This window comes from Nuphar pumila, chromosome 1, assembly GCF_984573655.1.
Source record: "Nuphar pumila chromosome 1, dmNupPumi1.hap1.1, whole genome shotgun sequence".
In the NCBI taxonomy this organism is placed as follows: Eukaryota; Viridiplantae; Streptophyta; class Magnoliopsida; order Nymphaeales; family Nymphaeaceae; genus Nuphar; species Nuphar pumila.
In genome coordinates, this window is record NC_143249.1 from 42,400,680 (window position 1) to 42,472,768 (window position 72,089).

Here is a 72,089-nt window from a genome sequence, read left to right on the forward strand (position 1 = left end):
TCTACGGCGGTCGTCTCTGAACAGCCTTTTCAGCCGCAGGAGCATATTAGGCCATGCTCTAAAAGGGATATGCAAGTCCAACATCAGGTCCTTGTGCTGCAGCAGGCTCAGTCCAAAGCTCAGAAAATGGATCTCATTGCAGCTTTTGGTAAAATGAAAGTATCTGATAAACCCGCTGGGGTATCTCCTGAGGTGGCTAAAAGAATGCCATGGCTCCCCAAGCACTTTATTAAGCCCACTCCGGAGAAAGGTGAGACATCGGCACCAAAGTCGATTACTGCATTATCCCATGTCTCAATCTTGGATTTAGCCCAAGCTTCCGCCAAGCACCAGCAAGTGTTGAATGATCTGTTGCGGAAAATCAAAGTGAAACCGAGCATAACTCCTGAAGACATGGCCCAGATAGTCAATCAGGCCATGACAAATGCTCCAATCACTTTCTCAGATGAAGATCTTTCTAAGCTGCATGTGTTTCACAACAACGCTTTGTATGTTGTGATTCGAGCCAGAGGAATGACTGTTCCTCATGTGCTGATAGATGGAGGCAGCAACCTCAATATATGCCCAGAAATGACAGCCAAAGCTTTGGGCATTAGAGAAGAGGAATATATCCCGGACCCGATCACCATCTACGGGTTTGATAATCATGGCCAGACAGCTAAAGGGAAAATTTTCTTGGAAATTTTCATTGACTACTCGGTCCACTCTGTCCTCTTTCATGTGGTCAATGTACCCCTAACGTATAATCTGTTGTTGGGACGACCGTGGATTCACAACACGAACGCGGTGCTGTCTACTTTGCATCAGTGTGTCAAGTGGTCAAAAGGTGGAATGATCACAACAGTCTTGGGCGAGGATCCGGAGAAGAGGCATGCACAACCTATGGTTCCTAGGCCCACTTTCACTACTGATATCCCTAGCTCTAGGGGCATTGATGAGGTCAGCTTTGAAGAAAATTCGGGAATACTGCAGACGGCTGAACAGCCAGCACATACAGTGGCCATGACTCGATGGAGAGGCCCACAGTTTTTCAAGATTGGAGGACGAATTGACTATAGTACATTCAAAGATCATCCACTGTTCTCCCAATTTATGAAGGCCAAAAAGAGATTTGATCTGTTAGTAAAGCATGGTTATCAGCCTTTTCAAGGCCTCGGAAAAAATGGGAATGGTCGTCTCGAGCCAGTAATTCCTCAGCACTATCCTCAGAGGGCCGGATTGGGCTTTAGTGGCAGAAGATCTCAGAAGGGCACTATCTTTATCAAAGGGACGCACTAAGGGCATCCACTTGTCTTTCATTTCTATTCTTTTGTTTTCACATTTAGGATGATATCCCGTTTCATTTCAATCATTGTCCTCAATTCAATCTTTCAATAAAGTTGCAAATTTCCTTTGTCTATCTGGATGCCATTTGTCTCTTTACTTCTCGTTATCAAATCTTTGAAAATTTGCCATTATTCTTCTCTTTTATCTTTCAAATTATTTTCTTAACAAAAGTAATTTGTTTTATGATAGGAGATTTTCCTGAATCGATTTATTCTCCAATTTTCAGAATGTCTTCCCAATCTATCAAGAAGCTCGTTCTTAATCCAGAGGCCTTTTCAAAGCCAACAGTGATTCATCAGGTTAAAATAAGAGCAGAATGTAGTCAGATTACAAAGCAGTCAGAAGAACCTGCAGAATTTGATTCAGCTCTTCAAGAATTACCAGAATTTGCAGCAATTCAGAAACAAGATGAGCCATCATCCTTAGTTCCGGATCCGACTGAGGATATCAATATTGGATCAAAAGACGATCCTAAAATTCTCAAGATTGGCAGCAGTTTGAGCCCGGAAGAGAAAGAAAGGCTCACCCGTTTTCTCAAGCAACATGAAGAAGTGTTCGCGTGGACATATGAGGACATGCCAGGTCTAGATACCAAATTGGTTGAACATCATCTCATCCTAAAACCAAATGTCAAGCCGGTTAAGCAGAAACTGAGAAAGATGGATCCTCGAGTGGAACAACAAGTTAAGGAAGGTCTAGAAGACCTACTCAAAGCAGGGTTCATTCGAACCATTGACTATCCAGATTGGCTAGCAAATATTGTTGTTGTTCCCAAGAAAAATGGTAAAGTTCGAATTTGCATCGACTTCATAGATCTCAATAAAGCGACTCCTAAGGATGATTATCCACTTCCTAATATTGATCTTTTGATTGATAGCACAGCAGGTCACGCTATGTTCTCTTTTATGGATGGATATTCCGGATATAATCAGATCAAGTTGGTCGCTCGTGATCAGTCCAAGACATCTTTCACTACTCCTTGGGGCACTTTTTGTTATACAGTCATGCCATTTGGGCTTAAGAATGCTGGAGCCACTTATCAGCGTGCTATGGCCGTCATTTTCCATGATCAGATGCACAAAATCATGGATGCCTATGTCGATGATATTTTGGTAAAATCTAAAGAAGAGGAAGATCACATCGAAACTCTCAATCAAGTTTTCAAGCGGCTCATTCTTTACAAGCTAAGACTCAATCCACAAAAATGTGTTTTTGGAGTCGAATCTGGCAAATTGTTAGGCTTTCTAGTCAGCAAAAAGGGGATAGAAGTTGATCCCGCTAAGGCCAAAGCTATCATTGACATGTCTCCCCCGACTAATTTGAAAGAATTACGTAGCCTTCAGGGACGTATGCAATCAATTCGGCGATTCATATCCAATTTGGCCATGAGATGTGAGCCTTTCAATCATTTGCTCAGAAAAGGAGTGAAATTCGAATGGGGACCAGAGTGTCAGCAATCGTTCGAACGCATCAAGAAATATTTGCTCAATTCTCCTGTGTTAAAGCCGCCAGAATTAGGGAAACCCCTACTGCTATACATTTCAGTTAATCAAGTGGCTTGTGGCGGATTCTTGGCGCAATACGAAAAAGGCAGTCTGGTAGAGCATGCCATTTACTATGTGAGTAAAACCTTCATTGATTATGAGAAGAAATACTCTCAGATAGAGAAGACATGTCTAGCTCTGGTTTGGATGTGTCAGAAATTGAGACACTATCTGTTGACATCTGAAGTCAAGATCCTATCCAAATTAAATCCTCTCAAGTATATTCTAGAGCAACCCTTCCTCAGTGGACGGATTGCCAAATGGCAGGTTTTATTGATGCAATACGATTTGGAATATGTCTCTCAGCAATCTATCAAGGGCCAAGCAATTGCAGATCAATTAGCAGATTTTCCTCTAGCAGAAGATGTTGAAGTCGAGGATGATTTCCCCGATGAGCGGATCTGCAATATTCAACAATCCCCAATTTGGAATTTATTCTTTGACGGTTCCAAGAATATGGCAGTCATAGGAATCGGGATTCTGTTGATCACACCTGAGAAGGAGATGATCCCCTTTTCTCTCAAATTAGATTTTCAGTGCACTCATAATATGGCCGAGTATGAAGCTTTGATACAAGGTCTGAAAATTCTACAAGACTTCAATGTCAAAAGAGTGCATGCTTATGGCGACTCTTTGCTCGTCGTCAATCAAGTCTTAGCTGAATGGCAAGTGAAGGATCAGAAGTTACTTCCTTATCAGAAGATCGTCTCAGCTCTTGTTAGCAATTTCGAAGAATTCCAGCTTTTCCATGTCAAGAGAGACTTCAATCAAATTGCAGACAGCTTAGCCAATCTGGGATCCATCATGTCTTTCAAGGGTGGAGAATCTTGTTGCTCATTTGAAATTGGCAGACTTGATCAACCCGCTTTCGTCCCAGTAGAGCAGATAAACCAGGCTGAGCAAAAGAAGAAGCCTTGGTATCATGATATCAAGAATTTCATTAAAACTGGCGAATTTCCTCCTGAATTATCAAAGAGAGAGCAGCGAGCAATTCAGCTCATGTCTGCTCGATATTTTATTCTTGCTGACATCCTTTAACGTCGTGGATTCAGCTCTGAATATTCCAGATGTTTGGACGAAGAAGAAGCCAAAGAAGTTGTGCAAGAAGCACATGAAGGTATCTGCGGTGGTCATGTTGGCTACCAAACTCTTGTCAAACAAATTATCCGAGCAGGTTATTACTGGAGAACTATGCAACAAGATTGTTATCGTTTTGTGAAAAAGTGTGTTCAATGCCAGATGCATGCACCTTCCATTCATGCGCCAGCGACATATTTGCAATCTGTCATCTCGCCATGGCCATTTTCTATGTGGGCTTTTGATGTTGTTGGTCCCATTACTCCTTCTGCTTCAAATGGCCATAAATATTTTCTTGCTGCAACAGAATATTTTACTAAATGGGTAGAAGCAGTCACTCTATGCACAGTAGAAGGTCGGCATGTGGTCTCATTCATCCATAAGAATATCCTATGTCGTTTCGGCATACCACATGATATTGTGTCAGATAATGACAGTCATTTCAAGAATGAGAGAATGAGGACTTTCTGTTTGAAGTTCAAAATTCATCATCATTTCTCCGCTCCTTATTATCCTCAAGGAAATGGCCAAGCAGAGGCCACCAATAAGATTTTGATTCGAATCCTCGAGCGAACTTTGGAAACAGGCCGTGACTGGCATGAGAAGATTCATGATGCATTGTGGGCGTATCGAACTACCATTCGAACTCCAACTAATGCTACTCCGTCAGAACTTGTCTACGGAACCGAAGTAGTATTGCCTCTACATGTTCAGAAACCTGCTCTGAAATTTGCATCACTTCTCGAATTACCTCTTGATCAGTATCAGCAACAGCGGCTAGTACAGCTTGATTTGCTAGATGAAAGAAGACTCAGAGCAGCAGAGCACGCTCAATCATATCGTCAGAGGATAGCCAGACAATATGCAAAATCAGTCATTGAAAGAAAATTTCGAGTCAATGATCTAGTGCTCAGATCAACGGCTTATCTCAAGCACCGCCCAGGTGGCAAGTGGTCACCAAATTGGGAAGGTCCCTATGTTGTCAAAGAGGCATTACCTCGTAATTCATATCGGCTCATAAATGCCGACGGAGTGGAATTACCAGATCCCATCAATGCTCGGCATTTGAAAAAATTCTATACTTAAACCACGTCTTATTCTTTGTAATTCCTCCAAATTTTGTTCAATAGTGATTAAATTCTCCTTTCCCAGTTATACTGGGGCATTTTTAAAATTTTGTTTTTATCTACAAATATCCTGTATGCAGGCAGGATAAACAAATCTCTCATTTTGCACGCATGTGCATTCATTTATATCATTTTCATATTTGCATACATCTGCATTCATTGGCATGCATTTGCATCAAGTTCGCTACCCATTCAGGATAAGGGATAATCCTGAGACCCTGACAATCATTCTCGTTACAATTCCCAAATACTTTAAGAGCATAGGTCTCTTTTAAAAATTCAAATTTCAAATTAAAAACAAGGTATATTTTCAAAACTCAGTGCTTGAACTGGTACAATTTTGAAATCCAGTGCTCAAACTGGTACACTTCCAAAATCCAATGCTCGAACTAATATATTTTCAAAATCCAATGTCTATGTTGACATATTTTCAAAACCCGGTATTCATACTGGTGTTTTTTCAAGATTGAGCACTTGTGTTAGTGTCTCACTGGTTGGTCGTATCAGTCAACCTCTCGGGTTCAGTCTTCGTGCTGATCATTCATCAAACTTAAAATTCCAATTACCAATTTCGGCCCTTGGGCCATCCAATTACCAACTTCGGCCCTGAGGCCATCCAATTTCCAAATTTCTAATTTCGACCTTTGAGTCAACCAGTTTCAACCTTTGGGTCAATCAATTTTCAATTTCCAAATTCCAAATTCCAAAATTCCAAATTTCTAATTTCAAATATCAAGCTTCAAATTTCAAAATTTCAAAATTTCAATTTCGACCTTTTGGTCACCCAATACCAATTTCAGTCATTTCCTCTTGCGAGAGACCCTTTTTACAGGGAGAGTTCAAGGGAGCTCCTTCTTTTTGCATGCTATCCTTTGTTCACCTAGCCCCTTTTCAGGGAGAGTTTGAAGGGACTCGTGTCTATGTGAACCGTTTGCAAAACAAATTTCCAATTTCATACAAGGAACCCTTAATTCAGGGAGAGCTTCGACGGAAGCTCGCTTTCCTTATGACCGCAATTTCAAACTAGGCCATTTCATCATGAAGGACCCTCTTCTCAGGGAGAGTGTGATGGACTCGTTCCTTCATGACCAATTCACCGACCTCATCATTATCGGCCCCCTTTCCATAAGAGAAGCCTAATGTTAGGAAGTTTTGACGAAAGCTTAATTTCTCTTCGAAAGTTCGTTTTGCAAACACCTCCTCTTCAGGGAAGAGAGGAGTAATTCCTATTTCCAATTTCTGAATCTTCTCCTTTGGGGAAAGGAGAAGAAAATTTTTGTCATGGGTGCGTTGCGTTGTGCTTCAGATGCTTGCTCTCACCAAGGATTTCAAGAACATTTGGCCAATTTGTCATTAAATATTTGTTGATTTCAAAATTTTTATTGTACAAAAACATTACTTCAGAATACCTTCAGTATTACTTTCGAAAGGACAAAGCTTTCGCGAAGAAGGATTCAAAATTCAAAATTTTTCTATTGGCCAACCAAAAGGATGAAGAATAAATCCCCGATATGGCCAGCAAAGGAAATTCAATATTGTTGCAAAGCCATAAGTGATCGGTATTGATCGCAGTCAATGGCACATTTTTAAAGATCATTCTTGGAAAATAAAGCAGTCGAAATATCCTGGGTGATACAGAAAAATCCATTCAATCCCTATATCTCCTCAATCACCTAAAGCTGCAATTAAATATCTGCAAAAGGGATCTCTCAACTGTCGGCAAGATGAAGGCGAATTAGGCGAGTAGACCTCTGAGGCCAAAGAAGATTCGAATCATCTCCAAGATGACGGAGTTTGTGACGGATCCTTCCAGGGAAAGTTCAGAGCATCGTCAAGATGAAGGCGACTGCGATGGGCCTCCCGACAAACCCTAAAGGATATTTAATTTCCGCTATCATCAAGAGATTTCCAACCAATGAGCCAATAACCGTCGATATAATCCCTAAGGGAAAAAGAAGGATCGAAACATCTCCAAGATGAAGGAGTTTGTGACGTACCCTTCAAAAAAAAAAGAGAGAGAGAAAAGTCAGGACATCTCCAAAATGAAGGATGATGTAATAAAATCCCCAAAAGCCTAAGAGAGCTCTAATTCTGCCAAAAAAAAAAAGTGGGCAGAAAGATCATCATAAGAAAAGAATCCCAGGATATCAGATTGCCGAATCTGTCAAGAATCTTCTTTAAGATTTGTGAAATTCTATTATCAATATTTCTTCACCAATTGCTTTCACAATATCAAGAATACTCTCTTTTCTGCTCATATCAGGGAAATTGATAGCTTCCTTAAAAGAAAGCCAATTGCAAGCAATTTGAATTCGAATCTTGATTTTACGAAGTTAAGCCCAATCGGAGATAATACTTCAGGTAGAAAAGAGGGAATATTTTCAAAGCAATGTGCATCACTTTCAATTATTTCGAATCAACAATAATTTTCAACATTTTGACAATATTTTCTAGCTATCCTGGCGTGAAGCGAGAGCTTGAGGTTCATCTTTGGCGCATCCTGACATCAGTTGTTATCCCTTTTAAGGACTTGATAATGGGAGTTTTCAAGATTCCTTCCCTTCTGTTGGTATAATCTGAGCGCATGGGCTCTCGGATTCGCACACTTCCCTGTGTCCCCACTGTCCCACCATAGACAGTCCAATTTCGGCTTGAGGTTAAGCCACCAATCATTTTCTCGCAAAAGGTCACCAATTTCAAAAGTTATTTAGTCTCAGCAATGAGGCGCCCAAAATCAAACCCCTTTTCAAGCTTTAGGGACCCCAATTTCATCCTTTTGCAAAACCCCTATCGGATTCATTGTGCGGAAATCCGAAGGTTCCATCATGGTTTCTTCCTTCGAGGATTCTATTTCATTTTCCGCCCAATCAGGATAAGGGTATAAACCTGAGCCTCCTTTGATAAGGTATTTCATTTTCTGCCCAATCAGGATAAGGGTACAAACCTGAGCCTCCTTTGATGAGGTATTTCATTTTCTTCCCAATCAGGATAAGGGTACAAACCTGAGCCTCCTTTGATGAGGTATTCCATTTTTCGCCCAATCAGGTTAAGGGTATAAACCTGAGCCTCCTTTGATGAGGTATTCCATTTTCTGCCCAATCAGGTTAAGGGTATAAACCTGGGCCTCCTTTGATGAGGTATTTCATTTTCCGCCCAATCAGGATAAGGGTACAAACCTGAGCCTCCTTTGATGAGGTATTTCATTTTCTGCCCAATCAGGATAAGGGTACAAACCTGAGCCTCCTTTAGATGAGGTATTTCATTTTTCTTCCCAATCAGGATAAGGGTACAAACCTGAGCCTCCTTTTATGAGGTATTTCATTTTCTGCCCAATCAGGATAAGGGTACAAACCTGAGCCTCCTTTGATGAGGTATTTCATTTTCTGCCCAATCAGGATAAGGGTACAAACCTGAGCCTCCTTTGATGAGGTATTTCATTTTTTCTACCCAATCAGGATAAGGGTACAAACCTAAGCCTCCTTTGATGAGGTATTTCATTTTCTGCCCAATCAGGATAAGGGTACAAAACTGAGCCTCCTTTGATGAGGTATTTCATTTTTCTTCCCAATCAGGATAAGGGTACAAACCTGAGCCTCCTTTGATGAGGTATTTCATTCCCCGATCAGGTTGAGGGTTAAACCTGAGCTTCGTTTCTACACGAGGTATTTCCTGTCCCATCCAGGTTAAGGGCAAAACCTGAATCTCACTTCTTTTGAAGTAAAATTTTCTTCTTTATTCTTCATTTCATATCTACCATTTTCATCAGGGCTAATATTTTCATATCCAGTCAGATCCTTCTAACTGGGGCATTTTTATAGCCCAAATTTGGTGTGTTTTTCTTTGCCACTAAGCTCGTCTTCAAGCCGGCTTAGTAGCAAAGAGGGGCATCTGTAAACACCCCAAATTTTCATCATCCATTGTCAAACAACCCTCCTCGTGCAGTGCCAACCCTGTTAGGACAATGTAGGAGTCAAACCCCGAGTCAGTTTTAGAAAATCACCATTTTACCCATTTTCATTAGGAAAATTACCATTTTACCCTTAGGTCATCCCGAACCCTAGTCAGTCGGAGTCAACCAAGCTCACTGGTCAGTTCAGAACATTTAGAATATCAATCATTCCAAGCTCATCTGAGCTCACAGTGAGAAGACCATTTTCATTTCTAACCATTCTTGCCAAAATGGGATCATTTCTTCGGGAATGAGCTTATTTCTCACTCAAATCCAAGCAAATTGCCTCTGAGTCAGTCATTCATAGTCAGTCATATTCCTCAGAGTCTAACTTGAGCTCACCAGGAGTTCAAGTGCTCCAATTTCAGTTCAAAACCATTTCTAAGTGTTCAGAAGCCCATTTTAGTCCATTTCAGCTCTTTCAGCTGAAATTGAGCCGAGTTCAGTCAGTTGAGTTAGTGTTTGAGACTTGATTTTAGTTTATCTCAGTATTACTGACCTTTGTTTTAGCTCAAACCCAGTTCAGGTTCGTAATTCACTTCATTCCAATGACCATTCCATACCATTTCTCTAAAAATGGCAGCTTTTCTTGAAAATTCAGTTGGAAAGGTCAGTTGAGTCAGTGTCTGTTGAGTTCATTTGAGTTCTGAAACTCTAAAACCCAGCTCAATCCAGTTCATTTCAGTTGAATCCAGCTCAAACCCTAATTTTCAGTGTTACTCTAGCTTGGCAGAGCTCGAAAATCATTTCTTCAACCATTTTTGCAAATTTTGTCAATTTTAACACTTTTTGAACTGGTACAAGTGTCAATCGGGGTCTAACATCCAAAATTCTTCATTCAGGGTTAGCATTTCGCATAGCATTTCATGTCATTTCTCATCATTTTATATCATTTCTCAGCATTTCATAACATTTCATCACATTTCATTCCATTTTCGAAGTCCAGAACTCCAGTTTTATAAATTTCAATCCAGATTGAGTTTTAAAAGTTTTCAGAAATCAATTTCAAACCCTGGGTTTTCAAAATTAACATTTTTACCCCCAAGATTCTAAATTTGGAAATATTTTCTCGAGAAAAACAATATGGATTTCTTTCAAAGTTAAATTTTCAAATTCTATACTGGATTTGCTTCGCAACGAGCTATTAAACTTCAAAATCTGAGCTCGTTTAAAAAACTGCCAAAAATAGCTCGTTTCATTTGGAAATATTTTCTCAATAAAAACAATCTGGATTTCTTTTAAAATCAAATTTTCAAATTCTACATTGGATTTGCTTCGCAACGAGGTATTGAACTTCAAAATCCGAGCTCGTTTCAAAAACTGCCAAAAATAGCTCGTTTCGTTTGGAAACTTTTTGAAAAGACTATTTTACCCCTCTGATCGTCAAAATGAATTTCAAAATCAAAATTTGGACCCGCTCTGAGATGGCCCATCCATTTGCATTCTCTTGTTTTAATTTATATAAAAAAAATTATCTTTTTCTTTATTTTTTTGGTTTGTTTTATTTTATTTATTTTAATTTTTTTTTAATTATTTTATTCTTCCTAAGGTGGGACCCGCAAGGGGGTCACCCAAACCTCCAGCCCATTTCCTTTCTTTCTTCCTCTATTTTCTTTTTTTTTTATATATATATATATTTTTTTTATTTTATTTTCTTCTTTATTTCTTTTCTTTCTTTTTCTTTTTTTTTCTTTTTCTTTCTTTCTTTCTTTCCTCTCCCTCCATTCACGTATAGTCTTTCCAGCCCCTCCTTCTTCTCCTTTCCTTTCCTTTTCCTTCTTCCCCTCTTCTTTCCTTTTCTTTCCCTTCCTTCTTTCCCCTTTCTTCCCTACTTCCTTTCCATCTTTTTCAAAGCAAAAGCTGCAGCCATAGCCATTCACGTATGGCTCATTAGATAACAATGGAAACTTAGGTTTTGATGAAAATCAAAACCTAAGTTCAATACAAAGGGAAAAAAAAAGAAAGAGAACGAGGCCCATCTTCTAACCTCACGCCTCTTTCTCTCTCTCACTCTCTCTCTCCCTTGGTTCCTATCATACACAGCCACCATTATACACTTGCAGCAGCCTCCAGCTCCTCCAGCCACCCCTTTTGGAAGCAGCTACAGCCGGTGCCACCTCTTCCAAAGGCTTCCACTACCTCCAGCCGGTTCACAAGCTAGTGTAGCAGCTCCAGCAGCAACCCTTCCTCCCATCTTTAGATATCTACAACAAGGCACAGCCTTGCTTCAGCAAAAATAAAAGCCTACCTTCATTGCAGCCCTTGCAGCACAACCATCCCCAACCTCTAGTCGGTTCCAACTCCACCACAGCAACTCTCCTCTTGGCTGCAACTTCCAGCCATTGATGTCACCACCAAGCTCCACCTCCAGCAAGCTTCAACATCTACTAACGTCAAGACAGCCTCCTTCAGCCCATTGATCCCGCAGCTCCATCATCAAACGCCACCTTGGCCCAGCCACCTTAAGACCCATCTTCCTTCCATTCTCCAAGAGGATTCACGCTCAGCCATTAGCCCTCTCTCATTAAGCTGATTTGATGATTAAAAACTTAGGACTTGATTTTTATCAAGCCCTAAGTCATTTACACAAGAGCATTCATGTAGCCACCGCTACTTTAGCCAAGACAGCCACGGCAAGGTCCAGCCCAACAATCTCCAAGGTGACGGCTGGCAGCAGCTCATTAGCACCCACTTTGATGCCTTCCTTCAGACGGCCTTCCATTGCAACTATCATTGCTCCCGGTGTATACAGACCTTCCCAGGCTCTTTCCCCTTCGGTCAATCCCAGCAAACACCAAGGAAACTCCCTCTAGCCTTTGCTTCAACCGATCCAAGGTAACAACCTATTTTTTTTGCTTACACTCTACATAATTTTTATCAATGCATGATGAGTAGGTTTGATCATTGCCTATTGAGATGAGGGATTTAGCATAAAGTTCATTCAAAACTCAGATTTGAGATCATACTTTTCTAAGTTTAAATCATAGAAAATAGCAGATGTTTTTGTTTCATATGTGTAGGCTATATGAACGAGGTGATTAATCCAATTCGATGGGTTAAGTCTCCCCTTTCAAATAGCCAAAATCAATGAAGTGCTTCATGCCTCCCTAATATTTATTTTTTTATTTTTATTTTTATGTTTTACCATCATCATATAGAGTTGATGTTTTTTTTTTTTTTTACATTTAATGTTGCATTTAGTTTTATTTCTTAGTTTAATAGTTGTTTAGTTTAATTCTATTAATAGTTGATACTTAGTTCATAGGTTTTATACTCATACGCATAGTTCAGTCAATATTTCATGCATGAATTTTATTTCAAAAATCCTAGAAATTTTATGATGGTTTCACATGTTTGTTATTGTTTTGCTGCCGAAAATTTGGTTTAATTTGGGTTTCGGAACCCTCTCAAACAAATCAAGTCCCAAACTGGGATTTCCCATTTCCAGAACTTCTAATTTCTGCTTTAGCAGACAAGAACCTCCGGCACCACCATTGTGGGAGATTCGGATCATCCTCAAAAAATTACAGTGGATTCATAATCGAATCTATATGATCTGGAAATTTTGAAGTTTTTCCAGTTAGTTTTGTCCTCTGTCAAAAATCAGATTTCCCAGCCGCCTGGGAAAATCTTGATTTTCCTTTGTCAGGGTATTGACAGACCATAATGCACCGACTCCTCCAAATCTATAGTTCGTCTGCAAAAACTTTCAACATGAAAGTTGTTCCTAACATGACTTCCTGTCATTTTCCAAAATTTGGGAATTTTTGGATCTTTTTCATTATTTTTCTCGTATTTTCTCTTTCTGTCTAACAGATTCCAATGTCCAGAAATTCCAGAGATTTAGGTCTCTGATAACAGTATGGTATTTTCCAAACCGTAACCCGAATCCCAATAGTGTCAAAAGATAAAATCTTCCTATGTTTGTCAGGGGCATTTTCCCACAATTTCAGCCATTTTCCCATCTGTCTGCCATTTTTACCACATTTTCTACCGAAACCTGTCTGTTTCCTTCATTTACTAGAGTCGCCGGATTCCGATCCGACTTGCCGGAGTGGCACAGCTCCGACCATAGGTCAAAACCAAAAAGTGTAAAAGGAAAAAATCCTTTCCTTACTGTCCTCTATCACCCCATAAAATTTGGGAAATTTTTATGGAAGTTTGATATCCTAAATCTCCTTTAGAATCAACATTTTAGGCAAAAATCACAAAATTTAGGGTTTTTATTTGAATTTCCATATTTAAAAACACAAAAAATAGATTTTAGAGCTCCATTATGTTTCTAGGGTTATTTTAGGTGTCCATGCCAAATTTGGTTTAATTCCAAGTTCATTGCTCCATGTGTTAGTTTATCTTTAAATTCAGACGCGAAAATCAAGTTAAATTCGATATTTTATGATATTTTCGCCATGTTAGGGTTTGTATCATGTACATAAGCATGTAGAATCATATTAGGGTTAATTTTAATCTCATTTGCATTTCATATTTTTCAATTTTGCAAAATTTATTTCAGAAAACCCTGGTTTCAAGGCCATAGTCTTGTTATCAGGGGTATTTTGGTCATTTTGACATAAATTTCGAAAGTTCAATTTCTAATTCTCCAAAATTTCATGCATATCATCATATTTTATCATATTATGTTTGATTTATTTCATTTGATTTTCAAAATTTCAAAATTTACAAAAAAATTCTTTCATAAAACCCTGATTTCAAGGTCATCAGGGGTATTTTGGTCATTTTGACCCCAATTTCGAATTTTCAAGTTTATTTTCGAAATTTATTCATTATTCATCATGTTTATATCAAAGGGGGTATGATTTTGGGTTTATATCTGAATAATATCCGATAATTTCCCATATTTTCGGATAAATTCAGAAAAACCTACATTTTTGTGCTAACCTTGTTTTCTAGTTTTGCAGGAACATTCAAGAAGAAGACTTAGATTTTTTTTTTATTTCAATTCAATGTAATCTCAAATGTAATAATTTGGAATAAGAGTTACTTTTCTGCTTAGAATAGGGCTGCATTGCATATAGTTTAATTTATGCAAATTTCGATATTTGATGTATGATTCATGTGCATTTATTTCAAATCCACTATGGTTTACACGAATGGCACGTGCACAAGCTTTTATGGAGTTTATAAACTCGGTGGGATTCGTATTTATGGCCATAGTCAGAATACGAAGAAAACCAAGATTTATGATCTTCGTATTAGCCACATTCAGCCTACACACTTAGGCTAACTTCAAAATGCACTGCATTTTTCAAAGTTTTAAAAGGATTTTCCAATTCCTCAATGAAATTCCCTTTTCAAATTCATATTCATTCATTCATATCATTCAAATTGCATTATTTTCAAACTCATTTTCCAATTTCAATTTTAGAAAATTCAATTTTCTCAAGAATTTCCAAGTCTTTCTCAGGATCTGATTTTCTCAAAATCCTAAGTTTTCAAATGACATTTCAAAGCATTTCCCAAGTTCAAATCAAGATTTTCCTATGTTTTCAAATTCTCAAATTTCAAAATCCCAAGTTTTCAGAAATCGATTTTCTCATATTTTCCAGTTTTCCTGAGAATTCATTTTCCATTTCAAAAGTCATTTTCCAATAAATTTCTTAGATTTTCTCAAGATTCTCAAATCCATTTTCTCATAAAAGCAATTCCAAGTTTCCAATCTCAAAACCAATTTTCTTAGTTTTTCAAGCTTTCCTGAGAAATCACTTTTCAATGCAAATTTCTGATTTCCAATGAAATTCAATGATTTTCCCAAAAACTCCAATTTCAAGCACTTTTCCAATCATTTTTCCAAATGCATTTCAATTTTCCAAAGCAAACATCATAGTTTCTCAAACTTGCATTTTTTTAAAAAAATTTCATAGCACACGCCTGATTCTTTGTGCATTCTAGGAAAATAGAGCATAATTTAGCTATTTGAGTCAAATTAAAGCACATAATTGGTCCTTGGTTCAATTACCCCTGGTAAAGGCGCCAGGAACGGTTGAACCTCGTACCGACAGGCGGATCCCATTCCATGGAATTTTTCCGCAAATTTTCAAAACGGAGGCGAGTAAATTTTCAAAACAATTTTCAAAACTTTGGTCGAGTTTGACTCGCAAAATTCCTTTCTTTCTCGCAAGGGAGGGGAAAAATTTTGCGATGATAACAAGGCTTTGGTATTTTTTATATAGTTCTCGGTGATAGTTCAATGGTAGGAATTAAGCATGGAGTTTTTGCTCCATATGCTCTCAACGCTCAATCGGGGCATAACTCTGATGTCTGCGCGTTTGCTTGAGCTGTCGCCACCAGGTTGCAACTCAACCCTTCAATTTGAGGAATATTAATCTCACACGATGATCCTTCGGGACTTCTTTAAATTCAAGGATTTCACGAACTTCGCTAATCCAATTTAAGAATTCTTCAGGAGTTCCAGTCTCCTTAAATTCTGGGATATCAAATCTAAGCCAGAATCCCAATGGGATCTCCTCGGCTGTAGGTTATCTCTTCTCTCTGGACTTCATCGGTTTGACTCAAAGTCATCATTAGAATCATATGATTGAGTCTCACGAGCTCCTCGAGAACTGTGTGGACTTCGCTCAGCTCCCTGATCTTGAACACTAGCATTTTTAGTCATCTGGTGAGTTAATTCTTCAACTCGACGATTAGCATCGATGAGTTGTCTTTGTAAATCTCGAACCTCTTATCGATGATCATGATCATCATTTTCTCTATTAAAGTTATTTTAACCTCGACCGCCCATTCGACCCGCCATGGTGAATGGTACCTAAAAAAATTTATGAACTTCCCACTACACCAAGAATCATGTTGGATTGAGAAATCCGACAACCCTTGCTCTATTACCAAAATAATGTGGAGTTGGTAAGCACCAATCCATGATCTAAGATCCAAACATATCTTGACATGCGTAGAAACTTTTCATGAAAATGAGTTCAAACAAGACTCTAGGAAAATAGAATTTCGGGACCCAAGTGCTCTATTTTGATAGAGGCGACCCAAAGGAAATTTGTGCGCGACTCGCACGGCTTTCCAACGAATCTGAAATCACTGAATTCAGATCAGAGGTGTTTGTTCCACATACTTAGAACTGGGACTGACAGACAAGTCTGCGACAGACTTTCGGGCTCCGCAAACAGTTTGTTCAAAGGGGTTTTCAACCCCTTAGACAGTGGGGTTTCCAGAAACCACCAACAGAGAAAACGTAGGTCAGATCCAGGCCTTTCCAACGAGATATGATTTGAGTTTTTCAGAGTTTTTTATGAGTCTCTATAAATTTTTGAACTCTCAAAACGATATGTGATATTTGTTGTAAAATGTAATTTAGGATTCGTAACATGCATTCACATCAACATAAATTTCAGACATGCAAATGTAAGAATTAGATGAAACTCAGAGTAGTAACTAGGTTCTACAATATATCAACTAACTAATTCAAGTTTCAGATTCTCAAGTCATGCAGGAAATATCAAGAAAACTGGAAACCTCGAAAATATAAAATCAGGATATTAACACATGCTATAACTTCACGACTTTTCAACAGCAGCTGAAAGATTGATTTTTAGGCACCTAGACAAGGATTCATCTACAACTTTGAACAAAAAAAATTTAGAGCTACATCTTAGCTTTTTACAAAGTCAAACAAATCAATTTTTCATGGAGGGAATCTAAAAAAAAAATATGGAACACTACCAGGCATGTTCTGCACCAGACAGGGAACAGTTGAGCTCTGTTCATCTGAAACCTTCTTAGTACTTTTCAAGGATACAAACAACTTATTCACGTAATGGCCTTAATTACAAAGTTGTAGAGGAACGTCTTAGCTTTTAGAGAAGCTAAAGAACGTTAGAATTTGACTAGTATCAAGGCTGATACGGTCGATTCTTCGGAGTCATCCCAGACAACTTGATACAGGTTATCTCGTTTCTTGATAGAAATCGAGTTACATAATATCACAATGAACTGAAATTTCTTGTGAGCAGAAGAACTATTCAGTGACATAAATACTTCAAAAATTTCATTCCAGCTACAATAAATGATCTACTTGAAACTTACAAACAATAGTAAACAAGAAACATAGAATATAACAATGGAGTATAACAAATGAACCAACGATTTTATCCGGAAGATGATAACAATGGATGTCGCTAAGAAGCAACCGACATCAAATATAGATTCATGAACAGTAGGTTGAACAACCCTCTTTAAAGACCAGCAATCACAAACCAAAATACTTACACAACAACGTCAAGGTTGATCTTCTCAAAGATCACCTTCCACGCTCAAATGAGATTTGAACCTTCTTTCACCCAAAGAAGTTTCCGAAAAACCAGCCACCAAAATTGTGTTTTTTATAGATCAAAGAAGCCTCATCACCCTTCATCGACTTCCACTTTATAAAGTACTTGGGGAAGAGCCACCATAAAGGTGGAATGGCCTTCCCAAGCCAAGCTTTAAAATTCGAAATTGACTAGGCTAATTTTGGCTAAGGGCCATTAAGAGGTCCAACAACCATATTGACATGGAATAGTCAAGGCTGGATTTGAATGAAGGTTGTATTGGTCCATACCAAGTGGCGCCAACTAGTGCCCCTTGGAAATGGATCGTGATCCATATCCAAAACATACAACCAACTGGATCCTGCACAAAAATGCATTAGAAATAATGCAATTAAAAAATAAAACTACCTGCATTACCCATACACCCTCTAGTGCCACAAAAGAATCCTACAGGGCACCAAAACTATCCGAATCCGTAGAATTCGGCTCTTAAAAAAAATAAGAATAAAAGATTGCATAAAATAAGGACTACAGACAAAATATCCAAAAATATGATTCCATGAAGACGCAATGGAATCGAAGCATCTAGTGAAGGTGCACGACAAGCATCGACTAAACTACAGATCCACTAGGACAAGAGACGTCCTGCAAGCGTGTGGATCGCCTTGGGTAGCGATGCCCGAATCGGGTCTGGAGCATTGGATTGAGATCCAACTCCGCTTCTGAACTTTGAATCTCTGGATGCTCTACATCATAATGGCTCTGACCGCATAATCAAAAGCGTCACACATGATTTTGAAAGGTATTGACCAATCGTGAGATCGAGGAATAGGGGTTGTAGTCAGGGCCTCCTTCAGAGATAAAAATGCCTTCAGACATGCATCATCAAAATGAAACAACTGGTCTTTTGACAGCAGGTTACATAACAGTCTAGAGATTTTGCTGAAATCTTTAATGAACCACTGATAGAAACCTACATGCCTTAAGAATAAGCGCACCTGCCGTACTGAGGTCGGTGGAGATAATTTGGCAATGAACTCTACTTTGTCCTTATCGACCTCAATCCCTTTCTTGGATATAATATGTCCAAGAACAATCTCCTGCTAAATCATGAAATGACTCTTTTCTCAGTTGAGCACAAGATTTGTCTCCATGCATCATTTTAGCACTATCGCTAACTTTTAGATTCAATCATCAAATGAATAGCCATACACTGAAAAGTCATCCATGAATATCTTAAGGACGTCATCAACCATGTGGGAGAAAATCCCCATCATGCACCACTGAAATATTGTCGGGGCATTACACAGCCCAAACGACATTCTCCTAAATGCCAATGTGCCATATGGGTTGGTGAACGTCGTCTTCTCCTAGTCCTCGGGATGAACGAACACCTGATTATATCCTGAATAACCATCCAGGAAACAGAAATAATGTTGGCCTATGAGTCTCTCTAAAATTTGATCAATGAACGACAACGAAAAGCGGTCCTTCTGTGTTGCATTGTTCAACTTTCGATAATCAATGCATACTCGTCACCCCGTGGTAGTCTTCGTGGGGATGCTCTCTCCTTTATCATTGATGGTGACAGTGAGGTCGAACTTCTTTGGGACAACCTAGGTTGGGCTCACCCACTGACTATCGAAAATGGGATAGATGATCCCTGCATCAAGCCACTTGACTAGCTCCTTCTTTATCACCTCCTTCATATGGGGGTTCAGCCACCTTTGCATCTCTCTAGAGGGTTTGACGCCCTCTTCCATGATGATCTGATGCATGCAAAAGGAGGGGTCTATTCCCTTCAGATCCGTCACAAACCATCCAATCGCCTCTTTATGCTTGTGCAGAACCTACAGAAGCAAAAACTCCTGAGTGTCAGTTAGGTCTACTGAATTGATGATGAGGTGCATTTGATCCTTGCCTAGAAAGGCATACTTGAGCGAGGCCGGTAGGAGCTTTAACTCAAGTTTGGGCAAACTCTTGATAGAAGGTCTGACAAGCTTCTTTGCCAAATCAGGGAGGGGCTCAAAGTGCCAGGTCTAATTCAGCTCACCTGACCATCTATCAATCAATCCAAGGCTATCTCCCTCGAGTGATTCATCCTCCTCCTCCTGAGGTAGATCACTTAACGTCCATATCGGCTCTGCTTCTACCAGGTCCTGAACCAAATCAACCTGAAAAGAAGCATCATCTTCTACAGAGCCCATTGCTGCATTGAAAATGTTCAACCTTATCTTTATGTTGCCAAACGATACATCTATTGCACCATTACGACAATTAATACACGCGTTGGCAGTGGCCAGGAAGGTGTGACCTAAAATAATGGGCGTTTATCGCACTTCATCCACTCCCTCCATATCCAAAATAATGAAGTCAATAGGGAAGTAGAAATCCTCCACATTGACCAAAACATCCTCAAGAATTCCTCGCAAGACCTTGATGGATCGATCTGCCAGCTGCAGGGTCATCGGTGTCAGCTTCATCTCTTGTAACCCAAATACATCGTAAAAGAAATCCAGCAAGATGTTCACACTTGCCTCGAGGTTGAGCAAAGCACGCTCGACAGTAATGTCTCCTATGACGCAAGAGATAATAGGAGCCTTTGGGTCCTTGAGCTTGGGTGGAGTTTGGTGTTGTAGCACTACACTCACCTGGTCTGTAAGATATATCTTCTTCAGCACATTAGACCACAACTTCCTCTTTTGCATACAAAGCTTCTTCAGAAACTTTGTGTATGAAGGGACTTGCTGGATGGCATCAAGCAAGGGGGGGTTTATCTGATCATGCTTAAAAATCTCAAGCATCTCCTGCATCTTCATTCCCTGCTTGCCGAACGACTTCAACTTCTCTAATGCCTCAGGAAAGGGGGCTTTGGGTATATAAGATCTGGAAGGCTCAGATGGGAGAGACCTCCCGCTTTCTTGGGATGACTCAATAGGGATTGACTGCTCAACAATCTCTCTCTCTCTTTCTTCTGCAGTCTCACTGGTGCCATGGAATTCCTTCCCACTCCTAAGGGTGGTAATCGCCTGGGCCTGCTCTTGATAAGCATCTGTCATATGCAGGCCATGCATCAGTTCCTTATCCCTAGGGTTGACCAACAGCTAGCTAGGTAATGTCCCCTTACTGCGCCTGCTAAGCGCCTCGGCAAGCTGTCCCATCTGTGTCTCTAATTTGGCAATGGATTGAGTATGAGAGTTTAACTTTGCCTTGATGTCTGCAAACGCTTGAAGCATCTTGTCCTCGAAGGACTGGCTGGATGTAGAATCCTGGGACTAAGGCTGATGATCATGAATAATATTTATATTTTATTCATCTCTATTTATGCATGATCCATGATAAAATCGTATTAAAAACCCATCTTTATCGTTGTATTCAGAAAATTGATTTGAAATAGAAAATTTGGGGAAAATTGCATTTTCAAAGCTTGCCCTGCATTTTTCAGTGTTTTTATTAGTGTAGAATTTTTCTAATTCATAGTTTAATTAGATTAGGAGTGTTTTACTAATTTTTAATTAGTTTAGGAAAAAACTCTTTTGAAAAACATGTTTTTAAGGAAGACCTATTTTGGAATTTTTGAAAATATTTTGGACTTCCATAGAAAAAGTGTTTTAACCTAAATTTTTTTTATAAATAGAACTTTTCCAGCCATGGAAGTTGTTTTTGCCTCTTGAGAAAAACACAGCCTCTTCTCCCTTCTCTCTTCCCTTCCTCCTTCTCAATCCCAACCGTTCTTCCCCGTTCTCTTCTTTTTCCTCTCAGATTTGTCTTGCTTCTAACGCATCTCTGTCACCGGTTCTTCTTGCCTTACTCGATGGAGACACACGTTGCTCAATAAAAAAACTACTTTTTCTTCTAAACCCCTCCATCGAAAGCGGATCATACAGTTTGCTTCTTCTCCCCCTTCTCTGTAGCTCGTAGGATCATTGCATGCATATCTAGTTAATTTTTCGCATTAGCCTGGCATATAATGTAATGGATGATTTCTAATTAGTTAGATTTAGTTTAGGTTAGTTATTGCTTTATGTTGGTCAATTATATTAGGCTAGTTGTGACTTTCGTACAGTATGATAAGATGTTAGTTAGAGTTAGTTTGCATTGTCTCATGTTAATTGAATATAGTTAGATTAGATTGTTTTGTGCCTAATTAGTGAATTATATAGTTAGTCGATTTTTATTTTCTTACTACATTTGATGATTGAATAACTTAGGTTAATTTTATTGTTCAGTTTTATTGATCAAGTCTAAAAATCTGTACAAGCATATAGTTCGTATTAATTTAGTTTAATTTGTCATTAGTTAGTTTCTTGAATTAGTTAATCATTAGTTGTTATAAGTTAGTTCTTGATTTGTTTATTAGTTAGATTGTTTTGCTATTTTGTCTTTTAGCACTTTAGTTGTTCATAGTTAGTTACATGTTTAGTAGTTTGTTTCTAGTTAGTTTAAATCTTATTTTTGTTGAGTTTTTCTAGTTCATTAGTTATTAGATTTTTATTTAGTTCTATTCGTTCTGTTGTATTTGGTGATTTTTGTTTTGCAGGAGAGCGATCAGACGTGCGGTGATCCCTTTTTTGAGCCCTCAAAAGTACCCTCTGAGGTCCCTAAAATGTCCCCTCAAAAGGCCCTCAGAAGTGCCCTCAGGGAGCCCTTAGAAAACCCTTAATCAAACCATGCAAAAGTGCTCAACCTAGAAGAAGATCAAGGGGACAAAAGAATCAAGCACTAAAGACTTTTTTCTTTATTTCTAAATTAGGATTTATTTTTTTCATTTAATTGAGTTTGTAATAAGGTTGTTATTCATTTGTTTAAAGTCCTCCGCAGAGGGATGCACTCTCTCCTTATTTACTCAATTAATTGATTTTTATTTTTGGCAATAAAGCATAGTTTAATTGTGTACTTGAATACAAAGTATTTCTCGTGCCTTGAGATTGACCCAGACTCCACCACTAGTATGAGCCAGTTATTATGATTTGATGCACGGTTTACACAAACGTCTTTATTGCAAATTATATTTTTAAAATGGTTTATTGAAAAATTTGCATCAAATTTTTGGCACTGTTGTTGGAGAACGACGATTGAAATACGAGTATTCACTTTATTGCCATTGTGTGTGCTCATTTTACTTAGGTTGCTAGTTTCCTTTCTGTTCTTTATTTAGGATTGCTAGTTTATTTTCCTATTTAATTGTTTAGGGTTGCTAGTTTCTTTCAGTACTTAGGATCTAGAACCATGCTGCTTGCAAACCCTAGAGACCAATTTACTTTTCCTGCACGACCCACCTATTAGGTTTTCCCCTTAGGAGGTGATTATGCAGGATTGGTACCATGCTTATAGTTTGCTTTTTCGCATAATATCTGTTTGGGTGCAACTGTTTGGTGCTTGTTTACTGCTTTCCAGTTGTCTTTTTCTTTACCTGTTTTGTGGTTTGTTGTGGTTTGGCCACTTTGCATGTTAGGTAGATAGAAAACAAGATTCTTAGGATGGTTGTTGCACCGGTCTACCCTCAGGTGGATGCAAGGGTGACGCTCGCTTGACTCCAAGCTTGTGAAGATCTTAGAGGACTCTGAATCCCTTGTTAGAAGAGCCTGCAGACCCGACCCCATGGTTGAGGATCAACAATTGACCCGTCCTCTCAGGGAGTACTTCATTCCCAATGCTTACACTCCCACCTCCTGCATCGCGAGACCTGATGTAGGAGCTAATCATTTTGAGATCAAGGCCAGTGTCATCCAGATACTTTCATCTTTTTATGGCCTAAGCAACAAAGACTCCTACCGTCATCTCGATGAGTTCCTTGAGATATGCTTCACTGTGCGGATCAACAATTTTAGGGATGACGCATTGAGGTTGACATTGTTCTCGTTCTCCCATAAGGACAAAGCCAAGCACTGGCTGAAGGCCCTCGATATTGTTCAGATCACCACTTGGGAACACATGCAGTGTGAGTTCCTCAAGAAGTATTTCTCAATTGATAAGACAAATCAGTTTTGTAAAGTCATTACCAGTTTCTCTCAGATTGAGGGAGAACAGTTCCATGAGACCTAGGAGAAGATGAAAGATCTTTTATAGAAGTTCCCCCACCACTAGGTGCCTCGTTGGCAACTGGTGCAGTATTTTTATGATGGTCTGACAGAGAAGGACAGGCAAATGGTTGATTCTTCGTGTGGGAGCATGTTCATGCTCAAGAGCGAGGATGAGGCATGGGCCTTATTCGATACATTGAGCAAAAATGTCATGTATCATGCCTTGTCCTCACGTATTGATAGAACCACACTTGTTCCTAGTGGTACTAAGAAGGGGGGATTTATGAAGTTGGGTCCGAACATGATCTACAAATCAAAGTGAACCAGTTGATAAGGAAAGTTGATCAATTACTGGTCAACCCAATTTCATTAAATCAAGTAGGAAAAGTGTGTGACCTATGTGTTATCCTTGCACACTTTGTTTCTGAGTGTTCGACAGCACCACTCTATCATGAATTTGTTCAGGAGAAAGTGAATGTTGCCCAAGGTTTCGTCAGACTGGTGCATGATACTTATGCACTCACCTATAACCCAGGATGGAGAAATCCACAAGAACCACCCCACATGCCTCCCTAGACATAGCACAGAGAGGGTAACCTCCCACAAGGTTACCTGCATCCCACATTTCCACAAGCCCCTACCTAGCTTAGCTTGCCTTCTCCTCAGGCACCCATATCGAGCCCATCTTTTCAGGAGAAGCTGCTCGAGGCCTTTTCTGATATTAAGGCCAACCTCAGTTCTCATACGCAGTCGATAGCGAAGCTAGAGACTCAGATGAGACAGTTGGTTAAGGCCTTGAGCAGGCAAAGCGAGGAAAGCCTTTCGAGTCAGTTTGTCATCAACCCGAAGGGTAAGGAACCCATGTATCACGACCTGCACCTCACAAAGTCCCACCAAGAGCAGGCCAACTTTGTTATGACCCTTCATAGTGGGAAGGCATTCCACCCTACTCAAGAGTCGACTGGTGAGCCCACTGCCACACCTATTGATCAGTCGATCTCCTCCACCAGGCACAAGGAGAATGGGCAAGGCCCACGGCCTGTGCCTTCTTCGTATATTCCCATAGCCCCTTTTCCTCAGGCCTTGGCTAAATCGCACGATTTTGGCAAGCAAGGGGCACACATGCACGAGATGCTTGACATGTTCAAGCAGGTTTATATAAATATTTTATTGCTTGACGTCATCCAACAAGTGCATGCTTATGCAAAGTTCCTCAAAAAACTTTGCACGCACAAGAGAAAAGAGAGGTCATTGCCCAAGATGATTTTTTTGATTGAGCAGGTAAGCTCCGTGTTTCGGCACCAAGCCCAACCCAAGCTCAAGGATCCTAGGGAACCGATCATCTCATGTGTTATAGAGAACATGACTATCGAGGGTGTATTGCTCGATCTTAGGGCCATCGTGAACATATTGCCAGGATCCCGATATGACACTTTTGGGATTGAGGATTTGAAGCCCACGACTACTATCTTGTAGTTGGCTGATAGGTTTACCAAGCATCCATGAGGACTCTTGGAAGATGTGTTAGTCAAGATCGAGGACTTTTACTTCCCTGTCAATTTTCTTGTTTTGGACATGGAGGGCACCAATGTCGCTCGCCAGATCCCCATCATTCTGGGCAGACCATTCTTGGCCACTACCCATGCTCGTATAGATTGTCATACTGGGGAGATGGAGGTTTCTTTCGGCAACAAGCATTTATGATTACATATCTTTGATGTTGCCACGAGAGCAATAGGACATAACGATTGCCTCCATGTGACAGATGTTATAGGGAAGCAGTCTAATCCACAGTTGGATGCATGCCCTAAAAGTCGTTCAGTTTATGACACTCCATCATTTGAGAATAGCCTCCATATGGAGACTAATCTCGTTCATCCTACTAGTCTCGAGAGTCATCTTAGGGTTCAGAGGGGTAGAGTTGGAGAAAACATAGTGCGCAGTGTCATAGATGACACTATTTTTCTTAGAACTCCTGATTGAGCATGACTTCACATCCATTGATCTCATGGACGATGAAGGGTCACCACAGATCCGTCTAGTTGAGGATGTAAAACTTAACGCTTTATGGGAGGCAGCCCATATTTATGATATACTATTAGTAGTTTTAGTCATTTTCTGTTTTTAGGTAGTTTTCTTCTTTCATGAGCGCAAATGATAGAGCATGTATGCATTGCATTTTTGGTATATGTTTATGAGTTGAAAATTGTGAGACAGATGGAACCTCTGCAGAGCCATTCACATGCCATATCAGGTAAGGTTCCACAATGTGGATCAGGTGACTTCTACTCATTTTCTCCCATTTATTTTTGTTCTCATATGCATTCACTCAGTTTCATGCAAGCATGGGGGAGTGCCACTGAAGACAGTGTCATTCAAGTACGGGGAGGGTGTAGTTTGCACACTCAAAATTTTTTTATCTTTGTACTTGCACTTTTGATGACAACTCATAAAAATTGGGCTTTTAAGGAATGAGTTTGACCTTATATGAATGCTTTGCAAAATCTAATATTTTTAGAGAATTTTTAAGCCCCACGAAAAAAAAATCTAACATTGATCTAGAAAAATGTGGTTGTTTATGTGGATTTTAAAGAAATGGTGATAGATTCATGTTAGAGTTTATTTTGAATCATGAGTATGAATATGCACAAATTTTTTTTTTTAAAACTAAGCAAATGAACAACATTGAAAATAAGAGCTCAAAGTGAAAAAGAGCATACGTTTACTTGTTTGATCTCTTTATATTCCCTAGTAGCTGAGTTCAAACACAAGTTGAAGGGTTTGATTTTCATGTCAAAAAGGATAACGAATGAAGTCACTTCTTTGTCTAAGTTAATATTTGTGGTCTATTTTATTCGAGTAAGTAGAGCCACAGGAGTGTTTACACCTGGTACCCAAAAGCCATCTGGTTTGGGAGCCACCAGCTCGAAAGCTCGTTACATGGACTTTATAGAGAGCCTAATAGATGTTGACATTGCATATGAAAAGAAGCAAGCTATACGTAAACTATAAAAATAGAAGGTCTAGTTACTCGAGCAATTAAGTTTGAGGGATACTTTGTATCTGGTGCCCTAAGGTCATCTGGCCTGGGAGTCACTGACTCAAAGCTCGTTACATGAGTCACGAAAACTCAAAATTTGATATAGTGCTCAACAAAGGAAAAAGAAAGAAAAAGTATAAAATTTTGAAAATCAAGAAAAAGAAAAACACGTAAAAGAAAAAGTTCACTGCTTAGAAGCAAATATTGACAAAACCTGCGCAGAAACAATATGATTGAGGATTAGTAAATAAAAACATGTACATATTTGATTTTTTGAGAATAAAGCATAAATGATTATGATATTTAGAAAAGTAAAAGAAAAAGTTTTACTTTGTGGTGGCATGTAAAAGACTCTAATTATGTTTTGACAATATAATGGCATGAAATATTTGTAAAAACAAAATCCTTAACTGCCTAATGCTTTGTGTTTTGAAAATTTTATGCATACATGACAGAGATGTTTATGGGTAGCATCACTGCAAACCCTCACGAGACCTTACTCGTTGTGATCATCGCAAATTTTTTCCTCTCGTAATATTCTCTCTCTCTTCCTTCTCTTATCCTTTCCAACCTCTTATTTTCCTCCTTTTTGAAGGGAGAAAAGATAAAAGAACGGAAAGAAAGAGAAAAGAAAGAAGGGAAGAGAAGAGGAACTCTTTTGCGGGTCTCACTTAACCTTAATTTTGAAGAATTTTGAAATGACTCACCTCCGTTTTTGAAATATTTGCGGGAAAATCGGGAGACGGGATTTGCTCGTCGGTACGAGGTTCGACCGTTCCTGGCGCCTTTACCAGGGGTAATCGAACCAAGGGTCGAATTTCATGCCTTTTGCTTTGCAAAGAAATGATCTAAATATTTATCCTAAGTCTAAATGCATAATGAATCATGCTTGTGCAAATGCAAAGATGTATGCTCTTTTTGAAAATATTTTGAAGAATTTCAAGTGTTTCTGAGATGAATCTGATAAAGCGAAGAAATGATTTCTAACTTAGAACTTAAGATTAAAGTTCTAAGTTTTAGAATATTCAAGAGCTTGGAATATGAGTCTGGATTTGGAAAAATGATTTTGGAATTGAGAGGAAAGGAGAAGAAAGGAAATTTTAAAGTCATAAATGGATTTTGAATTAGAAATTTGGATTTTAAGTCTTTGGAATGGAATTGAATTCTATCTTTGAAATCAGAATGAAATGTGGGAAATTTAAATAGAATTTTGAGAAATAGAATTGATTTGAAAGTTGGAATTCAAGATGGAATTTAAATCCAAAGTCTGGATTCTAAATAGAGTTCAAAGTTGAATTTTGAATTTAGGATCTGAAATGGGAACTTGATTTGACATCTGGAATGAAAATGGAATTGGTTTTAAGAATTGGAATTAAAGTGGAATTTGGATTTGGAATTTTGAATGGAATTGGATTCAAGATTTGGAATCCAAGATGGTATTTGGATCCGAAATCTGAGATCCAAGATAGGGTTGGACATCTGGATCCCAAGATGGAATTGGATCTGAAGTCTGAGATCCAATGTAGGATTGGGTTCTGGATCCTAGAATGGATTTGGATCTAAAGTCTGAGATCCAATGTAGAATTGGTTTCTGGATCCTAAGAATTGGAATTTGGATCTGAATCTAAGATCCATTGGTAGAATGAGGATCCGGATCCTAAAAGAAATTTGGACCTATGTTTGGAGATCCAAAGTAGAATAAGAATTTGGATCCTAAATGGAATTTGGATCTGTAATGGGAGATCCAAAATGGGATAAGGATTTGGATCCTAAGAATTTGGAATTTGGATCTGAATTTGAGATCCAAAGCAGAGTTGGATTCTGGATCCTAAGAATTGGAATTTGGATCTGAATCTGAGATCCAAAGCAGAGTTGGATTCTGGATCCTAAGAATTGGATGTTGGATCTGAATCTGAGATTCAATGGAATGAGGATCTGTATCCTAAATGGAATTTGGATCTGTAACTGGAGATCCAAATGGAATAAGGATTTGGATCCTAAATGGAATTTGGATCCGTGATTGGAGATCCAAAGTGGAATGGAGTCCTATACTTGGAAATCTGGATCCAAGTTGAGACTAGGATTTGTTTTTGAATTTGAGTTTTGAGAAGTCCAAAAATAGGACTTTTAAAGATGGATCTGGGTTTTGAAAACCCAGATTTAACTTAGGAAGGTTTGGATTTTGAGATTTCAAAGTCAATCTCAACTTTGGTTTAAAACTTGAAGAAAACTTGATTTTGAATCAGAGGATGAATCAGAAATTTCAAAGTTAAATTGAACTTTGAAATTGGATTTTGAATTGAGTTGGAATTTTGGAATTTCAAAATTGATTTGAGAATTTGAATTTGTAAATGAACTTCAAAGTCAATTTGGACTTTGAATTTAGAGCTTGAATTTGGAATGAATCAAGAATATAAAGATTGAATTTTGAAATTTCAAAGTCAAATTGGACTTTGAACTTGAAATTTAAATCTTTAAACTATAGATTTAAGAAAGATATTTGAGATCACTTGGATTTTGGAAAAGAATTTTGAAAAATATGATGTAATTCTATCCTATATGATGAATGAATTTGAATAAGTTTGAAATTGGGATTTGAAAAGCTATTTCATTCTTTTAAATGAATTAAAATAAGATTGAAAATATAATACATCCTTGACTATGGTCATTGAATGTATTATATGATAATCTATATTTAAATTCAAAAGAAGAATAAAATACATTTTAGTGCTTTTATAGAATTTAAAATGAAATTAACCCTCAATATACCCTGACTATGGCCATTGGTATATATTTTGAGTTAATCCTAAGTTAAATTCTGATAAAAGAAAAAAAATATTTTGAGAAAATATGATGGATTTTGAAAGTGGATCCAGTGTGGATCCAATGTTATTTCGTAAAAGATAAGAATTCTAAGTTTTGTTCACACCCCGACTATGGCCGTTGATGTAAATCGTCAACTTAGAATTTACTTACCTCTTACGAAATGGTGCACGTGCCATTCGTGTTTCACCATTGTGGGGATTTTGAGAAATAAAGGAAAAATGCATGGAATAAACAATTCATGGTATTCTATGATGCCCATTCATTCTACCTAAAGCAGAAAATGTAAATTCTCATTCAAATCTAGCTATTACAACATGTGAAATTAATTTTACAACTTCAAATGATAACTTTATTCACATACTTCCTGTAAAACAACTTGGTTAGTAATGAAGAGAGAAGGAAAACCACATATATCATAAAAAAATGTTTATATATCAAGATATACATGCTAAAAACATGAAGAATGACATGCATACTTATATATATATATATATATATATATATATATATATATATATATATATATATATATGTACATGAGAGCTTATACATACTTATATACATATGAGTACACATACATATATATATATGTATATATACGTACATACGTGTATATATATATATAACATATACTCAATGTAGATGGATAAGGGTGCTGGAAGTGAATCATAGTGAAAGTGTGTGATACAAGTGCCGAAAGAGAAGAAGAAAATAATGTGCAGATGTTGTATACATATGCTGCTGTAAGCATAGAATACATGGAAAATGGCATGAAAATTGGATTAGGATCAATAACTGAGGCCCTTGTTATGTTGCTGGTCTGTACCACATCATGAGGTGAGATTGACATACCCATGTTGGAGAGGGCAGAGAAACTACAGTACATTTTCCTTTGGGGGACTGGTGCTTTCTTTTGCAGGTACTTGTACCTGATGTTGACACGTTTCTGGCACTATTGATCAGCTTCCTTGGCTGGCTCAGTATGAGAATCAGGTATAGCTATGGAAGAGGGGAACATATGAACAGGAAAGACAACATCCAAGAGAGATGATGCACATGAAATAGTGCATGTAATGTAAATCAGGGGCATCCTAAGCTAAAGATGGCTGGGATACATTCCGAAGACCTTCGTGGTGAGATGCGTTGTGCTGGATTACTATACAAGAATATATATCCACATGCAGAGTATATATGATATAAATATCCTTGAAATAGCATTTAGCTCTATTACATGCTCACAGGACACCTCGCCTTGAGAATCACAACTGTGGGTTATAATCATTTTCTAGGAAGTCCAATATGAAGAACTGATTCCTGATATAGGGAAAATGTCCAGCTTCACTGGACATGTGGTAAGTGTTCTTGGATGACTTCTTCAGTTGAACCCATAAGGCATTGACTAACACTCCACGCAACCTGTCAACAGCAGTGGAGTGATGGGATAAAGGATTTATAATAAGGTGAAAGGAGCTACAATGGGGTGTAGCTGCAACAGTGGATGAATGGGTAAAACCAAAGGGGAATGGTAATGTGTTTAATGATGCTCAACAACATACATACAGACAAATGGCAGGGAAAGTTGGATGCTGCGTGACAGGTATGCACCCTGCAATTCTCGCAGAGTAAAGTACTCGATTAGTTGCCTCAGGACTGACCTCTTAGTATGCACAGGGTTCTGATCTCAGCGTGAGGATTGCTGAATGAGGCACCTCAAACTCGTTATCCTGAACTGACAACTACTGAAATAATGTACATATCAGGTGGATGGAACTTGATTGCAGTAATAGAGAACTGATTCGCTTCGAGTCTGATTAGTGTAAGGCTGCAGCTCGTTTTAATGTCCTCAAACATACAGAGATAAACACCAAAGGCCGAAACAAGCTTCAGAACTAATAATTTCCAATTGCCAAAGTGTTACCTCTTGGTAATGCAAACAGATCAATAAAAGAAGATGTCACGAAAATCTCATCAAAGAGACAAAAAAAAATGGTAGCTCTAATTTCCTGCGGCATCATGTCTCATACCTTAGACAATGTCCAAAACTTCCTGATTCAGATTTTTCAAAACCAGTCACCCACTGGATTCCCTTTATTGACCAAAACTTTTGCTAAATCACATGAGATGATGAGCAAGTACTTGAACCCTCTTAAAAGAGACATATATAAAACAGGAAATGCTACAAAATATAATGATAGTAAACCAGTAATGCAGAACATAAAGGAACAAAAGAAAGAAAACAAAAATAAAAAAAGGAAAATAATTACGATCAACCGAAATGGGTTCTTGCATGAATTAATACTGAGGGTTATAAGTGATGCAGAGCTAATGTGCTGGAGGGGTATGAAGTGATAATATGTAAGGTGATCAGGATGTTTAGCACCAGGAAAACTCAAATCATATAAAATGCCTTAAATCAAATATAAATAGTAAATCATAACAGAAGGAGATCAAAGATGAAGCCAGAATCTATGCGTGTGCTATAGCAAAGCATAGACAGATGCATACATAGGAGATAAATCATATTTGATTAACATGAAAAGATGCACAATAGTTGGTAAATGTAACTCATGCAAATATCACTCCATGAATGCAAGCCATGAACTAGTGAAAATCTTCAGAGATATGCATCACCGTGAGATGGATGCTATGAGGCAACCTTACTTGTAACAATAATTACATTCCTTCCCTGATTGGACAACCATCTGTTATTGCAGCATCTTACAAGGCTCACGAAAACCAAATTCTAGTGGTGAAACTCCATCATAGGGTCTCATTATCATCCATAGCTAGCATAACCTTGTCACACATAGTGGACGTGCAATAGACCCTCATTATTTGATATAACGAAGTGCAGAGCAGATTTTACAAACTTAAGTAGAACTGGATGTATTGAAGAGATGATTGATGGGAAGAGGAAAAGAGGTCGATGCTGTGCAAAATTAAATGAAAGGCGGAAAAAAAAAAAAGAAACCAAGTACAGGGATTCACATCACAACACATTAAAAACTAAATGACATCTGACGATGGAGAAATGGGTAGCGACGATAATTGACGCTGTGATGCAGATGAATCTCTGTGAATATGATGCATATGAATCACAAATGGTCACGTAATGAAGATGAAGGGAATGTGATGCTGATCATACTGATGAAGTAAGATGACTCAAATATACAAATGAAGTCACCGAAAATCTCAATAAAACACAAAAAAATAATAATAATAATAATAACAGAACACTTAAACAAAATAAAAAGAAAACTAGGTTAAATGTATTTAAAATGAGGAATAGAGATATAGCCTTAAATGCCGAAGCATTGAAACAGGGGCCTGGTTATTGTTGCAATATACATACCATCGATGCTGCGATAAACAGGTCGATGATACAGGGATGCATTAGGTGAATAGTGCAAATTAGAAAGAAATAAGAAAACCAATCGTGAGGAATCAAGGGGAAAACGATAATGGAATAGAAGGGAGAGCAACGTAGGAGAGAAAGGGGGAATGAGTCACTTACCTTCTGCTATTGTCGCTGGGACTGAAGATCCTTCGGTTGATCAGAGGAGAAGTGGATTGCTTCGCTTTGCAGAGGGGAGGAAGGGGTTTGGTGAAAGAGGTCGAGTACTCCGGATCGATTGTTGTATTAGTTGTTTAAGGAAAAGAAGGGTCCTCGCGATTGTTCTTCCGATATCCTCAGCATGCGGTGATTCTGAGGAGCTTCAGAGAGAAGAAGGTGGATTCGTGCAAGGCCAAGATAATGAAGATAATGGATGATTCCAGAGGAAAGGTTGATAATCGATCTCAAAGAGAAAAACTCGATCCCCTTAATGGTGGGTCTTGCCTCTCTTTAAAGGGCGAGTGGAAGGCTCCCGAAGGTGGTTCGTTGGAGATGGAGGATGGAGGAACAAGCCGACTGTTGCAAATCGGACGGTGGAGAGGAGAAGGAAGAAGGAGTGCGGGAGGAGTTTGTTGTGGATTTTCTCTTTTTCCAAAAGAGGACTCCTTTTAAGAAATTTTTGCAAAAATGGTTGGGAAATGAGTTTTTTTTGGAAAAAGGCTTAAGAATCCTTTGCTTTCTTATAATTTTTTCCAATTTTTTTTTTGGTCTTTGGTTTATTTTTCAATTTTTTTGTATTTTTAGAATAAAAATCCTAAAATTCACGAGAAAACAAAAATTTAAAACTATATTTTTTTTTTGTGTTTTGTGTTTTGTTTTTTTTTTTTGTAAAAATATTTATAAAAGGAAAATTTTCTGAGAATTTAAAAGCCGTTTTGAGAAATTTTTTTCAGAAATGGGTTTTGATCCGGATTTTGAAGAAATATGGTTTTAAAGCACTGGATTCGGATCCGAAATTGATTTTGAACATATCAACGTGAATTTTAATCCAGGAAATCTGAAGAATAATTGAAATTTAACTTTGAAATCGTTTCGATCTTCTCAGAAAATAGAGTCAGGGGCAAAAGGGTCATTTTTATAAAATTTTGGAAAATTTGGAGTGTTCACAGATGCCCCTCTTTGCTACTAAGTCGGTTGAGAGCCGAGCTTAGTGGCAAAGATAACACTCCAAATTTTGAAAATGCCCCAGTCAGCAGATCTAAACTGGGTGTGGAAGAATTATTTTTGAAAATATGATTTTTCAGGCTTTGAAACCTTATTCTGAATGGTTTTGGGGAGACGAAATCCTCGAAAGTGATATGATTGAGTAGAAAATGAGGAAATCGTGATGGGACTTTAGATGTAAATTCTGAAATGGTGGGAAATGAAAATTTTGATCAGGTCTCATGGGTGAGACCAGATACTATTATTTGGAATGATTCAGGTTTAGCCCTTAACCTGGATGAGACGAAAATATATCAAGATGAATTTGGAAATGAGGAAAGGAATACATAAGTACTTTGATGGGACAATTTGGAAAAGGCCTTGTGAAATGAAGTTCAAGTAGGATCCTATCCTGGATGGACATACAAAGCATGGGTTCCTTGATGGGAAGAACCATGGTGGGACTGGAAGAAATCATCTCGTCCAAACGAGGAATCTCGTTGGAACGAGACTCGGGTTTAACCCAAATCTGTAAGGAAGATACCTCGCGAAGCGAGGTTCCGGGTTAACTTTTAATCTGGATGGGAAATCTACCATACGGGTTTCTCAAAAATGGAAAAAGCACGATGGGACCTTCGGAATTTGGATGAACAAATCCGAGAGGGGTTTTTGCGAAAGGAGGAAATATAGGGTTCCCTAAAGCTTTGAAAAGGGAGAAGAAATGGGTGTCTCATTGCTGAGACTGAAATAGCTTTTGAAATTAATGATCTTTCGCAAATGGTTCAGGTTTGACCCTTATCCTGAGTGGGGGAAATCTACCATAAAGGTTTCTGAAAAATGGAGAAAGCATGATGGGACCTTCAGAATTTGGACGAACAAATCCGAGAGGGATTTTTGCGAAAGGAGGAAATATAGAGTCCCTAAAGCTTTGAAAAAAAGGGAAAGAAATTGGGCGTCTCATTGCTGAGACTGAAATAGCTTTTGAAATCAAAGAATCTTTCGCAAATGATTCAGGTTTAACCCTTATCCTGAGTGGGTCATCCATACGGAATTCGTCAATGAGAAAACCGTGATGGGACAGGAAGAGATACTTCCTTTAGAGGCAACTCTTTTGAGAAATATAAACAACGCTAGGTTGCATCAAAATGGATATTGAATGTCTATTTTATTTTTGGAATAGCTAGAAAATTTTGCCAATAAGATAAAATCATAGTAGGTTCAAACACTTGGAAATGTGCATGTATGTGCAAAAGATATTCTCTCTTTTACCTAGAGTATTTCCCCCAGATGAGGTTAACTCCTCAGTTCTAAGAGTCAAATTCAAAATTTTAGCACTGATGATTTTCTTCAAGGAAGCTATCCATTTCCCTGATATGAGAATAAAAGAAATATTCTTAATTTCATAAAAGCAAGTAATGAAAAGATATTGATAAAAGAATTTTGCATGAGAAAAGATGACTTTTGGCAACTTTGGCAGTTTGATATCTGGGTGTCCTCCCATGATGATCTTTTGCACTCTTTTTGAGTCATTGGGCTTTCTCAGTTTCTCACATCATCCTTCATTTGGATGTCCTGACTCTCTTTTTTTTTTTTTTCTCTCTTTTTCAGGGAAGGGTACGTCACAAACTCCTTCATCTTGGAGATGTTCCGATCCTTCTTTTATCTCAGGGATTCTATATGATATTGGCTCAAAAAGGTCTTTTAGATGTAGCTGAAATCAAATAACTTTTAGGGTTTGTCGGTAGGTTCATCGCGTCTGCCATCATCTCGACAGTGATCCGAACTTTCCCTGGAAGGATCTGTCACAAACTTCGTCATCTTTGAGATGTTTCAAATCTTCTTTGGCCCCGAGGGTCTACTCGCTTAATTCGTCTTCATCTTGACGACAATTGAGAGATCCCTTTTGCGGATATTTGATTGCAACTTTTAAACGAAAGTGAGAAGATATTGGGTTGAGTGGATTCTTTTTATATCTCGAGATATTTCCACTGCCTGATTGTCAGAAAGTCATTTTAAAACATGCGCCATAGCCAGGATCAATATCAATTCGCTTCTGGCTTTTCTACGTCATTGAAGATTTCTTTCAGTGATCATATCGAGGACATTTCTTACATCCTTTTGGTTGATCAACAGGAAAAGATTTGAATTTTACCTCTTTTCGCAAAAAGTTTCACCTTTTGGAAGGAAGTATTGGAGGTAATATGAGAAAATTCTCTTTGTGCAGTAAGAATATTTAGAATCAACAAATGCTTTTAGCAAATTGGCAAAGTTTTCACGAATTCTTTGTGAAATAATCTCTAAATATAGATTTTGATGAGACCTTGAGTTGTAATTTAAAGAAATGGTGCAAGAAATCAGACTTTAGAAAACTGGACAGATGAAATATATTAGGTTTTGGAAATCCCGACCAGTTTATGAGAAACTAGATTTTTGATAATCCTGGCCAGTGAAAACACTGGATTTCAAATCCCGACCAGTTAAAAAAACTGGATTTGAAAATCCTGACCAGTTAAACAACTGGATTTGAAAATCCCGACCAGTTATAAAAACTGGATTTGAAAATCCCGACCAGTTATAAAAACTGGATTTGAAAATCCCGACCAGTTATGAAAACTGGATTTGAAAATCCCGACCAGTTATGAAAACTGGATTTGAAAATCCCGACCAGTGAAAACACTGGATTTGAAAATCCCGACCAGTTATAAAAAACTGGATTTGAAAATCCCGACCAGTGAGAACACTGGATTTGAAAATCCCGACCAGTTATAAGACTGGATTTGAAAATCCCGACCAGTGAGAACACTGGATTTGAAAATCCCGACCAGTTATAAGACTGGATTTGAAAATCCCGACCAGTTATAAGACTGGATTTGAAAAATCTCGACCAATTATAGAAACTGGATTTGAAAATCCCGACCAGTGAAAACACTGGATTTGAAAATCCCGACCAGTTATAAAAAACTGGATTTGAAAATGAAGGATTTAATCTGATGGTTTGAAAGTGATTGAATTTGGGAGGTTATAACCCGAGGGTTGAGAGAATGATGAGATTTTGAAGATATTGTAACCAAAGGTTGGGAAACTGATAGAATTTTAAAAGATTGAAGATCTTGAAGGTTTGAGAATGATAGAAATGAGGAATCGCATCCTAAGGGTTTGATCTTTTGGAATACACGACCAGCGGGAGCTGGATCTTTTGGAATACAGGACCAACGAGATGCTGGATCTTTTGGAAATACATGACCAACGAGTGTTGGATCTTTAGGAAATACATGAAATTTTGGGAGATTTAAGTCAGAACTTGAACTTAGAAGGAGAAAGGTTTTTTGGTCAGAAGACTGATTTTAAAAGGTTACCGGTGTGAGAACCGGGTTTTTTTTTTCAAATGAGCTCAATTTTGAGAAATAACCAGTGCGAGAGCTGGGTTTTGAAGATGAGCTAGATTTTCAAAATGAGTTTTTAGAAGATAATTCAGGATTTATCCCCTTATCCTGAACGGGGAAATAATAAAGAGAATACCTCATTGAAAGGAGGCATCAGGTTTATCCCTTAACCTGAAGGGGTATTTTCAAAGATAAGAGTAGATGGAATTGTATTTAAGATTGAAAAATTTGTTGAAAACTTGACATAAACGAGCATTAGCTTGATGTAAATTTGATCAAAGCAAAATGAATCAAATGAAATGAAAAATAAAGATCACAAGACAAATTAAGAACTAACAAAATTTGAGGAGAAGAGCTTTTCGTCTAATCCTGCCTGCATATGATGGAAAGATTTTTATGAATTAAAATAAAATGCCCCAGTATCATGGAGAAGAATGTAAGAATTGATAGAAGATCATTGTTTTTATTGAAATGGCTCTTTGAATAGTACAAAAGGTTTTTGAATAAAAATTCTAAGTATAAAATTTCTTCAAATGCAGAGCATTGATGGGATCTGGCATCTCCACTCCATCTGCGTTGATTAGGCGATACGAATTGCAAGGCAAAGCTTCCTTAACCACATAGGGGCCTTCCCAATTGGGTGACCACTTGCCCCGTGGTCGATGCTTGAGATGAGCTGTCGATCTGAGCACCAAATCGTTAACTCGAAATTTTCTCTCAATGACGGACTTGGCATAGTGTCGAAATAACCTCTGTCGATAAGCTTGGGCATGCTCTACTGCCTTGAGCCTCTTTTCATCCAGTAAATCTAGCTGCACCAATCTCTGCTGCTGATACTGATCAAGTGGCAATTCTATGAGAGAAGCGAATTTGAGAGCGGGCTTTTGGATATGGAGAGGTAACACCACTTCAGTCCCGTAAACAAGTTCTGAAGGAGTGGCGTTAGTCGGAGTCCGAATGGTGGTCCGATATGCCCAAAGCGCGTCATAAATTTTCTCATGCCAATCCCGACCTGTCTTCACAGTCCTTTCCAAAATACGAATCAAGATCTTATTGGTAGCCTCTGCTTGGCCGTTCCCTTGAGGATAATAGGGAGCTGAGAAATGATGGTAAATTCTGAATTTAGAACAGAAGGTTTTCATTCTCTCATTTTTGAAATGGGTTCCATTATCTGAGACAATATCATGTGGAATGCCAAAGCGGCAAAGAATGTTCTTGTGAATGAAAGAAACCACATGGCGGCCTTCTACTGTGCGTAGAGTAATAGCTTCAACCCATTTTGTGAAATACTCTGTCACAGTCAGGAAGTATTTGTGGCCGTTGGAAGCAGAAGGAGTAATCGGGCCGACGACGTCAAAAGCCCACATAGAAAATGGCCAAGGAGAAACAACTGATTGTAGATATGCGGCCGGAGCATGAATATAAGGTGCGTGCAATTGGCACTTGACACACTTCTTTACAAATCTATGACAGTCCTGCTGCATGGTATTCCAATAGTACCCTGCTCGAACGATCTGCTTTACGAGAATTTGATAGCCGACATGGCCGCCACAAATCCCTTCATGTGCTTCTTGGATAACTTCCATAGCTTCTTCTTTGTCTAAGCATCTGGCATATTCAGAACTGAACCCACGGCGGTAGAGGACATTGGCCAGAATGAAATAACGGGTAGACATACGCTGAATCGTGTGTTGCTCCCTTTTTGGCATTTCCGGTGGAAATTCACCAGTTTCAATGAAATTTTTGATATTTTGGTACCAAGGCTTCTCCTTCTGATTGACCTGGTTTACTTGCATATTTGAATCAAACGCGGGGTGTTCAAGTCTGCCAACTTCAAAAGACTGACATGATTCACCACTTTTGAAGGACAGAGTGGAGCCCAAACTGGCTAAACCATCGGCTATTTGATTATGCTCTCTTCTGATATGACTGAGCTGAAATTCTTCAAAGCTGTCCACAAGAGCGAGGACGATCTTCTGATACGGAATCAATTTGGAATCTTTCACTTGCCATTCAGTTTTAACTTGACTGACAACAAGTAGGGAATCACCAAAGGCATGCACTCTCTTGACATCAAAATTTTGCAAGATTTTGAGGCCTTGTATTAAAGCTTCATACTCGGCCATATTATGAGTATATTGGAAACCAAGCTTGAGAGAATAAGGGATCATTTCTTTTTCTGGAGTGATCAACAGGACTCCAATCCCGATGCCAGACATATTTTTAGAGCCATCGAAGAACATATTCCAAACTAGGGGCTGTTGGATATTATAGATGTGCTCATCAGGAAAATCATCCTTTGCTTTAATTTCTTTAGTCAGGGGGAAGTCCGCCAACTGATCTGCGATCGCTTGGCCTTTAATCGACTTTTGAGAGACATACTCTAAGTCATATTGCATTAGAAGGACTTGCCACTTTGCGATCCGTCCAGTAAGAAACGGTTGCTCTAAAATATATCTGAGAGGATTAAGTTTCGATAGAAACTTGATTTCAGAAGCCAATAGGTAATGTCTCAATTTCTGGCACATCCAAACCAAAGCTAGACAAGTTTTCTCCATCTGAGAATACTTCTTTTCATAATCAATGAATGTTTTGCTCACATAGTAGATGGCGTGCTCTATCAGGCTGTCTTCTTCATACTGAGCGAGGAATCCACCACAGGCATTCTGATTGACTGAAATATATAGCAAGAGAGGCTTTCCCAGCTTAGGCAGCTTCAAAACTGGTGGATTAAGGAGATACTGCTTGATGCGCTCGAACGAGAGCTGACATTCTGATCCCCATTCAAATTTAACTCCTTTTCTCAGCAAGTGGTTAAAAGGCTCACATCTCATAGCCAAATTGGAGATGAACCTGCGAATAGACTGAATACGCCCTTGAAGGCTTCGCAGTTCCCTGAGATTAGTTGGAGGCGGCATATCAATAATGGCTTTTGCCTTGGCCGGATCCACTTCGATCCCTTTCTTGCTGATGATAAAGCCGAGCAGTTTGCCGGACTCCACTCCAAAAACACATTTTTGAGGGTTAAGTCTTAATTTGTAAAGAATAAGTCTTTCAAAAACTTGACTAAGAGCATCAAGGTGATCCTCTTCTTCTTTAGACTTAACCAAAATGTCATCCACATATGCATCCATATTCTTGTGCATTTGATCGTGGAAAATGACGGCCATCGCCCTTTGATAGGTGACCTCGGCATTCTTGAGCCCAAATGGCATCACTGTATAGCAGAAGGTTCCCCATGGGGTAGTAAATGAAGTCTTTGACTGATCACGAACGGCCAACTTAATCTGATTATAACCTGAATATCCGTCCATGAAGGAAAACATGGCATGACCTGCTGTGCTATCGATCAACAGGTCAATATTGGGAAGCGGATAATCATCTTTCGGGGTGGCCTTATTGAGATCCCTGAAATCAATGCAAATCTGAACTTTTCCGTTCTTTTTAAGGACTGCTACGATATTTGCCAACCAATCTGGATAATCAATGGCTCGGATGAAGCCTGCTTTCAATAAATCTTCAAGTCCTTCCTTGACTTGTTGCTCAATTCGGGGGTCTAATTTTCTCAGTTTCTGCTTGATTGGTCTGGCCTCTGGTTTCAACTTGAGTCGATGCTCAACCAGCTTGATATTCAATCCTGGCATATCTTCGTAAGTCCAGGCGAATACTTCTTGATGCTTTTTGAGGAATTGGATGAGTCTAGCTTTCTCAATTTCACTTAGACTTGACCCGATTTTGAGAATTTTCGGATCATCTTCCGATCCAATGTTGACATCCTCAGTTGGATCTTGCACCAAGGATGAGGGTTCATCCTGCTTCTGAATGTGAGCAAATTCTGGCAAATCCTGAATAGTGGAATCAAATTCAGCTGGCTCTTCAGTATGCTCTGTTGCCTGACTGACCTCCATTCTGTCTTTCATCTCGGGGAACCTTGCCAATTTTAGATACTTGGGATTGATAACAAATCTTGTCATTGGTTCAGGAGTTAATGGTCCTGAAAACGCAAAAAGAGGTTGTTTTTAAGAGAAAGTACAAGCCAAAAAAAAAATTTATATAAAGCAAGAGCAATGACATAGACAAAGTATAAGAAGGAAATGACAGATGCTCAAAATGTGAAGAGAAAATTGATTTTTCATTGATTGGAAATGAAGTATTTACAAGACATTGACAAAAGATGGGATCGTGTTGTCCCTACAAGATTTAACAAAAGATAAGAAAAGAAAGCAGGAAAACTAAGGCATCATCTTCATTTGTTTCCTCTGACAAAAACTGTTTTCTCGCTGGAATCCTGGCCGGTAAATCCCAACTTTGAACTGTCCACATGCCGAACTGGAATGATGGGCTCTATCATGCCATCTTCATCTTTCCCCATGCCTCGGAATGGCTGGTATCCATGTTTTATCAGCAGATCCAATCTCTTTCTTGCTTTAGAAAACTGAGGAAATAAGGGATGATCTTTGAAGGAGGTGTAATTGATGTGTCCTCCTAGCTTGAAGAAACAAGGTCCCTGCTATTGGACCGTGGCTGCGACATTTTCCTCTTCCATGACATCTTTTAATTTCAGCATTTCTAGGCTATCACTGAGATTAATTTCATCCGCTTCCCGGATGCTGGGAATATCTGCCGTGAATGTTGGACGGGGAATCATAGGCTGTGGCAGCCTTTCTTCAGGGTCCTCGCCCAAAATGGTGGTGATCATTCCACCCTTGGACCACTTGATGCATTGGTGGAGAGTTGATGGAACTGCATTGGCGTTGTGGATCCATGTTCGTCCTAACAACAAGTTGTAAGTCGGCGGCACATTGACGACATGGAATAACACTGTATGCACTGAGTAGTTTATGAAAATCTCTAAAAAGATTTTGCCTTTTGCAGTCTGCCCATGATTATCAAAGCCGTAGATGGTAATGGGATCAGGCACGTATTCCTCTGCCTTCAATCCCAAGGCTTTTGCTGTCATCTCTGGGCAAATATTGAGGTTGCTGCCTCCATCAACCAGTACATGCGGGACAGTCATGCCCCTGGTCCTTACCACAATATATAGTGCATTGTTGTGAAATGAATGAGGCTTTGGCAGGTCCTCATTAGAGAAAGTGATAGGCGCATTAGTCATTGTTTGGTTCACTATCTGCGCCATGTCTTCGGGCGTGGTGCCCGGCTTCACCTTGATTTTCCTCAATAGATCATCTAGTTTTTCCTTGTGCTGGGGAGAATCGTGAGTCAACTCAAAAATGAAGATGTTGGAGAGCGCTGTAATCGGCTTCTGAAGGCTTTTGGCCCGCTCTTCTGCTGCTTCTGAGGTTTCCGCTTCCTCTGCGCAGGTCTCTTTTCTTAGAAATCTTTTTGGAAAAACTTGGATTTTCCCATTCTCTACTGACGTATTTCTGATGTTTAAAAATGAGAGGATATCCCCTCTCTGAGATGCAGGCTGATCCTGGCGCAGAACCATTACCTGATGCTGCAGACTCATCTCCTCTTTGGAACAAGGATGTATGTGACTCTGCGGGAGAAAAGAATCTTCTGAAACGGTTGACGCTGAATGTTTTGGGAATGGGGCGGACAGAATGTCCATTTTGCCCTCTTCTTCATCCTCTATGAGGATGCTTTTATCAATACAATCCTGAATCAGATGCTTCAGGACGAAGCAATACTCAGTGTCGTGGCCCATTGCTCTGTGGAATTTGCAGTATTGTTCCTTAAATCTTCCCATGAGCACTGGCGGATCTGCAACCTTGGAAAGTTTCACCATCCCATGAGACAGCAAGTATTCCAAAATTTTCTCCAAAGGCTGATCGAGGGGAGTGAATTTTCGATCCCTGCTCTAGTTTATATGTTTGGGCTTTTCTTGAAGGTCCCCCTTTTGTTGAGGACCGGTCGGGAGAGGCTTGTCATTGTTCTTGAAGAATTTGCCCTTTCTTCCCCTGTTCTGTTCGAGCTTTGTGCCACTGCCACTGCCCTGCTTGCTGCTACTGCCCTGATCATCCCCTGGAACCTCGGCGGAGTAGGTGAAGTGTGCCTTCTTCTTTGGGTCTTGCACATTTTTGGCTAAGGCGACACCTTCATACATCTCGTTCTCTACCCCCATCTCGAGCCATTCTGCTCGCTCTGTCAGTTCGATAAAGGATTTGAAGGGGTACGGGAAGAGGAGGCTTTTTAGAGGCTGGGAGAAGTTGTTGAGAATGACTTGGAGAGCATGCTCCTCAGAAATAGGGTTCCTCATTTTATTGCACAGGCTTCTCCATTTGTGAATGAAATCCCTAGCCTTCTCATTGGGCTCCTGCTTCAGGTTGCACAGATGGTTCAGGGTGGGCAGAGCTTCCATGTTGAACAGGAAGCGTTCAACAAACATGTTGACGACTTTGTCAAAATCCCTTAGTTCGATGGGATTGACATGCTCAGCATACCATTTGGCAGCTATTCCCTCCAAACTGCGGGGGAAACAGAGGAAGAGGGCGCGGTTGTCTTCGCTGAATCGGGCGCATTCCGCGAAGAACATGGCAAGGTGGGCCTTGGGATCTCCGGATCCATCGAATTTAATGAATTTTCGGGGGAGGCTCTCCAAATTGATGTCTCCTTCCAAACCAAGGTAGAAATCCTGCCTAGTGTATGACCTTTTCCCTTTATCCCGGACTTGCGGGTCTTTGACGACTTTGGTCAGTGTCTGGATCGAGTCCTCTGCGGGGGCCCCATGCTTGGACTTGTTTACTGACACTGGCTCCTCTACCGGCCTCTTGGACTGCCGCAAATGCTTCGGAATGTAGATCAACTGTTCTTCTTCTTCAGAGACTTCTTCTGCTGACCCGGAATCTTTAGAAGTACTGTCATGCTGTTTCTTCTGTTTGCTGATCTTGACTGGCTTCTTCATGGGCTTCTTCTTGGCCTTGGTCTTAGAAGTTGCCTTCTTGGGAGCAGCTTTGGCCTGTTCAGCCATCATCTTGGTCATCATTTCTTGAAAGATCCGATACATGGCCGGATCAACGTCGCTTTCATCTCCGGAGTTATTCTTCTTAGATAATCTAGGAGAATTCATCTCCTCTGACTCGTTGTCACTGTGTTGTTGAGCAGCCCTTTTATCAGCCCTTGTCTGAACCATTTTCAGATGCCAAAACTTTCCTGCAGAATATGGGAATGGTTAGAGTATGGAGAAGTTTTCAAAAATCATAATTTCAAGAAATGAGGGGATTTGGTAGACAATTTCAAGAGATTATCCCATTACCCGGGATTGGGTCATCACACGATTTGTGATAATTGTGTTACCATTTGATGATAACAGAGAAATGTGCCTTGTTACCTAGGCGAGGTCGTCAACCATGATAAGATATATTGAAGAAATGCGAGAGGAATATCCCTTTTACCCGGGATTGGGTCGTCATCCAAAATTTGTGACTTTTATTTGCGCTATAAACAAAATATAGGAAACAACATTTTTTTTGGCCAAAAGTAAAATTTTATTGATATTTTTAACTTTCAAGGACAAAGAGAGGGCGGGCAGACAGTTTGCCACCACTCTTGATATTCAGATGATACATTTGGCCCAGGAAATATAGACAGATAAATAAAGGAGTTTCAGGTATATTTAGCGACATGATATGCCCCAGACCACTGATCCGACTGCAGGTTGAATTCTGACACGTTGCATGTCGAGAAACAGGTGTTGGCACGGACCTGCCGCTGTGAAAACGGCCTCAGACATCGTTCCGGCTGATAATCAACACAAAAGAAGGGTCCCATCAATTTGTAGCGCTTGTCACGAGCATAAGTGTATCGAGGAACAGTCTATCTTCTGTCAAAGAAATCCCAGGTGATCTCCTCCTGATGCAGCTTCTCGATCAGAGCTCGACATTGGATGACTGTTTTTGGCTGCTTACTGTTGAATCTGAAAGAACTAGCCTTCGAGGGAACGTGTCGCAGGAACCACGACTGCAGGGCATAAGGGCATCCTTCTATCAGAATGGTCTCCCCAAGAGCAAATCGAGCCAAGCCTCTGTAAAGGAAGGCTAATGCGGCCATGGAAACTGAAAGCTGACGGGTCTGCTTGCTTCCCCATCTTCGAAAGAGCTGAGCGACTCTGATATCTATGAAATTCTGGCCATCTTGGAAGAAGGCTAACCCCACTGTGCACAGGATCATGGCATGTTGAATTCTGTCTTTCGCCGCTTGAGACAGAGTGTCAACCTCTTTGTAGGCTCCATATTTTTGATATAGTTCAAATAGGTCGATGAACTGATTTCCACCAATCTCAGTGAGGGGCCAGGATCTGCTCCCTGTTGCTCTTGCTAAGGCTTCTCGAACGTCCACTCCTTTGATGTTGATCAAAAACTGCTGCTCGACAGGATCATCTGACTGACCGGCTGGTTCGGGCAATCCCATAATATCATTGAATTCGTCCATCAGCAGAGTCATCTCCCCCCAAGGAAACCAGAATGTGCAGGTACGTGGATTCCACCGTTCTGCCATGGCCTGAATCAGAGCTCCGTTGATGATTTGTTTGCCTGCCACCGATGCCATCTCCAACCCGCAGTCATCCAAGTGGTATGGGAACATACGTGAGAAGGTGGCGAACCAAGAATAATACCACCGAGGGAAGAAAGGATGAGACTGGATGACCCGCAGATCCGGGGGTCCATCCTGAATCTGATAGAAGACATGATCTCGGGGAAAGATAGCATCGAGGGAATTTGACGCCATTGAGATGATACTGGGGAAAAAGAAGAAAATAAAGAGGATTAGATAGAATGCAGGACTTACGGATAGACCTTTTTAAAGAATCAAACCTGGAAATTTTGAAAGATTGAGGAGATTTTCAAAAGAATTTTCCAGGGTTTTGAAGAAAATTTGATCTAAAAGAGAAAAAGAAAATGTAGGTAGAGAGAAATATACACCTGGGGTTTTTGGAAATAAGGGTAAGTTTTGAATAATGCACCCAGGGTTTTTGAAAAAGGTTTGATACATATATGAGAGAATAAGAAAAATATCACACAACCAAAGCTGCACAAACAAGGATGCGCATACAGCACTCCCTAAAGGCTGACTCTAAATGCAATATTTGAAATGGCTTGTAGGACCTTAATCCAAACTCTAGGGTTCAGATCATCTGATTCCAATCAAGATACGCCGATATACCCAAGTCGAAGCTTGAAGTACGTGGCATAGAAATATTTCTCCGGTTCTAAGGTAATGGCTTCCCAACATCCTTGAGCACCTACCGATATACCTCGGACTATGGCCCTTAGGTACGTGGTAGGGGGGCGTGAACCCAAATAAGTGGTCCAGTTGTGAGGCTCTCTCCCAAACTATGGTTCAGTGAGACAGCCCAGCAACGTGAAGACCGGGACAATATAGGTAAGAGATGTTTTTGAAAACATGTTCAACATGCAAAAATCAGATGGCTCTAATGCAAGTCCTAAAGAGATAGATTTAAATGAAAAGAAGCATACACTTGCATACATTATTTACATTCAATCCCTAAAAATTGAGGAGAGTTGTATTTCAGACCTAAGTCTAGTGCGAACATGGAATAATCTCCTCAATATGGTCCTACCAAACCATACTTAGATCCTATATGCAAATAATGTCAGCTTAGGATAGAATCTAGGCTCCTAAGGCTTGCATGGAAATGAAGCTGACAGAATAAAGACTTAGATAATGTCAAAGCAAAAGAAAAGGCATAATTCGACCGGACGGAGACGGGTCCCATCACGGTCGCCAAAACTGTGATCATCGCAAAATTTTTCCTCTCGTAATATTCTCTCTCTCTTCCTTCTCTTAACCTTTCCAACCTCTTATTTTTCCTCTTTTTTGAAGGGAGAAAAGATAAAAGAACGGAAAGAAAGAGAAAAGAAAGAAGGGAAGAGAAGAGGAACTCTTTTGCGGGTCTCACTTAACCTTAATTTTGAAGAATTTTGAAATGACTCGCCTCCGTTTTTGAAATATTTGCGGGAAAATCGGGAGACGGGATCCGCTCGTCGGTACGAGGTTCGACCGTTCCTGGCGCCTTTACCAGGGGTAATCGAACCAAGGGTCGAATTTCATGCCTTTTGCTTTGCAAAGAAATTATCTAAATATTTATCCTAAGTCTAAATGCACAATGAATCATGCTTGTGCAAATGCAAAGATGTATGCTCTTTTTGAAAATATTTTGAAGAATTCCAAGTGTTTCTAAGATGAATCTGATAAAGCGAAGAAATGATTTCTAACTTAGAACTTAAGATTAAAGTTCAAAGTTTTAGAATATTCAAGAGCTTGGAATATGAGTCTGGATTTGGAAAAATGATCTTGGAATTGAGAGGAAAGGAGAAGAAAGGAAATTTTAAAGTCATAAATGGATTTTGAATTAGAAATTTGGATTTTAAGTCTTTGGAATGGAATTGAATTTTATCTTTGAAATCAGAATGAAATGTGGGAAACTTAAATAGAATTTTGAGAAATAGAATTGATTTGAAAGTTGGAATTCAAGATGGAATTTAAATCCAAAGTCTGGATTCTAAATAGAGTTCAAAGTTGAATTTTGAATTTAGGATCTGAAATGGGAACTTGATTTGACATCTGGAATGAAAATGGAATTGGTTTTAAGAATTGGAATTAAAGTGGAATTTGGATTTGGAATTTTGAATGGAATTGGATTCAAGATTTGGAATCCAAGATGGTATTTGGATCCTAAATCTGAGATCCAAGATAGGGTTGGACATCTGGATCCCAAGATGGAATTGGATCTGAAGTCTGAGATCCAATGTAGGATTGGGTTCTGGATCCTAGAATGGATTTGGATCTAAAGTCTGAGATCCAATGTAGAATTGGTTTCTGGATCCTAAGAATTGGAATTTGGATCTGAATCTGAGATCCATTGGTAGAATGAGGATCCGGATCCTAAAAGAAATTTGGACCTATGTTTGGAGATCCAAAGTAGAATAAGAATTTGGATCCTAAATGGAATTTGGATCTGTAATGGGAGATCCAAAATGGGATAAGGATTTGGATCCTAAGAATTTGGAATTTGGATCTGAATTTGAGATTCAAAGCAGAGTTGGATTCTGGATCCTAAGAATTGGAATTTGGATCTGAATCTGAGATCCAAAGCAGAGTTGGATTCTGGATCCTAAGAATTGGATGTTGGATCTGAATCTGAGATTCAAAGGAATGAGGATCTGTATCCTAAATAGAATTTGGATCTGTAACTGGAGATCCAAATGGAATAAGGATTTGGATCCTAAATGGAATTTGGATCCGTGATTGGAGATCCAAAGTGGAATAGAGTCCTATACTTGGAAATCTGGATCCAAGTTGAGACTAGGATTTGTTTTTGAATTTGAGTTTTGAGAAGTCCAAAAATAGGACTTTTAAAGATGGATCTGGGTTTTGAAAACCCAGATTTAACTTAGGAAGGTTTGGATTTTGAGATTTCAAAGTCAATCTCAACTTTGGTTTAAAACTTGAAGAAAACTTGATTTTGAATCAGAGGATGAATCAGAAATTTCAAAGTTAAATTGAACTTTGAAATTGGATTTTGAATTGAGTTGGAATTTTGGAATTTCAAAATTGATTTGAGAATTTGAATTTGTAAATGAACTTCAAAGTCAATTTGGACTTTGAATTTAGAGCTTGAATTTGGAATGAATCAAGAATATAAAGATTGAATTTTGAAATTTCAAAGTCAAATTGGACTTTGAACTTGAAATTTAAATCTTTAAACTATAGATTTAAGAAAGATATTTGAAATCACTTGGATTTTGGAAAAGAATTTTGAAAAATATGATGTAATTCTATCCTATATGATGAATGAATTTGACTAAGTTTGAAATTGGGATTTGAAAAGCTATTTCATTATTTTAAATGAATTAAAATAAGATTGAAAATATAATACATCCTTGACTATGGTCATTGAATGTATTATATGATAATCTATATTTAAATTCAAAAGAAGAATAAAATACATTTTAGTGCTTTTATAGAATTTAAAATGAAATTAACCCTCAATATACCCTGACTATGGCCATTGGTATATATTTTGAGTTAATCCTAAGTTAAATTCTGATAAAAGAAAAAAAATATTTTGAGAAAATATGATGGATTTTGAAAGTGGATCCAGTGTGGATCCAATGTTATTTCGTAAAAGATAAGAATTCTAAGTTTTGTTCACACCCCGACTATGGTCGTTGATGTAAATCGTCAACTTAGAATTAACTTACCTCTTACGAAATGGTGCACGTGCCATTCGTGTTTCACCATTGTGGGGATTTTGAGAAATAAAGGAAAAATGCATGGAATAAACAATTCATGGTATTCTATGATGCCCATTCATTCTACCTAAAGCAGAAAATGTAAATTCTCATTCAAATCTAGCTATTACAACATGTGAAATTAATTTTACAACTTCAAATGATAACTTTATCCACATACTTCCTGTAAAACAACTTGGTTAGTAATGAAGAGAGAAGGAAAACCACATATATCATAAAAAAATGTTCATATATCAAGATATACATGCTAAAAAACATGAAGAATGACATGCATACTTATATATATATATATATATATATATATATATATATATATATATATATATATATATATATATATATATATATGTACATGAGAGCTTATACATACTTATATACATATGAGTACACATACATATATATATGTATATATACGTACATACGTGTATATATATATATAACATATACTCAATGTAGATGGATAAGGGTGCTGGAAGTGAATCATAGTGAAAGTGTGTGATACAAGTGCCGAAAGAGAAGAAGAAAATAATGTGCAGATGTTGTATACATATGCTGCTGTAAGCATAGAATACATGGAAAATGGCATGAAAATTGGATTAGGATCAATAACTGAGGCCCTTGTTATGTTGCTGGTCTGTACCACATCATGAGGTGAGATTGACATACCCATGTTGGAGAGGGCAGAGAAACTACAGTACATTTTCCTTTGGGGGACTGGTGCTTTCTTTTGCAGGTACTTGTACCTGATGTTGACACGTTTCTGGCACTATTGATCAGCTTCCTTGGCTGGCTCAGTATGAGAATCAGGTATAGCTATGGAAGAGGGGAACATATGAACAGGAAAGACAACATCCAAGAGAGATGATGCACATGAAATAGTGCATGTAATGTAAATCAGGGGCATCCTAAGCTAAAGATGGCTGGGATACATTCCGAAGACCTTCGTGGTGAGATGCGTTGTGCTGGATTACTATACAAGAATATATATCCACATGCAGAGTATATATGATATAAATATCCTTGAAATAGCATTTAGCTCTATTACATGCTCACAGGACACCTCGCCTTGAGAATCACAACTGTGGGTTATAATCATTTTCTAGGAAGTCCAATATGAAGAATTGATTCCTGATATAGGTAAAATGTCCAGCTTCACTGGACATGTGGTAAGTGTTCTTGGATGACTTCTTCAGTTGAACCCATAAGGCATTGACTAACACTCCACGCAACCTGTCAACAGCAGTGGAGTGATGGGATAAAGGATTTATAATAAGGTGAAAGGAGCTACAATGGGGTGTAGCTGCAACAGTGGATGAATGGGTAAAATCAAAGGGGAATGGTAATGTGTTTAATGATGCTCAACAACATACATACAGACAAATGGCAGGGAAAGTTGGATGCTGCGTGACAGGTATGCACCCTGCAATTCTCGCAGAGTAAAGTACTCGATTAGTTGCCTCAGGACTGACCTCTTAGTATGCACAGGGTTCTGATCTCAGCGTGAGGATTGCTGAATGAGGCACCTCAAACTCGTTATCCTGAACTGACAACTACTGAAATAATGTACATATCAGGTGGATGGAACTTGATTGCAGTAATAGAGAACTGATTCGCTTCGAGTCTGATTAGTGTAAGGCTGCAGCTCGTTTTAATGTCCTCAAACATACAGAGATAAACACCAAAGGCCGAAACAAGCTTCAGAACTAATAATTTCCAATTGCCAGAGTGTTACCTCTTGGTAATGCAAACAGATCAATAAAAGAAGATATCACGAAAATCTCATCAAAGAGACAAAAAAAAATGGTAGCTCTAATTTCCTGCGGCATCATGTCTCATACCTTAGACAATGTCCAAAACTTCCTGATTCAGATTTTTCAAAACCAGTCACCCACTGGATTCCCTTCATTGACCAAAACTTTTGCTAAATCACATGAGATGATGAGCAAGTACTTGAACCCTCTTAAAAGAGACATATATAAAACAGGAAATGCTACAAAATATAATGATAGTAAACCAGTAATGCAGAACATAAAGGAACAAAAGAAAGAAAACAAAAATAAAAAAAGGAAAATAATTACGATCAACCGAAATGGGTTCTTGCATGAATTAATACTGAGGGTTATAAGTGATGCAGAGCTAATGTGCTGGAGGGGTATGAAGTGATAATATGTAAGGTGATCAGGATGTTTAACACCAGGAAAACTCAAATCATATAAAATGCCTTAAATCAAATATAAATAGTAAATCATAACAGAAGGAGATCAAAGATGAAGCCAGAATCTATGCGTGTGCTATAGCAAAGCATAGACAGATGCATACATAGGGGATAAATCATATTTGATTAACATGAAAAGATGCACAATAGTTGGTAAATGTAACTCATGCAAATATCACTCCATGAATGCAAGCCATGAACTAGTGAAAATCTTCAGAGATATGCATCACCGTGAGATGGATGCTATGAGGCAACCTTACTTGTAACAATAATTACATTCCTTCCCTGATTGGACAACCATCTGTTATTGCAGCATCTTACAAGGCTCACGAAAACCAAATTCTAGTGGTGAAACTCCATCATAGGGTCTCATTATCATCCATAGCTAGCATAACCTTGTCACACATAGTGGACGTGCAATAGACCCTCATTATTTGATATAACGAAGTGCAGAGCAGATTTTACAAACTTAAGCAGAACTGGATGTATTGAAGAGATGATTGATGGGAAGAGGAAAAGAGGTCGATGCTGTGCAAAATTAAATGAAAGGCAGAAAAAAAAAGAAAAGAAACCAAGTACAGGGATTCACATCACAACACATTAAAAACTAAATGACATCTGACGATGGAGAAATGGGTAGGGACGATAATTGACGCTATGATGTAGATGAATCTCTGTGAATATGATGCATATGAATCACAAATGGTCACGTAATGAAGATGAAGGGAATGTGATGCTGATCATACTGATGAAGTAAGATGACTCAAATATACAAATGAAGTCACCGAAAATCTCAATAAAACACAAAAAATAATAATAATAATAATAATAATAATAACAGAACACTTAAACAAAATAAAAAGAAAACTAGGTTAAATGTATTTAAAATGGGGAATAGAGATATAGCCTCAAATGCCGAAGCATTGAAACAGGGGCCTGGTTATTGTTGCAATATACATACCATTGATGCTGCGATAAACAGGTCGATGATACAGAGATGCATTAGGTGAATAGTGCAAATTAGAAAGAAATAAGAAAACCAATCGTGAGGAATCAAGGGGAAAACGATAATGGAATAGAAGGGAGAGCAACGTAGGAGAGAAAGGGGGAATGAGTCACTTACCTTCTGCTATTGTCGCTGGGACTGAAGATCCTTTGGTTGATCAGAGGAGAAGTGGATTGCTTCGCTTTGCAGAGGGGAGGAAGGGGTTTGGTGAAAGAGGTCGAGTACTCCGGATCGATTGTTGTATTAGTTGTTTAAGGAAAAGAAGGGTCCTCGCGATTGTTCTTCCGATATCCTCAGCATGCGGTGATTCTGAGGAGCTTCAGAGAGAAGAAGGTGGATTCGTGCAAGGCCAAGATAATGAAGATAATGGATGATTCCAGAGGAAAGGTTGATAATCGATCTCAAAGAGAAAAACTCGATCCCCTTAATGGTGGGTCTTGCCTCTCTTTAAAGGGCGAGTGGAAGGCTCCCGAAGGTGGTTCGTTGGAGATGGAGGATGGAGGAACAAGCCGACTGTTGCAAATCGGACGGTGGAGAGAAGGAAGAAGGAGTGCGGGAGGAGTTTGTTGTGGATTTTCTCTTTTTCCAAAAGAGGACTCCTTTTAAGAAATTTTTGCAAAAATGGTTGGGAAACGAGTTTTTTTGGAAAAAGGCTTAAGAATCCTTTGCTTTCTTATAATTTTTTCCAAATTTTTTTTTGGTCTTTGGTTTATTTTTCAATTTGTTTTTATTTTTAGAATAAAAATCCTAAAATTCACGAGAAAACAAAATTTTAAAACTATATTTTTTTTTTGTGTTTTGTGTTTTGTTTTTTTTTTTTTTTTTAATATTTATAAAAGGAAAATTTTCTAAGAATTTAAAAGCCGTTTTGAGAAAAAATTTTCAGAAATGGGTTTTGATCCGGATTTTGAAGAAATATGGTTTTAAAGCACTGGATTCGGATCCGGAATTGATTTTGAACATATCAACGTGAATTTTAATCCAGGAAATCTGAAGAATAATTGAAATTTAACTTTGAAATCGTTTCGATCTTCTCAGAAAATAGAGTCAGGGGCAAAAGGGTTATTTTTATAAAATTTTGGAAAATTTGGAGTGTTCACACTCGTCCACTGGGGTAACCCAGGGGTTTAAAGGGCTTATTGCATAGGTTAAATGCAACCGTGATTTCTACGAAAGTGAGTTAGGCTTTTGTTTTGATTAGTTTAGTCTTTTTGCTTTTTGCTCCAGTTTGCTCAAGGACTAGCAAACGATAAGCATGAGAGAATTTGATCATGCATAATATTTGCATTTTATTCATCTCTATTTATGCATGATCCAGGATAAAAATTGCATTAAAAACCCATCTTTATCATTGCTTTCGAAAAAATGATTTGAAATAAAAAATTCATGAAAGATCACATTTTTGGAGCTTGCCCTGCATTTTTTGGTATTTTTATTAGTGTAGAATTTTTCTAATTCGTAGTTTAATTAGATTAGGAGTGTTTTACTAATTTTTAATTAGTTTAGGAAAAAACCCTTTTGAAAAACATATTTTTGAGGAAGACCTATTTTGGATTTTTTGAGAATATTTTGGACTTTTATAGAAAAGGTGTTTTAACCTAATTTTTGTTTATAAATAGAACTTTTCCAACCATGGAAGTTGTTTTTGCCTCTTGAGAAAAACACAGCCTATTCTCCCCTTTCTCTTCCCTTCCTCCTCCTTCTCAATTCCAACCGGTTCTCCCTCATTGTAAACACCCCAAATTTTCTATGTCCATTATAGACACCCCCTTTCACAGATGTCGACCCCTGTTAGTACAATGTAGGAGTCTAACCCTTAGGTTCATTCCAGTTCAGGTGTCTTTTCCTCCCATTTTATTAAGAAAATTACCATTTTACCCCTAGGTTACCTTAGATCCTTGTCAGTTAGACCCAACCAAGCTCATTTTAGGCTTAGAAGAACTAGAATGTCAATCATTTTTAGCTCCTCTGAGCTCACGATGAGTGAACTATGTTCATTTCAGCTAAATTTAGTTTATTTTCTAAGAAATAAGCTCATTTCTAGCTCGAATTTGAGCCAATTGTTCCAGAGTCAGTCAATTCCAGTAGATCCTAATCCTTTGTGTCTAACTTGAGCTCACTAGGAGTTAAGTGGTCCAATTCTAGTTTAAACTTATTTTCCACATTCTTGGAATCCATTTTAGCTGATTTCAGTTAAAATTGAGCTAACTTCAGTCAGCCTAGCTAGGATTTAACTCCGGATTTAGTTCATCTTAGTATAGTTGACTGTCATTTTAGCTCAAACCCAGTATATTCTTGTTACTCACTTCACTCTACAGTGAAATTATCATCATTTCTCTGAGAATTGTGTCCATTTTCGATCATCCGGTTATTATCATTGTAAAATTTTACTTTTACAAGTCAAACTAACCTTTTAAAAAAAAATTGAAAATAACTCGCCTCCATTTTGAAAAAATCACGAAAAAGACACTCGCATGTCGGTACGAGGTTCAACCGTTTCTGGCGCCATAACCAGGGGTAATCGAACCAAGGATCAATCATGTGCTTTGCTTTACTCAACTGTCTAAATCGATATTTTATTACTAAATGCACAATGAATCAAGCATGTGCTATGAACTTTGAAAATTTTTGACCGAAAACATGATGTATGCTTGGAATATTTCAGAAATTCTTGGAAAAAGGACATACTTGGAAAATCATTTTTCATACTTGGGAAATATTTTTGAAGAAAAGAAAACTTTGAAAATTTATGAACTGGACTTAGAAAAGATTTGAATTTTTTTAAAAAAACAAAGGTTTTTGAGAAAATCGATTTTGAGGAAAACCCAGGTAACTCTAAGAAAATCTGTTTTTCTGAGATTGATTTGTGAAATAGGTCAAAATGGATGGACGTGTGGCCCTGTGAACCTTTTTATGATGCAATCTAAACCTAGACGATGTATGAATGCAGTTTATGAAAATACTTTTTTGGAGAATTTGAGAAAATCATTTGAAAATGATTTTTGTGCCTTATAGAATTTAAATAAGGTAGATTCGCCACATATCCCTGACTATGGCCACGAATATATATTGAATATATCTCATCTGATTCTAAAAGGGAAATACTTGAAAATACTTTAGAAAATATACAATGATTTCTAAAGATAGCCTAAGAGTGTAGGTCGTTTGTGACTTAAAAGAAGCTGATAAATCTGAGTATCATTCGTATTCTGACTATGGCCACAAATACGAACTCCACCGAATTTTTTAGTCCTTAAAAGCGAGTGCACGTGCCATTATTGTAGACCATTGTAGATTTAAAATACGCATGAATGACAAATAATTGCAGTTAATATCAAAATCAAACTATATGCAAATGCAACCTAATCTAAGCAGAAAATAAAAAAAAAAATTTATTCCAATATTATAATTTACATTAATAATAAACTGAAAAGGAGAAAGAGAAATAAAGAAAAATCTAATCCAGAATCTCCCTGCAAAATTTGCAAACTTGCTAGTAGACAAATGTCAGTTTTTCAGGATTTATCCAACAATATCTGGAAATTGATGGATTTATCCAAATATAAGCCTTTTTCACGCTTTCGTAAAATAAAAATCATTAAATAACATGATGGATGATGTATAACTTAATAAATAATTCAAATAAACAACTTTGAAATTCGAAATTTAGAGAAAATAACCAAAATACCCTTGAAAATTGATATTTATTGCAAAATTGGGTTAAAAATAGGGTTTTTCATAAAAGAATTTTGTAATACGCTTAATCTGGGGATCAAACGGATTCAAAACAATGCCAAATCAGGTGGAGATCACCCTAACATGATTATAAACATGATCAAGTCCTAAAAATATTAAAACAATGTATGGAAATAACAAAATGTGCAAAAACAATGAAATTTGCCTTTGTTCCGGCTAAATCCGAACTCCGCGGACATCCTGTTTTTATGATATAACTAAATAACATGTCAAATGAATTTCAAAAATCATAAAAATTGACATGGACACTTCTAATAGCCTTAAAAATAATATAAATCAAAAAATATATTTTTGGGATTATTTAAGCAATAAATATTAAATAAAAATATGAAAAATATGTTGTTTTACCTGTTATTTTATACTTGTCACAGTGTCATACCAGAATCGGATAACAAACAATAATTAAAACTTATGAAATTTAACAAAGAAAAACTAGACATCTGAATAAAAATAACCCTTTTTACAGATCGGAAATACAATCTTCGGTTTGGGAGAAATCGTTCTGACAAGTTGAATTAGATTTCGGCCAACATATAACGATTCAAGAAAAGCCAGTTATGATTTCAGGTTGCAGAAAAATAGCAACCAGACTTAAAAAATCATCAAAATAATACTGGAGAAACTAGACATGCATATAAACATGACACTTTTTATGGATCGTCGATACGATCTTCGGTTAGAGAAAAATGGCTCCAGCAAGATGACATAGAGCTTAAACAATGCTTAACATCTCCAGGGAAACAAATTCTGATTTTGGTTTAAAGAAAAATAGTAAATGAGAGTAGAAAATCATGAAAATTACACTGAAAAAACTAGAGACTCCGATGGAGACGACCTTTTTTATAGATTGGAGATATCATCTCTGGTTAGGGAGAAATCACTCCGACAACACGGCTCAAGATTCAAACATGCCTAACAATTTAAGAAAAATAGGATTTGGTTTAGGATTAAAACAGGAGGGTAAACAACTTTGAAAAATTATAAAAATTTCACAGAATAAACTAGACACTCTAACGATCATGCTTCCTTTTACGGATAAAAAAAGTGATCTTCGGTTAGGGAGATATACCTCTGACAAGATGGCTTTGGATTTACATAGCGTTTTCACCATTCAAAAAATAGGATTTAGGTTTGATTTTTGAAAATAGGTTTATAGAGGTCACAAAAATCTATTTTTTTTATTATAAACTGTACATAGAGGCATGATACTACCATAAAATTTTAGATTTAAATAACAAATATAAACAGGCAAAACAACATCATTATCAGACGACCAAAATTGCATATCTCAGAAATAAAACCCTAATCATGATATGTTCTGATTTATGCATGTAAAAATTATAAAAATATGAGATCAAGGGATATGGATCATGATTAAATATGTATATGATGAAAATAACATAAACACAACATGAAGAAAATAAAAAAAATCACTGGAACATGGATCAAATTTGATTTAGCCATTGAAAGAGGGATTCAACCTATTGAAAGGTTGAATCTTTATCTTTTTCGAGCATTTAACAAAATAAATGAACTATGAGCATGATTGATGGATCAAAAATGTGTAAAATACATTAGATGATCAGTAGATCAACTTCTTGGCACATGAAGACAGATTCTTGGCACATGGTGTAAAGCATAAAAAAAATTGATAAAACTAAAAAAAAGAGAGGAGCTCACCTTGAGTTTAATGGAGTCTGTTGGAGGAGAAGGATAATCTAGGACAGAGAGAGAGGGCAATGAGAGGGAGAACCAGATGCTCTGGTCGACCCCTAGGGGTGAGTATTTATAGATTTTTTTTGGTCTTTTGTTTTTTGGGAGTTTCGATCTAATCGGAACTCTTTTTAATTAATTAAAAAGGTAATTAAGAGGGGGCAATTTTTCTTGGGGAGTTATATCTTAACAAAACACTAACTAATTAAACCTAATTAACTTCTAATTATACTCTGAAAATTCTCAAATGTGGTGCCACCTATGTGGGCCCACATTTGGTTTTTTAAAACCCTAACTAGAAGTTTAAAAACAAGGTTAAAATGCTAAAGCAAAAATGGAGTTTTAAAATCAACTAAATTTTGACTTTTCAAACTTCTAATTTAAGTAAAACTCTAACTAAACCTAAACTAACCTAAACACCTTCAAATGTGGCACCACCTAATGTGGGCCCCATTTGATTTTTCAAAAATGATTTTAAAATGGTGAAAACAAAGTTTTTAAAAACAAGATTTTCAAAAAACTTTGAAAGAACACCTCTGTTTATGACTTTTTTGTATTTTTAAAATAGACAAAACATGGAAATGAAATGAAATTGAAGAAGGGTTGGAAATTAGGGTTTGACACCCCCTGCAAGGTGGACCCCACTTGAAGAAAATTGACAAAAGTTGAAATTTGGTTAAAAATCAAGCTCAAAACGAATTCAGATCGTTTTTCTAAGGAAAATGCTTTGAAATAAGGAGTATGAAGAGCCCTAGGGTTGGCCAAATGGCAAAAACTGGTTTCAAAACCCAGGTTTTTTAAATTGATTTTGAAAGAAAGGTTTTAAAATTGAGTCTGGATTTGATATTTTGAAAACAAGAGTGTTGGATCTCGAAAATGACATGTATAGACATAAAATGCGATGAAATTACATGAAATGACATGCAAAATACAAACCCTGGATGAGGGATTTGAAGTCCCAACCCCTAGCAGATACCAAGAATTGAAAATTCTTGTCCGAGGATGAGAATTGATGATTGGATATCAGATCTGACATTGGATCCAATCCAAATGTGAATTGGGTCTCGGATATAGCTAAAATTTTAGAAAGAGAATTGATTCGAGCCCGGGTTGATACTTATACCAGCTTGACAGATTGATAGAACTGAAGTTTTGAAGGGAAATGCTTGTGAAATTATTTTGCCCCTGCAGGGCAAAAATGACACTCAAGGCATGAGGTTTACACTAACTAGAACTAGACAAAACTGGATTTTAAGATTTCTAAACTTAGAGAAACTAAAAAGACACTGACTCGATTAAACTCCTAGATTGGATGATTGAGAAATGACCGAATTCTTTGAGAAATGGTGAGAATGAGCACTAGAGTGAAGTGGGTAATGAGACTGCACTATTTTTGACCTGGGCTGAAGGTTAGTCATACTGATATGAACTAAATCTAAAGTTCAAACACTAGCTGGGTTGACAGAACTTAACTCAGTTTCAGTTGAAATAAGCTGAAATGGGCTAAAATGGGCTAAAGTGAACTCCTATAGTATGAGAGACGACTTTGAACTGAAACCAGGCCACTTGAACTCCTGGTGAGCTCAAGTTAAACACAAAGGAACATGATTGACTGGATTTGACTAACTCGAAGACAATTGGAATGGATTCGAGCTAGAAATGAGCTCATTTTTTGAGAAATAGAGAGATTTTAGTTGAAATAATCAGAAATGAACAGTCTTTACTCATCGTGAGCTCAGTGGAGCTAGAAATGACAAACATTCTAACTGTTCTGAACTTAAAATGAGCTTGACTAAGTCTGACTGACAAGGGTCTAAGGTGACCTAAGGGTAAAATAGTAATTTTATTGATAAAATGGGTGAAATGACACCTAAACTGGGACAGACCTAGGGGTTTGACTCCTAAGAGAGATTGGCATCTGCTGAAGGGGGGTGTCTGGAATGAACGAAGAAAATTTGGTGTATTTACAGATGCTCCTCTTTGCTACTAAGCTAGTTGAAAGTCGACCTTAGTGGCAAAGAAAAACACACTAAATTTGAGCTATAAAATGCCCCGGTTAGAAAGATCTGACTGGGTATGAAGGAATTTGCTCTGGTGGTGATGGTAGATATAGAATGGTGAAAAAAGAAGAAGATTCACCTCATCAAATTGAGGCTCAGGATTGACCCTTACTTGAATTGTAAGGCAAAAATACCTCACTGAGGAGGCTCAGGTGTAACTCTTAACCTGAACGGGCATGGATATACCTCATGAGGCTCAGGTGTAACCCTTAACTTGAACGGGTATAGATAAAATACCTCACGAAATGAGGCTTAGGTGTAACCCTTAACCTGAACGGGCATGGATAATACATCATGAAATGAGGCTCAGGTATAACCCTTAACCTGAATGAACATGGATAATACCTCATGAAATGAGGCTCAGATGTAACCCTTAACTTGAACAGGTATGGATAAAATACCTCATGAAATGAGGCTCAGGTGTAACCCTTAACCTGAACGGGCATGGATAATACCTCATGAAATGAGGCTCAGGTATAACCCTTAACCTGAACACGCATGAATATAATGGGATCCTTGAATGAAGAAACCATGATGGAACCTTCAGACTTCGCACAATAAATCTGAGTGGGATTTACAAAAGAAAGAAAACGGGGTTTCCTAAAGCTTTGAAAAAGGGATTGATTTTGGGCGCCATATTGCTGAGACTAAATAGCTTTTAAGAGATGACCTTTTGCTGAAAACTATAAATGGTGGCTCGACCTTGAACCAAAAAAAAAGAATTGTCTATGGCGGAGCAGTGGGGAACACAAGAAAGTGTGCAAATTTGAGAGCCCGAGCGCTTAGATTAAAAAGAAGAGAAGGATCTTGAAAACTCTTGTTATCAAGTCCTAAAGAGGGATAACAACAACACCAAGATATGTCAAAATGGATATCAAGCTCTCACTTCATGTCGAGATAGCTTGAAAATGTTGCCAAAATGATAAAAATCATAGTTGATTCAAAATAATTAAAAATAAGCATATTTGTTCAAAAATATATTCCCTCTTCTACCCAACGTATTACCTCCAATTGGGCTAACTTCGTAGAATCCATAATCAAATTCAAATTATTGTTATTGGGTTTCTTCAAGGAAGCTATCCATTTTCTTGATATGAAAAGAAAAGAAAGACAAAATACATGGAATGTCGATTTAGTAAGCAACGAAATAGAGATGGGAGTGTAGTGAAGCTTGGTGAGCAAGAAATACTGGTGGATGATTCTTTCAAATATTTGGGATCTATCATTCAAAAGTATGGAGAAATTGATGGAGATGTAAATCATAGGATAAAGGTTGGGTGGATGAAATGGAAGAGTGCAGCTGGAGTGTTGTGCGATCATAGAATGCCATTGCGGTTGAAGGGAAAGTTTTATAGGACGACTATCAGACCCACTTTACTATATGGTACGGAATGTTGGGCTGCCAAGAGACATCATATTCAAAAAATGAGTGTAGCTGAGATGCGTATGCTGAGATGGATATGTGGAAATACAATAAAAGATAAGATTCGGAACGAGGAGATACGTAAGAAGGTAGGCGTTGCACCCATTGAAAATAAGATGAGAGAGAATCGTTTACGGTGGTTTGGACATATTCGACGAAGGCCTAATGATGCTTCAGTTAGAAGGATGGAGAAATGGGAAAATATATTAGTTAAAAGAGGTCGGGGTAGGCCTAGGAAGACATGGATGGAGGTGATAGGAAAGGATATAAATGCTTTGAACCTCACCGAGAACATGGCATTGGATAGAAATGAATGGAGGAGAAGGATTCATGTGGAAGACCCAGAATGATTTTCTTTGTTGGTTCGTATCGCCGACCCCAATTGTTTTGGGATGAAGGCGTAGTTGTTGTTGTTGTTGTTGAAAAGAAAAGAAAGATGTTCTCAGTATCATAAAAGTGGTTTATGAAAGGATATTGATAAAAGAATTTCACATGAATAAAGAAGATTCTTGGCAGTTTGATATCTGGGGTTTTAGCCATGATGATCTTTTTGCACTCTTTTGAAACATAGGGATTAAGCTTGATTGGGGTTTGGCAAGAATTTCATCGCATCAGCCTTCAACTTGGTGATATTCTAATTTTCCCTGGAAGGACACGTCACAAGCATCTTCAACTTGGAGATGTTTCGAGTCTTCTTTGGTCCCAGGAATTAGATTGATAATGTTGTCTCTTTGATTGAAATCTCTTGATGACCTTTTGCATTCTTTTGAGATATGAAGAGTGAGTTCTCTTGGGATTTGGCGAGAATTTCATCACAACAACCTTCAACTTGGTGATGTTCTGATTTTCCCTAGAAGGGCATGTCAGATACTCTAACTTGGAGATGATCCGAGTCGCCTTTGGCCTCAGGGGTATAACTCATCCATCAGTCTTCAACTTGACGATGATTGAGAGATCCATTTTTCAGATAATTAATTGTAACTTGAATGATTGAGGAGATTGAGTGGATTCTTTTATCCCCCAAGATATTTTTGCTGCCTTATTACCAGAAGAATTGTCTTTAACATTGTGTCATAGCTATGGTAAATATCATTTCACTTATGGCTTTTCAACATCATTGGATTTTCCTTTACCGGTCATATCAAGAATTTTTCTTCATCCTTTTGGTTGACCAACAGAAAAGAGCTTGAATTTTGTGTTTTTTTTTTCCAAAAGCTTTGTCCTTTTGGAAGGAATACTGAAGGTAATTTGAGGTAATTCTTTATGCAATAAAAAATTGAGATCAACAATTGTTTTTAATAGCAAATTGGCAAAATATTCTTGAAATCCTTGGTGAAAGAAATCGCTTGACATCCGATTGGCATATCCGTAACTAGATTCTCCTCTCCTTTCCCGAAAGGAGAGACTTGGGCTTGACCTTTACCTGAATGGGTAATAAAAAGATACTCCTCTCTTCTCTGAAGAGAAGGTGTTTGCAAAATGAACTTTCGAAGAGAAATTAAGCTTTAGTCAAAACTCTCTAACTTTAGGCTTCTCTTATAGAAAGATGGTTGATTTGATAAGGTCGATGGATTGTCATAGATGAACAAATTGTTATCATTGCAAAATTTTACTTTTGCAAGTCAAACTCACCTTTGAAAAATATTTTGAAAATAACTCGCCTCCGTTTTAAAATGCAGGATAATTCCGAAGAATGGGACTTGCCTGTCGGTACGAGGTTCAACCGTTCCTGACACCATAACCAGGGGTAATCGAACCAATGATCAATCATGTGCTTTGCTTTGCTCAAATGTCTAAATTGATGTTCTATTCCTAAATGCACAAAGAATCAGGCACGTGCTATGACTTAGAAAATTTTTGACTCAAAACATGATGTATGCCTCGAATATTAAAAAATACTTGGAGAAAAAACACCTTGAAAATTGTCAATCACTTTGGAAAATGCTTTTGAAGAAAAGAAAAATCAATTTTTGAAGAAAAGTCAGATGCTTTGAGAAAATCGATTCTGAAGAAAACTTTAAAGATTTTGAGAAAATCGATTTCTGAGATGGAATTGGAAAACCTATCAAAAAGGGATGGGTGTGTGGCCCTGTGAAATATTTTCATGATGTAATCAAACCTAGATGAATGAATGAATGCAATTTGCAAAAATATTTTCTGAAGAATTCGAGGAAAATCTTTGATAAAAGAATTTTTGCGCCATATAAAACTTAGGCGAAATAAATTCTTTACATATCCCTAACTATGACCATGAATATGTATTGAATGTATCTCATTTGATTCTAAAAGGGGAAAAATACTTAGAAAAACTTTGAAATATGCAATGATTTCTGAAAATGCCTAAGAGTGTAGGTTGTTTGTGGCTTAAAAGAAGATAATAAATCTGGATATTGTTTTTATTCTGACTATGGCCACAAATATGAACTCAATCGAGTTTATTAATTCCTTAGAAGCGAGTGTACGTGCCATTCGTGTAGACCATTGTGAATTTGAATATGCATGAATTATCATCCATCACACATTAACATTATTCTTAAAAACAATAAACTATATGCAATGTAGCCCTAATCTAAGCAGAAAATTAAACTCTTATTCCAAATTTATAATTACAATTTACATAAAAATGGAAAAGGAAATAAAATAAAATACACTCTTGAATGTATCTGCAAAATTAGCAAACTCGTTAGTGGAGATATGTCGGCTTTTTGGGATTTATCCAATAATATCTGGAAATTAATGAATTTATCCGGATATTAGCCTTTTCCTATATTTTCCTAAAATAAAAATAATGAAAAATGATGAAAAATTGAATAAATAATAAAAATACACAAGTTTAAAATTCAGAACTTTGAAGGAAATGACCAAAATACCCCTGAAAACAAGACTATGGCCTTGAAATCAGGGTTTTCAGAAAAGATTATTGTAAAACTTTTAATTCAGGGATCAAATGGCTTCAAATTAACACCAAATCGGGTGTAGAGGACCCTTATATGATTATGAACATTATCAACCCCTAAAAATATAAATCTTCTCATGAAAAATTCGAAAAATCATGAAATTTTCATTTTTTGCCTATGTTTCGCTTGGATGAGGACTCCGTGGGCATCCTGTTTTTATGATTTAACTAAAAAATGCACCAAACAAATTTCAAAATTTGTAAAAATCGACATGGATACTTCTAATAACCCTAAAATTAAAGTGCAATCAAAACAATTTAATTTTGGTATTATTTTGATATAAAATTAAATAAAAAACATGAAAATATGCAATTTCGCCTGCGGGCACATACCTATCACAGTGTCAGACCAGAATCAGGTGTCAAATAGTAATGAAAAATAATGAAATTTTACATGAAGAAACTAGACATATAAAAAAATTATTCTTTTTTATAGATCATAAAAAACATCTTTGATTAGGGAGATATCGTTCTGGCAATATATGCTCAATTCTCGCGAACGTATAATAGTTCTAAAACAGGTAATTCTGATTTTGGTTCAATTGAAAATAGAAAACAGAGTTTAAAAATTGCAGAAATCACACTGGTAAAACTATACATGGTGCTGAATTCGTGATATTTTACGGATCGTCAATCGAATCTTCGGTTAGGGCGGTACGATCCGCGCAAGTTGCCCCAAAGCTGAAACGATGCATAACAGTTTCTGTGAAACAAATTCTGATTTTTTACAAAGTAAAAATATCAAACGAACATAAAAAAATCTAAAATTTTCACAGGATATACTAGACATTATGATGAACTCATTGCTTTTTACGGACCTTTGATGAGGGAGATATCACCTCGACAAGTTGTCCCTGATTTTACGTAACATTTTCACGGTACAAGAATTAGAGTTTGGTTTCTGATGTTTTTAGCAAAGTTATAAAGCTTAAAATAATCTAATTTTTTTATGGAAAGTCACTGACACATGCACGGTTTAACCCTAAAAAATCAGAATTTATTGACAAAAAATGAACATGAAATAATGTCGTTCCCACATACCCGAAATCAAGAACGCATATTATCACTAAAGCTCATGAATAAACCTAATTTAAGCATGTAAAAAAACCATAAAAAATACAAATAATATAACGAATCATGATTTGATGCTTAAACAAATAAAATAAACGTTAATATGATGAAATAAACAAAAAAATTAGAGAAAACATGGTTGAAATTTGATTTAGCCATTAAAAGAGGGATTCAATCCATCGAAGGGTCGAATCTCGATCTTTTTTGGGTGTTTAGCATAACAAGTATATCATCCATGAATTCAATAGATCAAAAACATGTAAATAAGCATGGATGATTTGCCGATCACTTTCTTGAATCGTTTGCATGGTTATTTGAACAAAAAAAATGAAAAGAGCATATACATGGGGGCGGCTATGGTGAAAATGCATGAAAAATAAAGGAAAAAAATAAAAGAAGATGAGGAAAGACTCACCTTATGGCTGCAACAATGGAAGAAGAAAGAGCTTGAGGGAGAGAGGTTGCTGGAGGAGAGAGAGGGAGCAAGAAAAGGAGATATCACAATGAGGGGGGTCGACCCCCATGGCCCCTATTTATAAAAATTTTTGAACTCTTAATTAAAGAGTTCGGTTTTTCTAAAACTCTTCCTAATTGATAAAGATAAACCACACATGGGGGGCAATTTCTCTAAAGCTTCCTAACCTTACTAAAACCCTAATTACTATCCTTAATTAAGTCCTAATTAGCTTAAAACTAACTCAAATGTGGTGCCACCTATTGTGAGCCCACATTTGTTTTTTTTTACTTTTAATTAAAAGTTAAAAAAGAGGTTTTAAACACTAAAGCGAAAAACAATCTTGACTCTTTTAAACTTCTAACTCAATTAGAACACTAACTAATCCTAAGCTAACCAAAAAACTTTCAAATGTGGTGCCATTTGTGTGGGCCCCAACGATTTTGAAACCTGAAAATAAAGGGTTAAAAATAAGGCTTTCAAAAGGGGTCAGAAATAAAAATGAACTTTGAAATTGAAAGTTTCGAATCAACCAGGGTTCTGACTGGATCGAAACTCCTCCAAATATGGCGCCAACTGTGCGGGCCCCACATTAGGGTTTTGAAAAAGTTAAAATACAGACTAATAAGGGTTTAAAAACCAAAGTTAAAATCATCAGATGAAAATCAAAAGTTTTGAAAACAGAGTCCTAAACTAACTAAAATTCTGACTAAAGTCCTAAAATTTTGAAACTCTTAAATTTGGGTTTTTGAAAAGAAAATGAAGAGGTTTTGAAAGACCTTTTCAGAGATTAGTGAAAATAAGCAAAAAGATGAGATCTGAATTAGAGTCCTAATTAATCGAAACTCTAAAATAGAGTCCTAAATCAACTGGAACTCTGAGAATTGGATCTGTTTCCGAAAAACAGGTAGATTAAAAGTAAAAAATGAAATCATAGTAGAGTTCTGAATCGATTGAAACTCTGGGGCAGAGTCCTAAAATTTTGAAACTCTACAATAAAGTCCTGAAATTTTGAAATTTGATTTTTTTGAAAGATAATAAAGAATTTTTTGAAAGATTTTCTTAAAAATGAAGTTAGGGTTAGAGTCCTACTCCAACTGAAACTCTGAAACAGAGTTCTGATGGGACTAAAACTCTAAAATTTTGACTTCTTTTGAAAGATTTTCTTGAAAACAGATAAAAGTAGGAATGAAAGATAGAGTCCTAATCTGACTGAAACTCTACGATAAAGTCTTAGTCCAACTGAAACTCTAAAATTTTGGCCAAAATGAAAGAAATTGACAAGGGATAAGACTACCTCTTATTTAAAATCTAAATGGAATTTTGGAGAGATTTAAGAAGGTGAAAAGACAGAGTCCTAGTTCAACCAGAGTTCTGAAACAACTAAAATTATGAAATTTTAAAAGAAAGAAGTCATTCAGAAGTGACACCACCTGGATGGGTCTCATCTGAGGTTTGAAATTAGTTGAAAATGAATCCAGATCATTTTTCAAAAGAAATGCTTTTGAAACAAAGCCCTGGGGGTTAGCCAAATGGCAAATGTCGATTTAAAACCCAAATGTTTGAAATTGGTTTCGAAAAAGGGTTTTGAAACTCGAATCTGGATTAGAGATTTTGAAAACAAGAGTGCAAGATCTTGAAAATGAGATGCAATGATATGCAACACGATGAAATGACATGAAATGATATGAAATAGTATGAAATGATGAGAAATGATATGGAATGACTGCAAAATTTAAACCCTAAGCGAAAGATTTGAAGACCTGGACCCCTGACAGAGATAAGGAATTGAACATTTTTGTTCGAAGGCAAAAATTGATGATTGAAATTGAGCTAAAATGGAGATTAAATTTTGAAATATCTAATTTTGGGGCAAAATTCGGGCTCTGAATAACCCTGGCTCAAGTGTCGACCAACTGGTTCTCTGAAGGCTTCAGAGAGTGGGCCCCTGTGGCAGGAGGCAAGTGTTTGTGAATGAATTAAAAATTTGGGGTGTTTATAGATGTCCCTCTTTGCTACTAAGCCGGTTGAAAGTCGAGCTTAGTGGCAAAGATAAACACACCAAATTTGAGTTATAAAAATGCCCTAGTTAGAAGAATCTGACTGGGTATGAAAGAGCTTATTCAGGTGATAGTGGTAGATATGACATGGAGAATGGAGAAGAAAATTCACCTCATTGGAATGAGGCTCAGGCTTGACCCTTAACCTGGATGGGATGAAAAATAGCTCGTAGAAGAACGAGGTTTAACCCTTACTTGAACCTAGGGCTAGAGTAGCATCCTCGGGAGAAAAGATTGAGGAAGACCACAAAAAATACCTCATAAAAAAATGAGGGGCTGCAAAGAAGGCAATGAAGATGGGGTTCCCTAGAAGCTTTGGAAAGGAGTTGATCATGGGTGTCTCATTGCTGAGACTGAATAGCTTTTAAAAAATGGCCTTTTTGCAAAAAATGGTTCAGGTTTAACCCTTATCCTGAAAGGAGAAAATACCTCATGGAAGAACGAGGTTCATGCTTGACCCTTAACCTAAACAGGAAAAAAAATACCTCATGGAAAAATGTGGTTCAGGCTTGACCCTTAACCTGAACGGTGTCCCAGTGTAGTCTGGGAGGAGAATATTGAATGAAAGAATAATTGATTATTATTGAAGAAAGCTCTTTGAAGAATACAAAAGATAGAACAGACGTTCTAAGTATAGAATTTTTTCACATGCAGAGCATTGATGGGATCTGGCAATTCTACCCCATTTGTATTGATCAAACGATATGAGTTGCGTGGTAATGCTTCCTTGACCACGTAGGGACCTTCTCAATTCGGTGACCATTTGCCACGCGGATGTTGCTTGCCACGCGAAGGTTTGATTGATAAAAATGGGCATTAAGCATGAGGTTGAATTTGAAAGTTCGACCAACTTAAAAGCTGGATTTTAAAAGAAAGTTTGAGTCAGAACTCGAATTTTCAAAGAAAAACTAGACAAATTTGAAAATTTGAAGAAAGAAAATTCGAGTCGGAACTTAAATCTTCAAAGAAAAAACTAGACCAACGCTTGGATTTTGGAAGAAATAAAATTTGATTCAAAACTCAAATCTTCAAAGGAAAAACTAGACCAATGCTTGGATTTTGGAAGAAAGAAAATTCAAGTCGGAACTCAAATCTTCAATTGAAACTAGACCAATTTGGAGATTGGATTTAAAAGAAAAAAACTCGAGTCAGAACTCAAATCTTCAAAGAAAAACTGGACCAGTTGTTAGATTTGAAAGAAAAAAAATTCGAGTCAGAACTCAAATCTTCATAGGAAACTAGACCCACTCGGGATTTAGAAGAAAAAAATTTGAGTCGGAACTCAAATCTTCAAAGGAAACTAGACCCACTCGGGATTTGAAAGAAAGAAAATTCGAGTCAAAACTCAAATCTTCAAAGAAAACTAGACCAATTCGGAGATTGGATTTGAAAGAAAGAAAACACGAGTCAGAACTCAAATTTTTAAAGAAAACTGGACTAATTTTTGGATTTGAAGAAAAGAAAATTTGAGTCAAAACTCAAATCTTCAAAGGAAACTAGACCCACTCAGGATTTGGAAGAAAGAAAATTTGAGTCGGAACTCAAATCTTCAAAGAAAACTAGACCCACTCGGGATCTGGAAGAAAGAAAATTCGAGTCGAAACTCAAATCTTCAAAGGAAAATTAGAAAATTCGGAAGTTAGGAGAAAAAAAATTTGAGTCAGAACTCAAATCTTCAAAGGAGACTAGACCAATTCAGAAATTGTATTTTGAAAGAAAAAAAACTCGAGTCAGAACTCGAATCTTCAAAGAAAATCTGGACCAATTGTTAGATTTGAAAGAAAAAAAATTCGAGTCAGAACTCAAATCTTCAAAGAAAACAAGACCCACTCGGGATTTGAAAGAAAGAAAATTTGAGTCAAAACTCAAATCTTTAAAAGAAAATTGGACCAATTCTTGGATTTGAAGGAAAGAAAATTCGAGTCGGAATTCAAATCTTCAAAGGAAACTAGACCCACTCGGGATTTGGAAGAAAGAAAATTTGAGTCGAAACTCAAATCTTCAGAGGAAACTAGACCCACTCGGGATTTGGAAGAAAGAAAATTCGAGTCGGAACTCAAATCTTCAAAGGAAAATTGGAAATTTTAGAAGTTGGGAGAAAGAAAATTCGAGTCAGAACTAAAATCTTCAAAGGAGACTAGACCAATTCGGAAATTGGATTCTGAAAGAAAGAAAACTCAAGTCGGAACTCGAATCTTCAAAGGAAAATTAGACCAGTTGTTAGATTTGAAAGAAAGAAAATTTGAGCCAAAACTCAAATCTTTAAAGAAAACTAGACCCATGTGGGATTTGGAAGAAAAAAATTTTGAGTTAGAACTCAAATCTTCAAAGGAAACTAGACCAATTTGGAGATTGGATTTGAAAGAAAGAAAACTCGTGTTGGAACTCGAATCTTCAAAGGAAAACTGGACCAGTTGTTAGATTTGAAAGAAAGAAAATTCGAGTCGAAACTCAAATCTTCAAAGAAAACTAGACCCACTCGGGATTTGGAAGAAAGAAAATTTGAGTCGGAACTCAAATCTTCAAAGGAAAAACTGGGCCAGTGTGGATTGGGTTTGGAAACATTGACCAGTAAAAATCGGGTTTAAAAGGTTCGACCAGTAAAACTGGATTTGGGAAGTTCGATCAGTAAGAACTGGATTTAGGAAGTTTGACCAGTGAAAACTGGATTTGGGAAGTTCGACCAGTAAAAACTGGATTTAGGAAGTTCGACCAGTAAAAACTGGATTTAGGAAGTTCGACCAGTAAAAACTGGATATAGGAGGTTCGACCAGTGAAAACTGGATTTAGGAAGTTCGACCAGTAAAAATTGGATTTAGAAAGTTTGGCCAGTGAAAACTTGATTTAGGAAGTTTGACCAGTAAAACTGGATTTAAGAAGTTCGACTAGTGAAAACTGGATTTGGTAGGAGCGGTTGCTCCAAAAATATTTGAGGATTGTGACAGGAAATTTTTCAATTTCGCTTTCACTATGAGTCATCATAAAAGACTGTCGGAGTCTCAGGATTTATCATTTATCCTGAATAGGTAATGAATTTGATGTAAATTAATGCAAATGGATGTAAATAGATGCAAATGAATGCAAATAGATGTAAATGAATGCAAATGGATGGTGAGAGACTTTGTTTGATCTTGCCAGAATACATGAAGTTTTAAGGTAAAAACAGATTTTCAAAAAATGCCCCAATATAACTAGGGAGTAAGATATTGGACAAAAGAATAAATCATTGATATTTGAAGAACGCTCTCCAAAGGTAACAAGGGAAAGATTGGCAATGCACTTCTTGATTGATTCGGGAGGCACTTTGAAAAAGGTTGCTTCTCATAAAAGACATATTGCAAAAGAACAATGAGCAACAATATATAAAAAAGATGACACCATCTATGAGGAAAATTGATGAATTTATTGACGCATTAAAGGAAGAATGACAAATCAAGGAAAGAAACGGGATTACATCATCCCTTCAAAATGACAAAAGCAAGATAAAAGAAAGGAGAAAACATTGGCATGGTCATTTTCTTGAATGACCAAGAAAAGGCTTGGTCAAGATGACCGGTTGATCCTCTCATTCATCAACCACAAGAAGCTTTTTGTCGATGTAGTCTTGAATGATGTTCTTCAGGACGAAGTAGTATTCGGTGTCATACCCCATTGTCCGATGAAATTTGCAGAATTGACCTTTGAATCTTCCCATGACCGTGGGAGGGTCCGTGACTCTGAGGAGCTTGGTCAGTCCCTTGGTCAGCAGATATCGAAGGACTTCTTTGAGCGACTACTCTAGAAGAGTAAACTTGCGGTCGTTACCTCAACCGTCACGCTTTATCTTTTCTTTCTGCAAGGATTTTTGGCGAGAGCTCGACTGGAATGGCTTGTTGTCTTACTTGAAGGTATTTCTCTTTTTGCTTTCAGCGTTGCCTCTATCGGGCTTAGAACTTTTCGTGTTGCTGCCATTGTTGCGGGGGGTGCTCATGGAGAGGGGGACGGGTGCCTTCTTCTTGATGGGAGCCTTTCTG

At 37.6% G+C, this 72,089-nt stretch overlaps 1 protein-coding gene across 1 annotated transcript; it reads right to left on the reverse strand.

Moving 5' to 3' along the window:
- Window positions 1-19,647: 19,647 nt before the first annotated feature.
- LOC149848816 (uncharacterized) lies at window positions 19,648-23,965 on the reverse strand. Its single transcript, XM_090005289.1, has 3 exons — window positions 23,865-23,965; window positions 20,445-20,572; window positions 19,648-20,369 (listed from the first exon to the last, which is right to left on the reverse strand). The coding sequence occupies exons 1-3, from the start codon at window positions 23,963-23,965 to the stop codon at window positions 19,648-19,650; spliced, it is 951 nt and encodes a 316-aa protein (XP_089861415.1).
- Between the last annotated feature and the right edge of the window lie 48,124 nt (window positions 23,966-72,089).

Excerpts from the sequence above, each read along its gene's own strand:
- LOC149848816 (XM_090005289.1), bottom strand. The coding sequence starts at position 23,965 with ATGTGGGATGCAGGTAACCTTGTGGGAGGTTACCCTCTCTGTGCTATG. Across the intron at positions 20,573-23,864 it reads TTCTCCATCCTGGGTTATAG|CCAGTCCTTCGAGGACAAGA; the intron begins GTGAGTGCATAA and ends TTCTACATCCAG. Across the intron at positions 20,370-20,444 it reads CGAGGCGCTTAGCAGGCGCA|ATGCTTATCAAGAGCAGGCC; the intron begins GTAAGGGGACAT and ends TGCATATGACAG.